This window comes from Podarcis erhardii (genome assembly GCF_964252035.2).
Source record: "Podarcis erhardii genome assembly, chromosome: 6".
NCBI classification, from domain to species: domain Eukaryota; kingdom Metazoa; phylum Chordata; class Lepidosauria; order Squamata; family Lacertidae; genus Podarcis; species Podarcis erhardii.
Window position 1 is genome coordinate 97179704 of NC_138510.1, and position 71109 is coordinate 97250812.

Sequence of the window (71109 nt, forward strand, 5' to 3'; positions counted from 1 at the left end):
AAGAGGGGGAAGACAAAGCTAGAGAGGTCTGAAATACATTTTGCTACTGAAGGAGGCAAAATCTTGACTATAGAGTGAAGAGGCAGAGGCCTTAGGAGGGCATCAAAGGCAGAGGAGAGGTGCTTGGGATTCCTAGCGTTGATCATGAGATGGAGTTATATTGCTTAAGTGGAGCTGGTATAGCTCAGTCGGTAGAGCAGGAGACCCTTAAGCTCAGAGTCGTGAGTTCCAGCATCACACTGAGCAAAATATTCCTGCATTGCTGGGGGTTGGACTATATGAGCATCTTGGTCCTTTTCAGCTCTACAGTTCTATGTTTCTATGACTTACAAAAGCTAGACTGGTGGTGATGGACAAAGAGCAGCCAACTCTTTATCCATTTTCTAAAGCTGTTCAGTTGCTCAAGAACATAAATGAAGACAGCAAATGGAATGAGTGAGCCAGGGCAGGGGACGAGCAGGCACTTCACTGCACAAGTAAACATATGTGTTATGCGTTGAAAAGACTGGTAACTGAAGGTGAAAATTGCAGAGTCTGACAAGCAGGACTAAGGGGTGCTTCCATACTGCCACTATTTTTTTGTGTGGAGGGTGGGGGAGTGTTCAATCACATACCAGCATATTCAGGTTGTATGGCGCTGCTTTAGAGTTAATCGGATGACATCAGGTTTTCAGTTAGAGCGCCAAGGGCTCATTTTGTGGGGCGCTGTGAAACGTGCGGTTTTCCATGCTAAACATTGCACGGGCCATTTTGCCAGTGCTCGGCGCAGGAATCCCTTTCCCATAATATCTTATACATTTTAGACAGCACTTTTACATTATGCAACAGGGCTCTCTCCAGTTGTGATATTTGGCAAAATCTTGATCCTGAGGGTTAGGGCGCCGAGGGCTGATTTTGTGGGGTGCAGGAAAACATAGTGTTTTCACTGCCAAATGTTGCATGGGGCCTTGTTACAGCATATGGCTCTGCTTTCGAGTTAGTCGGACAACCCCAGATTTTTGGCGAAATCTTGAAACTACTGTTTAGTGTGCTGATGGCTCATTTGGGGGGGGCGCTGTGAAACGTATTTTTAGAGGGGCTCTTCCTGGAGTTTGGCACCGCTTTGGAGTTAATCGGATAATGTCATATTTTTGGCGAAATCTTTACCCTGCAGATAAGGGTGTCGAGGGCTCATATTGTGGGGCGCCTTGAAACGTAGTTTTTTCACTGCCAAATGTCACATGGGGCCTTCTCCAAGCATTTGACAAAACATAGTGTTTTCTCGACAAACGTTGCAGAGGCTTTCCCTCGCAGCTTAGCGCCCTTTGTAATGATTCGGCTGACCTTGGGTTTTTGGCGATATCTTAACCCAGCAGGTTAGGGCGCTGAGGGCTCATTTTGTGGGGTGCTGGGAAATGTAGTATTTTCCTTTTTTAAAAAAAAAAATTATTGGTTTTTTCACAAAAATTTAAACACACAGGCAAATAGACAAACAAACATAAATCATAACTTTATTAAAACTAATCTAATTAACATTGTTAAGTGACTTCCTCGTATCCCCCTGGTTGGATTTCAGTGCATATCATTTTAACGGTTTTCCAAATCAATATTCTTATAAAATTAACTTAATCACTTAACATCTTTCTTACTTCCCAGTTCAGTATTAAACATATTAATTTGTCACATATTGCATATTTAAATCCTAAGCCTATCCGCTATATGCAAGCTTTTTCCAATTAATTTAACTTAACATATTTAACTAAATAGTCATTAAATTTAATCCATTCTTCCTGATACTCCTCCTCCTTCTGGTCGTGGACTCTTCCAGTCAGATCGGCTAGCTCCGAAAAATCCATCATCTTCATCTGCCATTCTTCCACTGTTGGTACTTCTTGCGTTTTCCAATTCTTAGCTAACAAAATTCTTGCTGCAGTTGTGGCATGCAAAAATAATTTAACATCTTTTGGGGGCAATTCCAAACCTGTTATTCCAAGAGGAAAGGCCTCTGGTTTCTTTATAAATGTATATTTCAACGTTTTTTTCAATTCATTATAAATCTTTCCCCAGAAGTCTTTCACCTTGGGGCAGGTCCACCACATATGATAGAAGGTACCTTCTTTTTCTTTACATTTCCAGCAATGGTTATCACAGTTATGATAAATCTTTGCTAATTTAACAGGGGTCAGATACCATCTATACATCATTTTCATTATGTTTTCCTTTAGTACAGTACATGCAGTGAACTTGACCCCTTTCTTCCACAATCTTTCCCAATCCTCAAACATTATGTTATGTCCTACATGTCTTGCCCAATCTATCATCACTGATTTAACTTGTTCATCCGTTGTATGCCACTCTAACAATGGGAAATGTAGTGTTTTCACACACACACACACACACACACACACACACACACACACCCATGTTGCAGGGGGCATTCTCTGGGTGTTTGGTGCTGCTTTGGAGTGAATCAGATGACATTGGACCTTTGGAGAATTCGTGACCCTGTGGGTTAGGGCAATGAAGCCTCATTTTTTGGGGGGGGCACCATAAAACGTGGGGTTTTCACTGCCATGGATCACAAAACGGCTGCTGTTTTGTGCAAAGCTGGTAGATTGAGAAACTTGTATTTTATTTTTATTTTAAAAAAAGATAAACTAAAGGTGTGTGCTTACAGGTAAACAGATACCAGTGTGCATGCCCTTATGACCTCAGGCAAGAATCAAGAAAATACAGGTGGTCCCTCTTACCTGACATTCTTAACTGAACAGAACTGAAGGGAGGGGCTGGTTCTAGAGCAAAGCTGTTTGGATTGGGTTTGGGTGGATGCGAAGAGGATGCCTGAAACTTCTTGGGCTTTGCTTCTCAACTTATTCTGCCTTCTGGGACCCCCCAGCCCAACACCAACCACCTCTTGGATAGGTGAGCATGCAGATATTTGGGGATGTGAGTGTGGGGCAGGATGACTGCGTATGAAAGCTCATTTTAGCACAAGTGCTGGCCCCCCTTTTCTCTCCCATGGAGGCCCTGAACTGGCCAGCTCCTTGTTCAGGGCCAAAAAAGGGAGAGAAAAGGGAACCTCAGTTACTCTTTGCCTTCTGAGGACAAAGTCTCACTCCCAGAGCCCCAAGACTTACGGCTGCTGCTCTAACACCCTCAGGACAGCCAAGGGATCACGAGCAAAGCACACAAGCCCTGCCCGCCAGATATGAAGCACTCTCCTGAGAGAATTTGGGTTTTTTAATTGGCTGAACAGAATTTCAGCCCTTGGGGAATTTGATTTCTTAAACATACACCTTCCCCTTCCTTGTGTCCCTGGTGAGAAAAGCCAATCCTGCTTTCTTCCTTTGGTAATTTAATCAGAGGAAAGAACTCTTTCAATGGTCTAATAGATTTGCTGAATCATGAATTCTGTACATGCACAGAGGCTATACCTCTTGAAACCCCAAAGATGGGCAAGATGGGGCATTTCTCTCCACCTGGCTCGATGGGATATTGCTGATGGCCAATGAAAGCCCAAGTAAGGATTCCTAGTGGGGGATGTTGCTGTGGTATACTGGAGGAGCAGGGCCAGGAGGCTAACTTGGACACCTGAGAACACAAAAAGGCAGCAGCAAAACAACTACATGTTTCCTTTTAAATGGACCTTCCTGCTGAGTGTAAAGCATAGATCCTCATTTTTAAAGGGAAAAGGGAGAGAAGCTTCTTCCAAAGTGTTAGAAAGCCACAAATAATGTCACAATAGAACAAAACAAACGTGCCATTTCATGTGATACAGAATCCTATGTGCAAATCTGTTAGATTGAGAAAATTGTATTAAATAAGAAAAAAAATTAAAGGTGCATGCTTGCAGGTAAACAGATTGGAGATTTCCTACAAGATCTTGTGAGATCTCATTGAAGTCTTGCAAGATGTCTAGGAGAGCAAAATATGCATTGAGATTTGGGAGAGATCTTGCATGCTCTTTCAGGGACCAAAGCTGCAGCGCCAAAGGCAGGTGGCTAAGGGGTGGTGAGTGTCCCACGGGGCGAAATGGGATGTACCCCCCCCCCTCAAGCTCAGGATTCCAGAACTAACAACTGTCAGTTGGGAGGGACGGAAGGCAAGGACCCACAGCCCAGGTGGGGCTCGCTAGCTTGGTTGGGGAGGAGGTGTGTGATTCCTCAGCTGGAGTAGATGCAGGGCAGTTGAGGCTCACATGCCTCATCACCCCAGAAGTTATCACTGGAAAGCTGTCCTGGCCAGGCCTGTGTCCTTTGGCTCCAGTTGGGACTGAAACAGATGGCGTCTGATTTTTCGCGAAATGTTTTTTTTTAAAAAAATATGATTTTCAAGTTTATACATTTCAATAATTTTGCAGTCATTTTAACATTTCAAAGCTTGACCTCCTTCCCCCTCTTTCTGCAGTTCCTTAAATTGATTCTTCATAACTTATGCATATCCAAATTACCTTAATTTCTTCATTTATGCATCTGCTTTAAATATATAATCTTATTAAACTGCAGGTTATTCCAATAATCCTGCCAATGTTCTTATCTGTTTACAGTTTGTAACTATTCATTAAACCATTTTCATTCTTTTATAAAAAGTTTGTTCTCTTGCTCCTAGAAACGGTCAGCATACGACAGAGGCCACATCCTGGGAACGGCTTTGACTGGCCACCTAAACCAGCCAAGGAGTCTCAAATGCTCAGGAACTTCCCCTGTGTGCAAAGACAGGCTCCAGCAGATTGAGCGGACAAGACCAAGCGTGGGCCCAGTGGTCAAGAAGGTGGTTTCTGCAATGCTGTGGAGGGAAGTGAGGGGCAGATGGGGCTCATCCACCTATAAAAATAGCCCATCGAGGAGAAGGAAAACTCTGATCCTAATTTGCCTTGTGGGATATCTTTGGGAGCTGAAAAGGCTAAGGAGTAAACCCTACCCAAATCTGGAGTGGAGTCCCTCAGGCGGTTGGATGGCGCCGTTTACAGCCCCTTCTGACAACTCCTGCAGCCCAACTGGTGCCCAACTCTGCTTTCCTTGGAGACACATCTGGGAAGCCCAGGACCTCCAGACACACTGCCCAGTCTTGCTCCCTGGAGAGGTCACTTTGGGACTGCTGACACCATTGCTTGACTTTTGACCTCACCCCTGGAGGCGCACTCCATTGCTTCTCAAGACAGACAAATCCCAACATTAAAAAACTATTTGAAAGAACTTTATTTCATTCACAAAAGACAATCTGGCATGTGATTAGGACAGTGGTTTTCAGACAACGGGTGACACGTTTATTGATCCAGTTTGGAAGTCTCTGTCTTGTCTTCGCACATGCGCAGTTCCATCTAGGAGCAACAACAAGGGAAGGAGCCAAACTGTCGACTCCTGCAGTGAGACTCGGGATTTCCACTCATGCTCACAAACGTAGGAAAAAGCACCGCCTAGGATAAAAGGATGATGACAGAATAGCATGTTTGTAAAGGAACTTGATTAGAATAATAATGATGATTTTTATTTTATTTTTCTATTTGGGTTTGTGGGGAAGGGGGGGGACTGGGTCTTGGTGGGGAGGGAGATCTGTGCTGGAGCTGCTGGCCTCACTGCTGTGGCTGCCCAGAAGAGAAAAGAAGAGAAAAGATTTTTAATCTTTCCATTTATTATTATGTTGACAACCCATCTTTCCTTCAAGGATCTCCAGGTGGCTTACACTATTCTCCCTTTCTTTAATTATATTTACTTCCTCATTCCATTTCTCTTCCAATATCTCTTCCTCCTTCTCCTCGCAGACCAGGGGGTAGATTTTAGGGGCACGACAGCAGGAGGCCAGCAGCTCACCCAGCCTGCCACACTGGCCATTCTCTCTTTCAACAGCCTTTGAGAACAACTGAGTAGGCATCTAGAGCGTCAACTGAACAGGCACGTGGATCAGCTAGTCACTGGGCACAGTCTATTCTTTTGGAGGGGGCTTTCCCCAGTTTCCATTTATAAGAAGTTTGAAAGGTTGCCTCTTTATAAAGTCTGTTTCCTTGTGACGAGAGACCGCACCAGAGACTCATAGTGTTTTTGAAATATATAAAGGTAAAGGGACCCCTGACCATTAGGTCCAGTCGTGGCCGACTCCGGGGTTGCGGTGCTCATCTCACTTTATTGGCAGACCGGTCATGTACAGCTTCCGGGTCATGTGGCCAGCATGACTAAGCTGCTTCTGAACCAGAGCAGCGCACGGAAACGCCCTTTACCTTCCCACCGGAGCGTTACCTATTTATCTACTTGCACTTTGACATGCTTTCGAACTGCTAGGTTGGCAGGAGCAAGGACCGAGCAACGGGAGTTCACTCTGTCGTGGGGATTCGAACCGCCAACCTTCTGATAGGCAAGTCCTAGGCTCTGTGGTTTAACCCACAGTGCCACCCGCATCCCTATTAATTATTTATTTATTTAGATACTTGGGTTTGGGGCGAAGGGAGAACTGGGTCTTGGAGCAGGGTAGAGCTGTACTGGAGCTGCTGCTATCACTGCCTGGAAGAGAAATGAAGAGAAAAAATTCTTAATTTTTTCATTGATTATTACATTGATGACCCATCTTTCCTGCAAGGATCTCCAAGTGGCTTGCGTTATTCTCCCTTCCTCCCTTCCTCATCCCATCCCTGAACTCTTCTTGAATCAGGGAGCTGCCTCCCCCCATCCCAGTGATCCAGATTCTCTCTGGCCTCCCTGTTCCTCAAGAACAAAGATCACCATCTCTCGCCATCTAGATTGGCATCGGTGGCATCCATCCCCTGGTCGCTTGGTCTTACATAAATAGTTTTCACCTTCACTAAAGATTTCTTCTGATCTTCATAACCATCACTTCATCCTCCCATTTCTCTTCCAATATCTCTTCCTCCTCCTCCTCCTCACAGACCCCAGGGGATGGATCTTTGGCATGTGACAGCAGGAGACCAGCAGCTCACGCAGTCAATCTTTATAAACTAATCTAACCATGACATGGTTCCCTACGTTTCTGAATCTTGAGGGATAGTAAAAGTAAACAGAATGCAGAAGGAATTAGGAATCCTACTTACACTTTATATGAAGAAAGTCTCTTCATTACACCAGAAAACATATTTCCTTTCTCACAAACTACCTCCTCAAACTAAATATGCTCATCTTTAATTTTATAGTCCCTCTCCTCTTTTGTCCAGTTCCGCGCCTCCTTTCGCCACTTTTCTTCTCTTCCCAATTCTCCAATTAGTCCAGCCATTTCTCCTAGACCACGCTATGCCATCTTTGCCATCTTTATAGGTTAATGTTTAATATAAGTTCAATATTAAAAGAGTTGCCTTCTCCTTTACCTTTGTTTTCCAGTAACTTCCACTCTTTTACCACAAACAGCGCTGACAATCCAAGTCTTTTAACTCAGTCTCTTTCACTGGGCTCACGCCACTTCAAAGTAAAAACAAGTTAAGTCCTTGAATTCCACTTCTTTTAATGGGCTACTGCTGCTGCTGCAGAGTGAAATTTGAATCTGTCTTCCTTTTCTTACTGGTACTTGTTAGAGAAATCTTCACTTATGGTTATGTATAATGAGAAAGATTTCCAATATATTTAAGATAAAATCTCCCGTTCTTTACTCTTTATGTGCTAGTCTTTTGGGTCTGTTTCTGAGCAGTTCACTTGGTATAAAGAAGTCTCACAGACCCTCTTCTCCTCAAGCTCTCCTTGTTAGCTTAGTCCAGTAATTAAGGGGATTGAGAAAGTTGGAGATTTTGCCGCCGTTCTTACCGTTTGGGACTCTGAGGCTTGCTGCTGAGGATTGCTCGTGTCCTCGCGTCTAGGTACTCTCTGTCGACTCCCCTCCTGGTTAGGACGTGGGCTTCGAAGGGTTCCTTTTTTGACGCTGCTGGACAATGTCAGCCCTGGGCCACGCCCAGAGCCTTTTGGGGGGTCGTGTAGCCTCCGTGTTGCCCCCCAAAGTTCCCTCTAACAGCTGCTAGGTGCGGAGAACCCATGAAGCACATCCACAATGGAGGGCGGAAAAACCGGAAGCCCTTACATACCAGGTTTGGGAGGGGGATTTGGTCTGCGATAGGCTTTTTCCGTAGGGACACGGATGCCCACAGAGCCTAGGGCTTGCTGATCAGAAGGTCGGCAGTTCGAATCCCTGCGACGCAGTGAGCTCCCACTGCTCGGTCCCAGCTCCTGCCAACCTAGCAGTTCGAAAGCACAAAGTGGAAGTAGATAAATACCCTATTTTTCGCTCTACAGGATGCACTTTTTCCCCTCCAAAAATTAAGGGGAAATGATCAAAGCAGCAGAAATAAGAGATGATTGGATCCCTTTCTGAGCTCGAAGCATGGGTACCCCCAACCAAAATTTAAAAATTGGTTTTGTAATTTGGAACTAATGTGATTTGATTGGTTTGCTAATAAAAATTATATTATAAAAAAAAATTTAAAAAATTAAGGGAAAATGTGTGTGTGCCCTATGGAGTGAATGTAGGCTGCGCAGCTAAGCCCAAAGCCAGAACAGGGAGAAGGAGCGCTGCGCAGCGCTCTGTCTTGCTGAACAGAGACAATTGCTGTATTGCTGCGCAGCGCTCCGCCTCGCTGTTCTAGCTTGGGGTTAGCTGCGCAAAGCCTCCGCAGGGCAGCGGGGTGAAGGCACCCTGCTGCCCTGCGGAGGCTTCAAAGGCCGTCCCCGAAGCCAGAACAGCGAGGCGGAGCGCTGCGCAGCGCTCCGTCTCACTGTTCTAGCTTGGGGGTGGCTGTGCAAAGCCTCCACAGGGCAGCGGGTGCCTTCACCCCGCTGCTCTGCGGAGGCTTCAAAGGCTGCACTCCGTTGGCTTCAGGCAGCTATCCACAAGCTTTCGGAGCACAGCAGGAGTTCCCACTGCGCTCCGAAGGCTTGCGGATAGCCGCCTGAAGCCTAGAGAGTGAGAGGGGTCAGTGCACACCGATCCCTCTTGCTCTCCAGGCTACGCTTCGCTGGAGAGGCGCTACACAGTTTTCCCTCTCTGTGCAGCGCCCCTTCAGCGAAGCGAGAGGAGAAATGGAAGGGGCTCCGTTTCTCCTGCCGCTTTGCTGAAGGGGCACTGAGCAGAGAGGGGGAGGTTTTTTTTTTCCCCTGTTCTCCCCCTCCTATGCTCCGGTGCATCCTATAGAGCGAAAAATACGGTAGGTGCTGTTCTGTCGGGAAGGTAAACAGCCTTTCCGTGCACTGCTCTGTTTTTGCCAGAAGCGGCTTAGTCATCCTGGCCACATGACCCGGAAGCTGTACACCGGCTCCCTCAGCCTATAGAGCGAGATGAGCGCGCAACCCTAGCGTCGTCCGCGACTGGACCTAACGGTCAGGGGTACCTGTACCTTTACCTAGGCTTTTTCCAGATCTGCCTTACTGCCCTATGTTTCTAAATCTTGGGGGAGAGCAAAAGAAGCAGAATGCAGCAAGAATTAGACATCCTATTTACACTCAAGAAGAAGAAATCTTCATTTTGCTGGAAAACATCATTACTTCTCACAAACCACCTCCTTTCTCCTGAACTGTCCTCGAATAGTTACTCTTCCCAAAGTCCTCAGCCAAGTCACTCAGCAGGGGGACACGTCACAATGGAGGCCCTGACCCTGTTGCTTTAGCTACCTTGCTTAACAATGTGAATTGTTCCCCTTAACATTAATTTTTCAAATATATCTTCCAGTGGGTTTTTATTTTATTTATTTCGGAAAGATCTAGAGCTGGCTTAATCCAGCACGGTGCATTTCTGGACAGGACAGGAAACACCTTGCAAACACACACTTTTCAACATGGCGGTGTCACCAAGGAAAAACACTCCTGGCCTAGACTATGGCTGCTGTTTCTCAATTAATAGTAAAAAATGACCCCTCTCAACACCCTGTAGTAATCTGTCAAGTGTTACGATGAACAGGAGCAGGACTTCACCCTTAGACCTCCTCATCCCCCTGTTTCCTTCTGTTTCTGCCCAGTGTCTTCTGCCAATCAACAGCTTTCCTTAGGTTGCAAGGAAGTGAAATGTTATGAGTTACTTGGTGCCAGGCTCCCCTTTGCCATGAGTTTCTGGGTGCCAGGCACTGAACCCCTGGACACTGAACATCTGGGGAATTGATCTAAGCTGTACCCTAAGCTCTACATTTGATTGTTGGTTATTAAAAACTGATTGAAACCATTTTATTTCATTCACAAAAGAAATTTTGACATGTGATTATGATAACAGTTTATATAATAAAGGTGACACGTTTATTGATCCTTTTTGTAAGTTATTATTTGTCTACTTTAATGTATTTTTCATATATATTAATCAGTAAGGGGGTGGGAGGCAGTTTTGCATATGAAACTGGTGGATGGCTGTCATTAATCCAGATCAGTTTCTTCCTTCTTAAATGATGGTGCCCAGAACTGGACACAGGACTCCAGGTGTGGCCTGACCAAGGTAGGAGAGAGTAGGACTTTGACTTCATCAGGACCCTGGACTTCCATAGATGCAACCTAGAACAGCGTTACCATTTTCTGCTGCTGCCCATTCCTTGTGGCTGAGGCTCAGGGTAACGCCGGGACCTTTCAGTTCATGGTGTCCATGGAAGCGCAGGTCAATTCTGTGTCCAGGGCAGCTGTTGACCAGCTTCATCTAGTACGCAGGCTGAGACCCTGCCTGCCTGCCCACAGACTGTCTCACCGGAGTGGTGCATGCTCTAGTTATCTCTTGCTTGGACTACTGCAATGCGCTCTATGTGGGGCTACCTTTGAAGGTGACCCAGAAACTACAACTAATCCAGAATGCGGCAGCTAGACTGGTGACTGGGAGTGGCCCCCGAGACCTCCCAGTATGTTTCCGGGCACAATTCAAAGTGTTGGTGCTGACCTTTAAAGCCCTAAACGGCCTCGGCCCAGTATACCTGAAGGAGCGCCTCCACCCCCATTGTTCTGCCTGGACACTGAGGTCCAGCGCTGAGGGCCTTTTGGCGGTTCCCTCCCTGCGAGAAGCCAAGTTACAGGGTAGTGGTGCCTGCCCTGTGGAACCCCCTCCCACCAGACGTCAAAGAGATAAACAGCTACCTGACATTTAGAAGACATCTGAAGGCAGCCGTGTTCTGGGAAGCTTTTAATGTTTGACAGACTATTTTATTTTAATATTTTGTTGGAAGCCACCCAGAATGGCTGGGTATAAATAATAAATTATTATTATTATATGATGATGATGACTGTGAGGTGTTACAAGTCATTAACTTCAAGCCACACTGCCATGCCTTTGAAGACACAAACCATCCCAGCTTTTCAGAGCTGGCTAGCATGGCTTCTTTAATCTTTGTGTATTGCTCCACCATGTGGCTGAATCATATAAAGCACTGACTTTTACATATCTCTTGACCTCTAATTGCAAGATCTCGTTAGCTTGGATTATAATCTTTATAAATTGGAGTTGTGGAGCAGGTCCTCAAGAGTGGGGGGGGGGCCTTCCACCATTCCTCCTCAGTCCAGCCCCTGACAACCATGTGGGTTACAGCGTCAAGGGCTCATTTTGTGGGGCGATGTGAAACGTAGTGTTTTCACCCCCAAACCTTGCAGGGGCATTCTCTGGGTGTTTGGCACCGCTTTGGAGGGAATCGGACAACGTCTGACTTTTGGAGAAATTGGGATCCCGTGAGTTAGGGCGCCAAAGGCTCATTTTGGGGGGTGCCATGAAATGTGGGGTTTTCACTGCCAAACATTTCAGGGGGTCTTTAGCAGGGGTTTGCCGTTGCTTTGTTGTGAATCCTAAGACATCAGGTTTTCAGCGAAATCATGGCCACCATAGCTATCCTGACAGATGATTTGGGATGTCACCCTTGTGTGGAAGTAAAGGATGAGATTCCGCTACTACTCCGCCTGGGGTCTCCAATGTGGTGCACCCAGCCTTCACTCACACTATTCCTATGTTGGGAAATTGTGTGGGGCAAGTTAAGATTTATCTGTGAAAGAGGACTTTGTATTTTTCTTGCTTTTTAGTGTAATGTACTATGAAAGGGTCTTAATGGAATTTTCTTTTTTAAATGGAATTTTAATTGAATTTTCTTTTTTCTTTTATGTTATTATCCTGTTTGCCAGTGTTTGTCCATGGTAATTAACTGCCCTGATGTCTTTGTAAAACAGAAAAACAACTAAAAACCCACGATGATTTCACTGTGCACACAAGGTGTGTATGAAAGTGAATGTGAGTTACAAGAGATGCGAACCCACTTGTTCTAAGGTGAAAGCCTTCTGGGACATAATATACAACGAGTTAAAAAAGGTTTTGAAATATAATTTTAATAAAAAAAAAACCAGAGGCATTTCTATTAGGCTTAATTGGTGAGGAAATACATAAAAGTGATGTAAACATGTGTATGTATGCCACAACGGCTGCCAGGACACTTCTGGCTCAGAAACGGAAGCAGCAGGAACTTCCAAGACTGGAAGATTGGCAGGTGAAGATGGTGGAGTACGGAGAGATGGCCAAGTTGACGGGGAAGATCCAGAATCAGCATGACGAACTGTTTCGTAAGGACTGGAACAAATTTATATTTTATATGAAAGAAAATTGTAAACATTTGAAAATGTTTGTAGGCTTGAAGTGAAATGCTCTGTAATGTAAATATAAGGAACTGATTTACCGATAATAAGGTGAAATATTATAATTTGACAAGGGTAAATAAGTGCTTATAGAAATGCGAAGAATATGGAAAGTTATGTGGAAGTCAGAAAGAGGGAGGGAAGGAGGTCGATGTGAATATGATTTAAGTGGAAAACTCAATAAAAAAATATTTTTTTAAAAAATACAACAGATGCTAGGCCTTTCCCCCTGCCTCTAGCATAGGAGCCAACTCCTAGGGACCAAGGTACTTTCAACCCCCCCAATAAAATATTTGAGGGGGCCCGCCTTCCCCCAAAGTTGATGGGCATTGCCATTCAAATGGTATGTGTGCACCATGTCATGTGATCGATTACACAGGACAGGGTTTACCTGGTCCCCCCACCTAATATTTTATTCAAGTTGGCACCCCCCTGGTCTCTAGGCCTTCACAGCACAATCCTACGCCTGCTTGCTGAGTCCCGTGAGCCTTACTCCCAATGCAGAAAGGCAGAGACAGCCCTGGATTACTCAGTAGTACATATACATAGGGGAAAACAGAACTTCACTAGACTCCCTTACACCCCACTGCACATTCTTCCCCCATTTTTCTCTTCTTCTTTTTTCCTATTTATTTTGAATTGCTTGGGGGGGGGGCAACCTAATATTTTGACTGCTTTAGGGCCTCTAAAGGTCTTCATCTAGCCGTAGGTAGAGATGAAAGGAAAAAGTGAAATACTAAGGGCTGCCTATTTCAGGGCAAGGGCAAGGGAAGGGGGTGCTTCTACAAGTTTCACTGGGACCCAGAGGTGTGGATTGTTGTTCTGCATAGGGATTCCAGCTGCAGCTTGCAGCAACTGACAAATTGGTCCATTTCAGTTTCCATCCATTTCTCATTTTCCCAGTCTTAGATTTGATCCTCCACATTTCTGCAGTACTTTACATTTTTAAAGAGGAGTCCTCATGCAAATCCAATGCTGCATGCAATTTTCGTAATGTTCGCATTTATGCAAGCAACTTTCCTGAATATAATTCATGCTTGTATGTTCTGTTTCTACACACACGCATTGCAGAGGTGCTTGGCTGCTTAACATGGCGGACTCAGAGACTGCCTCGATGATGGAGGGCTTAAAACGCAGCGCCACACGCACACACACACACACACACACGCTTCCATGGAGGCAGGAACGGGCTCAGGAGATGATTGCGGGTCTCCTTTCTAATCGATACCCCTCAACAAGGTATGGAAGGCAATTCAGCCTCGGGTTACCCCCCTCCCCTCTTCCAGAGTCTCAATTCCTATCACCCATAACAAACTACAGCTCCCAGGATTTTGAGTAGGGAGAGAGAGAAATGTTCTTTAAACATATGGTGTGTACACAGCTGTTGTCTTATTTGTGCCCACCTGCTTACTGCTCTGAGGTCCCTTTTTGGCTCAGTATTGTGCTAAATTTATTTGAATTCATTTCCAACCTGCCTTCTCCCTACAAAAAACTCATTTCGTGAAGTTCAAAGATCCCGTAAATAAAGGGGTTTATAAGGGGTTGGGCAGTCATGAGGGTCATGGCACACTGGTAGAGCATCTGCTTTCTGTGCAGAAGGTCTCTGCTTGAATATCAGCTGTCTCTGCAGATGTTTCCTGCCTGAAGCACTGGAAAGCTGCTGTCCATCAGTGCAGCCAATATTGCAATGGCGTAGCGGGGGGGTGCAGGGGGGCCGGCCACACCGGGCGCAACATCTGGGGGTTAGGGTTAGGGGGCGCAAACCCATGGGTTAGGGGGCGCAAATTACTTGCCTTGCCCCGGGTGCTGACAACCCACACTACGCCACTGCAATATTGCGCCCCAGGCAGGAATGGTTTGACACACACCACAGGGAGCCCCGCTAGCCTGTTGCTGCAACATAAACAATAGTCTTGGAGTATGCAGCTGACAAACGAGTATTATTAAGCTTTTGTGCACTACAAAAGGCACATTTCCTTTTATTATTCACCTGCTGTCTCTTGTTTTCTATTCTGTGAGGTTTTAAAAGTGTTCTTATTTGGCTGACTTTGCAAGATAATAGTTCCAAAATGTGATAAGCTGCTAGCACATTTGCAAAGCTAAGCAGGGTCTGGTATTGCTTCAAACTGGATGGGGAGCTGTGTGTTGAGATTCCAGCATTGGACTAGATGACCCCTGGGGTTCCCTTGAATTCTATTATTCTCTATATTAATTTTTAAAGTATATTTCATTACTTTCACCAGTTTCAAATTTGTTATCCATTTCTCTGGGATTTGGCTTCCCGCCTTTCCTTCCATGCTGTTTTTGTACGCATCTCTTTTACATACTGCATGATATCACCTATTTCACCTAATACAGGTTCCTCTATTATATCACATATTTCGCCTATTAATTTCTATCATTCTCATTTTGCTTTTTCCCTCCCCGCCCCCAAACAGGCTTCCCTTCTCCGCTTTAGCTGAACTTCCCGCATTCTCTCCTTCAAGTGCGAGCGCACCTCTCCTGAAGCATCTCTATGTCCCACTAGGCGCAGTTAGCTCCGCCTAACTACTGGCGACGCATGCGCGGTCTGCCGCGACGCCGTTGGAGGCTAGTATGGCGGGGGGTAAAGGGGGCGGGGCCGCGCGCTTCTCAGCCACACCGCCGTGCGTTATACTTGAGTAGCTCCGCCTAACTGCTGGCGACGCATGCGCAGCTTTCCTCCGCGCTGCCTTTGGCGAGCAGCATTGTGGGGCCGGCGGGGCGCAAGATGGCGGCGGCGGCGGTGCTGCAGGCGGCGTCTCGCCAGGTGAGAGTCGCGGTCGCGCGTGTTTCCTCCTGGGGGGCCGCCCTTCCCCCGCGCCGGGGTGGCCTGGGCTGCGGGTTGTCAGAGACGGAGCCGCGCCTGGCGGGTGTTTAGCAAGCGGGTTGTTTTGTGCGCCGCCTTTCTCCCGAGAGGGGCTCGAGGCGGCTGACAGATTGGGAACGTGGAAAAGGCGACAATTAGAAAGCACCCAGAGTTTGGCGCCGTGAGCCCCGTCCTTTCCAGGCCCGGGCTCGGGGGGGGGGGTGAAGGACACGAGTGCCTTCTGCTAGCCAGGCGTTTATTCCCCGTGAGTCACCCCATCAGGGTGCTACAAATTACAAACAATTGCGTCTCCAGGTGGGTAGGCCAGTAAATTATTTGTGGGCTCACACTTTCGTGGTCTTTCCCTCCCAAGGCTAAATCTGGAAAACCATTTGTCAGCAAATCAGATAAAAGTATAATTAGATTTTTTAAAAGAACAGATGCACTGATGAATATCTGGACGCTTGCATCTGATTACTTGCACAAAATGTACCACACTTTGACCCCGATTTATTTTTGTTATATTATAATAATAGATCTTCCGCATACCATGTGTTGGACAAGTAAGGGGTTATTATGTTGACTGGCGGATGGTACGTGATGTTAAGAGAAGGAAGATGGCTTTTGAATATGCAGATCAGAGGCTGCGGCTGAATTCCCTTAGGAAAAACAAAATTTTGCCCAAAGAACTCCAGGTAAGATGAAAATACTGGTTTAAGATACTCTTGATTGTAGCAATGAACCAGGCATCCCCTCCCCATCGACATCACAGATTCAGAAATATATTTTATTTCAGTATAATATAACCATTATGAATAAAATCATCTCCTGATTCATTTCCCACAGTACATCCATTGCTTTTACATACTTTTTTAGTCATTGGTTTATCCAATTTCTATTCTTTCCAGAAGCTAAGAGTTCACTAAGCAAATAATAGTATGGAAGAAGGTAGCCTGTTGTGTGCAATTACAGTATTACACTGAGGATCAGTTTGGAATGTAACCTACTGCTTGGGAATCCTGTAATTTTGTTTTAAGTTATTGTGCCTTTATTGTGATGGGTTCCCTGAAGTGGCATCTATTATGCATTGAAAACTTTTCTCATTGTGTCCTTCAATTAAAAATTCCAGGCAGTTTTTTACTGGTTATTCTGTTCCAGACTGTACTCTTTCTTAAATTTAAAAGGCATAATGAAAGCTCTTTTGTTTTCTATATGCTTTTAGAATTTAACTGTTGGTTGTTCTCCATAGTGATTCAGTCCTTTTACAAAATTTCTTTTTCTTTTTCTAAATGTATTGTTGTAGGTAGTGTTTTTGTTGAGTACCTGTGTACATGTGGCATTTGAATGCTCCAGGAACAAACTGTTAAAGAAAACAACACTTGTGTTATAGTAATTTAAAGTCTTAACCAGTTTATTACAACACTGGGGCTGACCTGCCCTCCACCATTCCTCACCCATTAACTTCCTAGACCTTCCCCTTCCCACCCCAGGCAACTACTAATGTTGCTTTTCACTTTCCCATTTCTGAGGCGGCTTCTCTCTTCAGTTTTGCAACCCTGCTTTGCTCTCGTTTTTACCTTCGCCCCATGTCCATGCTTCTTCCCTCTCCTTTTGTGCAAGCAGCCTTGCACATAAACTTCCCACACAGTAACATCCTGAATCTACCTCCACCTACACATTGCAACTATGCATGCTTTTCATCTTCTGCCCAGGTATGAAGCCACCGTCCCTTTCATCTTCCACCCTATTCCCACGACTCCTACTCCCTCTTTTTCGCAAACCCCCTTGCACCCCCAATTTCATCTTCACTCCCTTTTCCCCCTCCATATTTCCTCATTTTTCTCAACTCTCCCTTGCAAAAAAATTAAGAAAATACGAGGATCGCTTGAAGGAGTTGGTTATGTTTAGCCTGGAAAAGAAGAAACTGAGATAGCCATTTTCTTAAGGGCTGTCACATGGAAGTTGGAGCAAGCTTATTTTCTCCTGCTCTGGAGGGTAGGACTCGAGGCAATGGCTTCAAGTTACAAGAAAGGAGATTCAGACTAAACATTTGGAAAAACTTTCTGACAGTAAGAGGAGTTCAGTAGTGGAACAGATTCGAGACACATGTTATTTTTGCCTGTGAGTTTGCAGATTCCTACCTGGGGGAATTAAAGCTTTGATTTGTCACAACCATAGTGGTTGTAAAACTGCTGTTGCTGTCACATTTCCTTCCTGTGTTGCTAAACTTTTAAGAGATAGTGTCCTTGTGAATGATATATACTACATGTGTCTCCCAATTTACACAGGGGTTACATTCTGGACCTCTGTATGAGTCAGTGAAATGTGCATAAATAGGAAGCACCTTAGAAAATCCTAGTGGCTTGCAAGGAGACCCTCCCCACAGCCCAAAGAGGATGTCCTCCTCAGGCTCTGCAAAGGGTCTCCTCGCAAGTCACTAGGACTCTCTATGGTGCTCCCCATTTCCAGGTTTCAGCAGATTGAATGCCAATAGATGGTGTGTAAATGGGATGCTGCCTGTAGTAGCTCCAGGACTACCGATGGGTATTACCGCTGTTTTTCTTTGTTCCAGGAAGTGGCTGGAAAAGAGATTGCTGCCCTTCCCCGGGACACCTGCCCGGCAAGGATCCGTAATCGATGTGTTCTGACATCCCGTCCACGAGCTGTAGTGTGGCGATGGAGGTTAAGCCGAATTGTCTTCCGCCATCTGGCTGACCATGCGCAGCTCTCTGGAGTACAGAGAGCCATGTGGTGAGCCACCACCAACAAGGCTTTTCTTCAAAAAAGACAAAACTGAGTTCTATTTCAACTGCTAGGATGAATTAAAGACACATTATATAACTTGCAGCATGTAAGGAGGGGGGGGATAGACCCATTGGTAGAAGACCCTTAGCTAGAAGGGGGCAACCTTGTCTAATTTTGTCAAACCTGCCACACTTGCTCCTCTTGTACATTTAAAAATGACATGGAAAAATAAAGCAGTCCCACGCTTGGATTTTGTTTGTCCTTTGCATTTAAGGTTTGATATATAACATTACATTGTTGCAGGGTGTATATTGCTAGCAAATCTGAAAATATCACAGAGACACAGAATTCAGATACACTACATAGTTACTACATATATTTTCTTCCTAACTAAGCTGCTAAATGGATCGGTGCAGCTCTCACTGCCGCTAGATGGAGTGCATGGTCCAAAAACAATGGCTAGGAACATGAGGGTTTAAGTAAATATAGTTATCCTATATTTTGCAATTCCTGTTGTTGGGTCTAGGACCTCAATGTCCTGTTATTTTGACTATTGCAATAATTACATTACAGCTTGTTCAGTCCATTGCTGTCCTCACTGAGTATCTCCATAAGGACAGATTGGCACAAATCCTCATCAGCACAGAGGAGGAAGCCAGAGTGCAACATCGATAACCCTGCCCCCTGGAGCCTCCCAGCAATGTACTTAACAGTCCTATTATATGCTAGTTAATCTGCATGCTTCAATAGTGCTCTTGAAATGGGCACCATCAATCTCTGAGAAAAGTATATAAAGCTTTCTATTTCCCTTGTCTGTACATACAGATTACGCATACATGTCTTGAAACCTATTTCCTCAATGGTTAGAAGTGAAAGTTTCTTATACAGAACTTGGGCAGGTGTGGGTAGTAAGTAGATGTTAGACAACAGACAGTTGCACTCAAACTAGCTTACTTATTTTTATCAATTTCACAAAAAGCACTTAAAGCTTTATGGAAAAAGGGCAACACATTTGAAGGAAAAGCCTTTCTGCATGCTTTATTTCCCATCTCCAATCTGAAATGTAAAACTTGTTTTTACGCAGAAGATTATGTAAACAGCACACTTTCTCTGATCTCAGCAGAAGCCCCATACAAAAGATGTACATTTAAGATGGGTATTTGTTCAAATATCTATTGGTAAATCATCTTTGACTTGCTTTTCTCGGCTCTCAACCCAGGCTTTGTTAATTGACCTCTTCATTTCATCATCGCCTTCAGCATACATCTTTTTCAGGAGATTCATCAACCCTTCACTCGGGTCCGAGGTGTCATAAGCAGCTTTCCTAGAGCATACAAACATACAGAAAATAATTACATCACCAGTTACACACAAAGTTTGGTATGCATTAAGATTTAAATACGTACAAGTAAGCAAACAGTAAAATAATGAGAGCTCCAATCCTAAACCTGTTTACCTGAAAGTTTTATTAAAAATCAGTGGAACATATATAGAGGGATTGTTAGGATTAGACTAAAAGCAACTGGCTGGGAGAGATGAAGCCTGGATAACTTTCAATTACTGTCTTGTTTCTCCCCACTTCTGCTTACAAGCCTCCCAACTCCCAAATATGAATCTGTGCCCTCTCTTATAATCAAAATACAAATGTTAAAAGTGCATAGATCAGACCTCTCAGGGAGTAAGAGGTGGGAACATGAAAAAGTACAGACATTAAACCTGTCACTTGCGCTTACTATTCCTTCTGCATTACACCACACCTGCAGCCACTCTGGTAAACTATCCATATATCCCCCAGGAAGCTTGTTTTGTATATTGAGAACCTTGGGTTTTGCTACAGGACAAATTAGTTCCTGAACATCTGGCATTCAATGTAGTATTAATTCCAGAAAGTGACATGGCCCTTTTGTGCAGCAAAACAAGCAACCAGGTTTTGCATATATTTAGTGGAATATTAAGTATTCGTGTTCTTGTAAGGACACAGGGAAGATTTCATTAAAAATACTGTGGCCTATTTCAGGTATGAGTAGAAAGAACCACCAGTAGGAAAAAACGGTTTCTGCAATAAATGTTACAATCAAAGATTAAAACCTCATTGTGCTGCAGTTTAGAAAGACATGGAATTGAGCCAGCTTAGCCCAGCGGTTCCATCGAAAAACGCATAGCTTGGATCCTGCAATCGCCCACAGGCAGCAGTTTGAAACCTGTGGGCGCTGACTGGCTTTTTTTAATAAAAAAATTTTAAAAGACATGGAATTGAATTCTATTATGAAAATGAACAAGTTCTAAATAAGATGATCTGGCAGAGCAGACTTAAAGAGATGCCTATCAGGAATACTCAGCAGACAAGATTATTGAAGTGGCACAATTTGAGCCACTAATAATGGAACCTGGATTAGACTTTTGCCTCAAAGTCTTTTGATTGCCACAACTGGCAACACCACGACAATAACTCTCAGCATCAAACACCAGCTCAACTGACAAATATTTTGAATGGATCAACACCACTTTGGGTTAACAAGCCTAATCTGCAAGTCCTTTTTTTCTACCAAACGCAATGCAACAGAAGAAGAAATAGAGATGCACTTACTCCTTCTCCTTCGTCTCTTTTTCAACTTGTGTTAGGCACTCCCATTTTTCCTCTTGCTTTTTCCTACATAATATCAATATCATATCTGTTTTGATCTGCAAAAATAAAAGCACTACAAAAAGTGAAACTAGGTGGCAGAATTACCGAACAGGCTAAGTATCAATAACTTTATTTTTAATAGTATTTAAAGAATGACAATTCAGTTATGTGAGTTAAAATATAGAATATGGACAACAGGCAGCAACAACAACAAAGGGGCAAAATGAGCAGGAGAGATGGCGTTGTATGAGCAATTTTTGCTCACATGTAAAGTATAAAATAGACCCATCCTGTGCAACACCCACTGAATTTGTTGTGAAACATTCAGAATGGGGCTCGTGTTAGCAGTATGTTCGTTGTCAGTAATTTAAGACAAGGTAATTGTTTTCACCAATCTGAACAATTTTTTTGCATTAATTCTCTACCCAAATCTCAGAATAAATGCTCTGTTATATACAAGTGTTGTTTCTCTACTAGACCGGTCACATGATTGTAATTTGAAGGTTGCGAGATACAGTATGTGCATTCTCTTGGGTGCAGCAAAAATTTCTTTCAGCTGCACCCAAGAGAAAGAATCTATCCTTATCAAGTTCAATTGTTGTTGTTGTTTAGTCGCGTCTGACTTTTCGTGACCCCCTGGAGCAGAGCACGCCAGGCACTCCTGTCTTCCACTGGCTCCTGCAGTTTGGTCAAACTCATGTTCGTAGCTTCGAGAACACTGTATCAAGTTCAATACTGCCTGCTAAAGCCTAAGAAACCACATATATAACATGAATGAGACTAGGTCCCTTGGATGGCATCGAACAAAGTGCTTCTACTAGTGCAGGGACTTGTGGCTGTGCAGCGTAACTCCACTCTCTCTCCCACAGCTCTCCAGAGCAGATTTAGAGAGGGGGGAAACCATTGTGCTAATGGAAGCTCTTCTTTGGATACTGTTCATTCTTCCCAGCAGACTGGTTTCTTTGTGAAAGACTCTCTTGTTATGTCAAGTGGTACAGCCCAGATTTGTGACTTTGGGGACAAGTGGGCCTCTGAGGTATGCGACTGACTGTCCTCTATTGCCCAGCAATATTGAAAACAGAACGTAAATATATGGGCAGGAAGCCTGTCAAAAAAGGGTATCTATCCATCGTGAAACCACAAGTTACAGAACTGATGGCTCACCCCATAGCAAGTGCTTGATGACTAATCTGCAGCAGGTAATAACACAGGAAGCAGCCCTAAGCTGTGGAAACCGCAGGAATCTACAACGTTAGCATGTACTTGAAAAGAAGCGTTTACCTTCCATGAGCTGCTTTCCACAGAGATGGGTTTCAGAAGATTGTTGAATGTCATAGTGTAGTTCTTGTTATTCAGATTCTTCACCAGCAGATCAAATGATCTAGAAGGAAGAAGAGATTAATCATAAAGGCACAGCCATGATCTATCAAATTCAGAGAAAGCTGACATGGAAGGGGGGGGGGAATAAATTGCTCTGCACCTAAAATCTAGTATCACAAATCTAGAGTAACATATAAGACATACCATATTTTTCGCCCTATAGGACGCACCTTTTCCCCTCCAAAAATGAAGGGGAAATCTCTGTGCGTCCTATGGGGCGAATGCAGGCTTTCGCTGAAGCTTGGAGAGCGAGAGGGGTTGGTGTGCACCGACCCCTCTCGCTCTCCAGCCTTCAGGAAGCTATCAGCAAGCCTGGGGAGCCCGCGGGAGTTCCCACAGGGCTCCCTAGGCTGCGGATAGCAGCCTGCCGTCCGGCGCGCGGGCGCCTTGAAGCAGAGCGCCCCGCGCTTCAGGAAGCTATCTGCAGCCTGGGGAGCCCACGGGAGTTCCCGCAGGGCTCCCTAGGCTGCGGATAGCAGCCTGCCGTCCGGCGCGCGGGCGCCTTGAAGCAGAGCGCCCCGCGCTTCAGGAAGCTATCTGCAGCCTGGGGAGCCCACGGGAGTTCCCGCAGGGCTCCCTAGGCTGCGGATAGCAGCCTGCTGCACGGAGCGCGGGGCGCGCTGAAGCAGAGCGCCCCGCGCTTCGGGCAGACATCGGGCAGCCCCACAAGCTCGGGGGACAGCGGGGAGGCGGAGCGCCGCCATACCGCTGTTCCCCGACCTGGTCTGGGGGGGGGAATAAAGGAAAAAAAGTTTTCCTTTATTCCCCCCCCCAAAAAAAAACTAGGCGCGTCCTACGGGACGGAGTGTCCTATGGGACGAAAAATACGGTATCTGAAGCAAAAGAGCTCAAAAGGGAAAAACAACAATAAATACTACAAAGATAACAGAAGCGGGTAAAAGTCAAGCCCAGAGATATTTACATTAAACTGTAAGGAAATTAGTGTGACTTTAAGACACAGTAAATAACGATTCGGTGACGCAACTGAGTTGGCTAGATGCCAATAGACAAGTCCCATGAGGCAAAACAGCAAAATAAATTGGGTGAGGGGGGGAAAGCACCCATCAGATCGAAGTGTCCAGCAATTAACCAGAGCTCAATCAACAGAAGCAATTATGGCAAGCAGACAAGAGAAACAAAGTGGAGACGGAAGTAAGGAAAGCAGAAAAAATGGAAATGGAACTCAGAGGAGGAACAAGGAGCTGGGGGCGAAATCTAAAGAAAAAAGGCATCAAACTGAGATGTATAAATAATTATGAGAAAGCCTATGGTACTTCAAAATCAAGAGGGGTAGCAACTATAATTTCAAAGAGATGAGGATTTAGTATATTAAAGATGAAGAAAGATCCTGAAGGAAAATACATTATAATTCAGGGAACAATGGCAGGGGAAGAATACACTATAATTAATACTTCTGCTCCTAATGAAAAAATCTGGTGGAATTTTTTCATAAAATGTTTAAGGAAATGGAGGATTTGAAAATATGGGCTATATGATTATGGGAGGAGATTTCAATATAGTATTAGATAAACAATTGGATAAGTCAAATCCAGAGGAAAGATGTAATAACATTACAGGATTAGCTAAAATTATGAAAAGGAAAGATATGAAAGATGTCTGGAGAGTGATGAGGGGAGGAGAGAAGAAATTTTCTTTCTTCTTACCAATGCATAAGACCTATTCAAGGATCAATTATATCTTCTTTTCAAAATATATTCATATACTGTACATCAGTTTGCGAAGGAAATTTAATACTTTAATAACTATTTCACTAGCTTCTGAAACATCTTAATATGGGAACAAGCAGCCAAGGACAAACAAAGCAAGAAATGATTCAAGACACAATCTGTACTTCCTGGAATTTAATGAAACACCCACCTTTCTGTGAAGTGCACCTTCACATTCTCAGCTGGCAGATGCTGAACTCCACTTAAAGTGATGTAGATTTTCAAAAATTTATCTGACTGATCCCAAGCTAAAGGGATTAAAAGAAAGCTGTATTTATTACATTCATTCCAAACTGCTCTCCCTAGGTGATGACCTTAGTGAGCCATTTCTTCATCTTCTAAGATTTTAGCAGGCACTGCCCACACCTCCGCAAACAATTCTGGCAAGGCAACCATGAGGGCTAGAAACATGTTTGTTTTTAATGTAAATTGGAGTTACCAGGAAACAATTACCGTATGTTCCGGCATATAAGACGGCGTTTTAACCCGGGGGTCGGGGGTCGTCTTATACGCCGGATATGGTTGTGCCTGAGTGTTGCCCTCCATAGCAGTAAAGTCCAATGGGAAGCTCTCCACCGGCTGCCCATGCTCCCCCCACAAGACATGGGACGGGGGGGGCAGCTCCTCTGACATCCCTTGGAGCACCTTCGAAGCGGAGGCAGGAGGAGCAGGAGCGAACCATTGTCCCCAAAATAAGCATGCGGGGGGGGGGGGAGAAAGGGAAATCCCTTCTCATGGCTCGCTTGGTCTCCCGAGTGCCGAACCTCCCCGCTCACCCACATGGACCACTGAAGCGACACCTGCCTCAGGTGACCCTAGTGTGTATGCGCATTTTCTACATTTGTGCGTGTCTCCACTCTCTCTCCCTCTCTGCCCCCCCACAGATGGACACCGCCGAGCTCAGGCGTGAAAGAGAGAGAGAGAAAGAAAGAGCACGCTTTCAGGCAGCTGGCGCGAGGGGGGGGCGCCTGCACAAACCGTGCTTACGAGCCCTGCGCTGTTTCTCTTCCCTCTTACGAAAGGGTGGAGGGGAGGGGGAGCTAGAAGGGGGGAGCCGCGGAGGGGGGCACGCGGCTGTTTGGCGGCCGTTGGGCTCTGTAAGGCGAGGGAGGTGGGGGGGAGATGGGTCCAGTGAGGGAAAAGAGGGGCAGCAGCTTCTCCTCCTCCTCCTCTCCCCCCTCACAAGGAGAGCGATGGAGGGAGCCCTTCCCACCAAAACAGGGGCAGGAGGCGGCTGCGCTGGCCTGGCGGCCCCACAAAGCACCGGGGAGGCAGATCATTAGAGGGAAACATTGACTATTATACCGAGAGAGAGAGAGATATACCGTATGTTCCAGCTGCCACCGAGGATGGAGGAGGCATGAGGCAAGCAGGGCTTTGAAGTCCTCCCCTCCATCCGTCCCTCCCCTGATCCTCCTGCGAGGCCCCCAGCGCCCCCGCTGCGGTGTGCGTACAGGGATGAAAAGACTGGCTGCCTCTAGTTGGCTGCAGGCGTTGGAAGAGGAATAATCTTATACGGCGAGTATATCCCAAACTCTATATTTTAACTTGAAAAGTTGGGGGTCGTCTTATACGCCCAGTCGTCTTATATGCCGGAAAATACGGTATGCATCAAGTAACAGTTATTATGGTTTTCATGTGCTCCTGCAGGATCACAAAAAAATCCCTTGTTCATGACATAAAAAGTACATCAATCTCTCCACAATAACCTACTTTTCCATATATAATCCAACCTATGATTCATGGATTAAAAAATTATATACACTGGCTGTGATCCTAAGCAGTTTACTAAGCAGTTTACAAGATATTTTCTTGAATCTCTTGTATTAATTCAAAGATATGGGTGGATCAGACCTACCATAATTGTTGATTTTCACTGTGTATCCTGTTGGAGGTGGTCTTTCTTCTTCAGATGTTTCTGCTTTTATTTTGATTGGTAAGTGGTTCTTGATTTCTCTTTCTATCTTATTCTTTTCTGACAGCAACACATCATAAACTCTCTTTCTTGATGCTTTTTTCAAAAGCTCTTTCACCTCATCTAAATCTTTATGTAGCTGGATGAAACACACAGAGCACACAAATCTGTAAGCTGCCTTGAAAGCAAGTGCTGATAAAGAATTAAAACAATCCATACAGTACAATCAAAGCATGAAGTGCAGAACAGCAAACAGTTAAAACCACAAAAACCACATTAAGGAAATAACTTAATCAGGCCAACTAAAGTATCACAAAATATCGTACAAATTTTTGGCATTTCCACAGAAACCATCCAGCCTGGAGAACTTGCAAGCTTGCACATTATTTTGTGTTATTTTGTTTGGTCTAAAAAGATATTCCCCCAATATAGATATTGAGCATTTTGTATGGGTTGACACTAAACATTTTAAAAATGAAACTAGATTCTATTGTCATTTAAAAGACGGCATACTGAAAAGTTGTGAAGAAGACACTGGCACAAGAGACAAGAGATTAGCACCTGCCTAAATTCATAAGATCAAGCCATCTGGAGCATAGCTGTCAACTTTTCCTTTTTCTTGCGAGGAATCCTATTCGGAATAAGGGAATTTCCCTTTAAAAAAAGGAAAACGTTGACAGTTATGATCTGGAGAAGAGACGTTAATACTTTCCCTCAAGAAAGTATCAAATGGTGGAATGGATGTCAGAACAGATCTTTTCCATGCTATCCTTTACAGTCAAGCAGGAATGAATTTGTGCCTTCTGACTCCAGGTAAAACACTAGACCTCTCTTCGCAATTTGCCCTCCCTGCCTAAATGCACGAAGGGGTGGCGGGGCGGCAGCACACACCTTTTCACCCTGCTCCTGATGTCACATGCTCCCCAGACCCTTCACACTCACTTTTGCATTGAGTGTGACGTTTGCAGAGGGCACACCATTACAGGGCACATGTGTGCATGTTGTCCTGCTCTTGCCATTGTCCTACTCACTGTAGAAAGTGGGGGGTAATCAGGGCCAATGGAACATGCCATATTGAGAATGTGACCATCCCACATAATAATAACAATAATACCACCTTTATTGTTAATGTACAACCTGTGTACAATGTAATTAACCAACCCTCCCCCCCCTACAAACACTCAATCTCATTGCACTCTGTGTTGCTTGTCGCACAACACACCAACCCTGAACGTCAGTTGCACTATATTATTTTCCTTTCAGTAGCCTAACAGCCCATGGATAGAAACTGTTTTTTAGCCTGTTGGTATGACTGATTATACTTCTATATCTCCTGCCCGAGGGTAGAAGATTAAAGAGGTGTGAATCATCCCTGAGAATTTTTCTCGCTCTCCTAAGGCAACGATCCCTTGCGATGTCATCTAGCGGACTCAAGAGACAGCCCACGATATCATGTGCTGTGTTCACCACCCTCTGTAAAGACTTTCTGTCTGTGGCTGTCTAGCCAATGTACCACACTGTGATACAACATGAGAGGACACTTTCTATTGTGGACTGGTAGAAGGAGGTCATCAATTTTGTTTACTTCCCCCAAATTTATTTCTCAGCTTGAAGGACAACTTCAGTGATTACATAGGTCACCATTCCACAGTAACTGCAGCTAGCCCTACGAAGTCCAGGGCATCGTGTATGGCTAAGGCAAGATTCAACAGGAGACAGCCCAGTATTATTGCTAGCTGTTTGTCAAGTCACGCAGAGCCCTTCCAAGCCTGTTCGCAAGTTTCTGAGTTATATATATATATATCTCAATCAAAAGAAATAAATGAAAAAGCAGCATCTTAAAGGGTGAATATTTAATTATTAATTACATGTATATCCCACCTTCTTTCCTCCTCCCCCACCATACAAGGAGCTCAAGAAGGCGAACATAGTTCTCGTCCCACTTCATCCCCAAAACAACAACCCTGTGAGGCGGATGTGGGTGAGAGCCAGTGAGCAGCCCAAGGTCCCAGTGTTGGAAATTCCCTAGGTGCCAGGCACATTTTGCTACTGGTGTGGGTCCAGTTATAAATAGAGTCATACCTTGGTTCTTGAACATAATCTGTTCAACTTTCTAAAACCAAGGCATGGCTTCTGATTGGCTACAGGGGCTTCCTGAACTCAAGCAGAAGCAGCGCTGGACATTCGGTTCCCAAAAACGTTCAAAAACCCAAACACTTACTTCCAGGTTTTTGGCATTCGGGAGCCAAAACGTACGAGTACCAAGGCATTCGGGAACCAAGGTACAACTGTACATGGAGATGTATGGGCACCAGGTTGGCAACTGACATCTCCATCAAGCCAGCTGACATGTGCAGCAAAAGATGTACGTTGTTATTGTTATTAGTCTTTATTGGCATAAGTTTATACAATAAAATCATAAAATCATCCAAATGCATTGATAATCCAAACACATAACATATATAAAAACTAGATTGCCACCATTGAATAAACCAGGGAGCTTTAGATTTAGCTTTAAAGATTTTGTCTTGTCCTTGTGCACTGCTGCGCGAATCATGGACATCTTAGTCCTCCATCATCCCATCAAGGAAAGTAAGTGCAGGGCTGAGTACAAATAAACTTGACACTACGGCAACCTTTCCACAGGCCTCCCAAATGGAGCTCACAGACCACAGTTCTTGCGTACTGGGACAAGTGAATCACTGTAAGAGCAAACTCCAATCAAGCAATGTAGTTGAGATAATAGAATCATAGAACTGGAAGGGACCCCGAGGGTCATCATGTCCAACCCCCTGGCAAATACACATTCTGTTGTGGTGATGGTGACTCAGGTTTAAGGGGCCTTTGGGTGCCTAGCTTATATATCTGAGTTTCTCGCACCCCTGCCATTTCCCCAAGGCGCCACCATCTGTGCTTGGGGAAGGCATCTGTGTCGTCGCCCGGACTACTTTGCCTCGCTTTGTCCTGTTTCATTCCATCTCTTCTCTCCCTTCCCACCCGCCTCTTTTGTACCAAAGGGGTCCTTTCTCCCGCGCTCTGCACATGAGCAGGAGCCCCCTCCTTCCTCCCCCGCCGGTCCCCTCGAGGCGCCCAACGGCCCTTCTTCCCTCGCTCGGCCCCACAGCCGCCCCCGCGCGCCGCGCGCCCCCGCCTCACCTCCTCCATGGCTGGAACAGGGGCCCCACCAAGCGGAGTCGCGCACGCGCATGCGCCGCCCCCCCCCCCGGAGGAGACGCGGAAGCGGCGACGCTTGGCGCGCCCAATCAGAACCGCGCCGGCCGCGCTGCTCTCATCGCCCCGCCCCCGAGCTGTCTGACCTTAATCGTCACTGCTCCGCGCCCAGCCAATGGTCGCAACGCGCCCAGACAGGAAGCGGAAGAGGGAGAACTCTGGGGGGAGGGGCCGTTTTTTAAGCGGAGATGGAAACGGAAGAGGCGCGTCTCCTTTTTCTGGATGCGCAGTTTCCGGGTTCAGTCTCGGAGAAGCCGTGCTGTGATGTTTTTCTGCGAGGGCGGAAGCGAAGGCTGCCTGTTGAATTATAGTCATATAGAATTTATATATTCATGTATGCAAGATAGATAGATAGATAGATAGATAGATAGATAGATAGATAGATAGATAGATAGATAGATATTGCACTTCTATTCCCACAAGGCTCTCCCGCCTTCCTCCTCCATAGATAATAGAATTGTAGAGTTGGAATGGGCCCCTCAAGAGTCATCTAGTCCAACTCCCTGCGATGGAGGATTCCCCACGACTCCTCTGTTGGAAGATCAGCCTGAGGCGGTGACTGTGACCCAGAGCCACTCCCAGTGAAGTTCGTGGGCAGAGAGGGAGGATTTGAACCATGGTCTCTACCAGGTCGAAGTGGAAACGCTCTTAACCACTTGAGGTCCTTCAAAAATGTTTTTCCCACCCCACCGCCCTACTTTAAATATTAAGCCCCCCACAACTGCAGATACAGTCCGTTGTACCTCCATATTTCAGAGGACGAGAAGGAGCAGTGGTGGCTGGGGAAACGTAAGAAAACAAGGAGAGCCAGGCTGGATCAGTAGCTGCAGATGAGAAATCTGTAGTTGCATTCAGTCCAGGATCCTGTGGCGAATCAGATGCCCCAGTGGGAAGCCCACAAGCGGGATCTGAGCACAAGAGCACTTTCTCCCCTCCTGTGACTTTCAGCAACATGTTCAGCAGCATTGCTCTCTCCAGCTGCGGAGGCAGAGCACAGCCACAATGGCTACTAGCCACCAATAGCCTAATTCTCCTCCATAAATTTGTCCAATCCTCTTTTAAAGCCATCCATGTTGGTGGCCATCACTGCCATCCACATGACCTAGATTGACAGAGGTTGAAACTGGAGTGCTGTTTGACTGGGTAAGAGAGCACCATTATATATTTAGCAACATCCAGTATACCTTTGCCAATCTGGTGCTCTGCAGAGGTTTTGTACTAAAACATCCACTGAAACTCTTCCTGTTCTGGTTGGCAAATACGTCTATGTAATGTAAGGCATAATTTTACACATAATCAGACTCCCAGTTTTAAATATATATTTAGTAAAGGAAATGCAGGCTCCGGGGCTGCAAAACTGAACTGTAATGGTGGGGAAAATTAACCCTTCCACAGTGGCTTTAAAGAATAATAATAATTCCACAGCTTCCTTTCCATTTCAGTCTTATTTCTTCCCCATAGGTGAGAAAGTGGGCAGGGGGGATTTTACTACAGAAATGCCAACCAAGAAAGGATTGATTTCACTCCCACCTGCATTTCTTCCCAAATTTTCCCTCACATACAAATGTAAGGCTGTCATCGCTCAGCCCTATGAAGCGTCTCATCACAATTCTTGATTTGCATGGGCTGGGGAGGGGAGCATAAGAGAAGGCAAGCTGAACAACAACAGAGGTTTGAATAAAGGAAACCTCAGAGCAGCAATTATAAGGAGAAAGTTTGTGGGGAGCCCTAAAACCTTATGATTAGCTGCAGCAAAGATTCAGAAAGGCAGAGTCTGTTATATATTCCCTGCTGTTACAGTCTTAATTGGTTTGGGAGATGGACCCTATAGGCAAATGAAAAGATTCTCAATGGCACAAGATCTGGTCCACGCCTCCTCCAAGTCCACTGGTTTTTAACACAGGTTCAGCTAGCTCCTCCTTATGGTGTCAGGGTTTTAAGGTACAAAGAACATATTGGCATATGTGGTAGCGCTGTAACTATGTACACAAGTTCTGGAAGCTGGTTTTAAATTGGCATTATTGTTGGCAAACAGGTCCCCTTGGACGCGAAGTTGTGTTTTTCATCCATTTCTGATGGTGCCAATGCTGACTTACTTCTCTGTATCTGTTGGTTACTGCTCATTTAGTGATCTCTCAAGGATGGAAGGACACATCCTGTTACTCTCTGGATTTGTGGATTTAAAAGTCATGCTTATTGACATTTCTGAAAAACTGACTCATAAAATCCTTGCTGCCAGAGGTCATGCGGACGCCTCAATTTCTTCTGCTTAGGGAGTGTTTCTACTAAATTTGAGTTTATTTGGTATTAATGATCATTTGATATGCTTTGTATAAATATTAACCTTATATTTCACTCTGGAATATATCTTATGCTACTGATTATTATTCTGTCATCTTGTTTTTAATTCCTCTTGCTCTTAAAAATAATACAAGTTATTCAGGGAAGCAAACTTATTTGACAGAATGCCTGGTTTTAATAATTGTTTTAACTGTGTTATGTATTTTTATTTTGTCTTAGGTATCTTTTTTTGTAACAACTTAAACTTCACAAATAAATAATATTCACTTGTATATACCCTCCTATTCATAAAAAAAACAACTCAACTAGATGTGGTTGCTAACCACAGTATTAATATGTTTGGTTTGGCCCTCAGTTATCATGAGCAAGTCAAACTTTGCATTATAGTGTTGAAAACTCCTAATATGCAAATATGCCCAACAATGAAACACAAAGTGAGCATCATTAAACTTTATTGTAGAGAACTGACTGATAGGCTATTGCATTAATTTGGATTAAAATCAGCACAGAACAATGTCCCAGGAACACTTTTCATAACATGGAAACCAAGTACATAACCAACTTCTTATCCAGTAGTGATGTTGGCCTGTGAGACATTATTATACACATTACACATAATAAAAAAAATATTTCCATCAATTTAAGCAATAGTATAATTCTCCATGAAATAAGCATTTCTATAAACATTTTATGTTAAATTCAAAAATGTAACAAATGTGTTTTTTTGCACTTTAGAAAGATATAAAACAAGTATGATTTCCAGACAGACACAGGAATCTTCTGAAAAATTTGTTCTGCCAGTCAAAGGTGAAGGTCACCTTCCATCAAAGCATTTTGGACACATTTTACCAGGACCAAGAATGTCTTCTACACAAGCCCTGTGCAAAAGAGCAAAGGGTGCAATCCATTAGGAAGTCCACCTCTGCTAGCTTCGATTCATTTTGAAGGTGAGTGCTCCAAAGAGCTTTTGAGAGATGTGCCCCAAGTCTGCTGATTGGCAAAAGAGAACAGAGGTGTGGGAAAGAGCTATTTCCCTTATTTGCAATATACGGCATAAGTTACGGAATGCTTAAAGGCAGCATTAAAGTAGATGTGGTTTTATGCATGTTCTCGTTTAGTAGCTTTACAAGATTTTTTTTTTAAATTACTGTTGTTCCACTTGTTATAGATGTGGCCTGAGAGTCAAGCCTAAAACAACAGGTGCATCTTGGCAGGGTGCAACAATAGCTGTAAACCTTTGAACTGATCTACCAGGAAACGCTCTGGCATTATAATAAATGTGCTTTTTCTTCATTATTTTACCCTGCCCTCTCTCTCCTCTCCCAAAGTGGGGAAAAACTGTCTTATAAATAATTATGAATATTTTTAGCAACATATGGAACACATAGTTCTGAATTATTTGCTCCCCATACTTGAACTTCTAGGCATACAAAATAACATGTAAAATATGAAGGTACCAGGATGTGGCAAGGCAGCTGGGAACGAGTATTCCACATATAACAGGATTCTTTAAATAACTTCCCTTTGGAAAGGGCCACATCAGAACAAATAAAAGACACTGAAGGAATTGGTTTGCAGGCTGGCTCTCCGGCCTGTCTCCTGCTTCCCCCTTTGAACAGGTGCTATTGGGTGAATATCCAAGGGGTTTCAAGCTGCTTTGTCCATTGTGCTCTTGGTGCTTGGAATCCAGCTGGAACTATGTGCTGCCCTCTTTGGGTGACGACGACAGCTGAGCCTGCTGTAGTGGCTGTGTGCCAGTAGCTGTTTTGATAGAGTTCAGGGTTTTGCTAAACCAAGAGTTCTTGGCAGCTTGGATTTCACTCATAAGTGCTCCTCTCTGGTGTTCTAGCTCCTGTGAAATGAAAACAGTCCGGTGTTGATCAGAGAACTATTCAGCAGGGCTTAGACATTTGAGTCATCTTTTGCTGAAATTGACCAGCTTAATAAAAATCCAAGTTTATGGATAATTTTCTATGTACAACTTCAGTGATAAACACAGCAACAACATATATCTGCTTACATTATAGAAGAAGAGGAGTTTGGATTTGATATCCCGCCTTTCACTCCCTTTAAGGAGTCTCAAAGCGGCTCACATTCTCCTTTCCCTTCCTCCCCCACAACAAACACTCTGTGAGGTGAGTGGGGCTGAGAGACTTCAGAGAAGTGTGACTGGCCCAAGGTCACCCAGCAGCTGCATGTGGAGGAGTGGAGACACGAACCCGGTTCACCAGATTACAAGACTACTGCTCTTAACCACTATACCACACTGGCATTACAATGTAATGTAAGGTATATGGGGTGTTAGGGGAGAGGTAGTATCTCTGGTGAGGGACACATTGTGCTCCTTTGGGGTAGTTTGTCTCCCTTTGGTCCCCACCCTGCACTCAGCTCTCACCTGTGGCTCTGGAAGCTGTCAGCGTGTGACAGTGGTCACACCCTGGAAACGGCTTTGACTGGTCAGCTAAAGCAAGTGAAGCTGGCTGATGGGTCTTAAATCTAGGGACTTCCGCTGCATGGAAAGAGGCTCTAGCAGATTGAGTGGACAAGACCAACAGTGGTTCAACGGTCAGGAAGGAGGTTTCTACATGTGCTGTAGAGGCAAGCGTGGCATCAACCTGGAAAGGTAGCCCATCTAGGAGAAGGAAAACTCTGATCCTAAACCTTCATTGGCTTGTGGGACATCTTTGGGAGAAGAAAAGGCTAAGGAGTAAACCCTTCACAAATCCGGAGTGGAGTCTCTAAAACGGTTGGATGGTGCCTTCTAAGCCTCCTTCTGGTAACGCCTGCAGCCAAGCTGGTGCCAAACGTATCACTGCTTTCCTTTGGACCATATCAGCGAGGCTGAGAGGGAGTTTTTGTTGTCTGGACAGCCGATGACCTCCATACACACTGCCCAGGCTTGCTCCCTGGGGAGGTCACTTCAGTGCTGCTAATGTAGCGCTTTTACTTCACTTCCAGAAGTGCACTCCATTGTCTCTTGAGACAGGTGGATGCCAGCAACAATGTAATTGTGAGTTGTACAATTTTAATTTTTAAAAAGTTCAGTGTCAATCCTTTTAAAGATTATTATGAAAATCCTTCTCAACAGATTTGCAAGGAATAATTTTAAAAAAACAAAAACCTGGAACCCCTTCTCTTCTAATGAAGCAAAGACAAAACAGCCACTCCTGAAAATTAACAGAGGAATCCAAATGGGGACTGGACTGCTGTGGATTCCCCACAGCACCCCCAAAGCCCTGCCAGCAACTGACGGGCAGAATGGAAGGGGTAGTTTATTGCTCTGTGTCACTACACCAGGGGGATGAAGCAGTTTTGGATTCAATCACAAGATTCTCACCACAGGAGTCCCACCAAAGAATGCTTCATTGTCAATGAATATGTTTGCCTCAAAAACATGCTATCTGTCCCTCCAATACAGTTAGATGGGTAGAAAAGGTATAGTTCATTCTTTACCATACCAAGAGATGCAACAACAGCCTATTTTCAGCAATGCAGTACAGCATGCATTGAATGACATTACCTGTATTTTGCATTTGGCTTCCACAAGTTGTAGTTTGGTCTGTGCCAGGTCCAGCTCCATCTCTCTCAGCTGCTTTTTAAGGGCATCTTTCTCATCATCTGCGTCTGTTCTTGGGCTCTCTCTTGGTACAGCAGGCACTTTCAATGTACCCTCTTTACTGAATATTTCACTACAATGTTTGCAAGCCATCACCTTACCCTAAAATAGTCAAATCAGAGAGTCAGTTGATAGTTATGATATCAAAGAGGCTGCTCACTATACTAGGGTGATGTTGTGAGTTGCAACTACAAAGTCGCTGAGCAGATATGTGGCTCTTCCTGGCCAAAAGGATACCAGAATTTCCTGAACTGAAGACAACGTATTGTAAAAAGGTGTAACATCATCTGGGACCAGTTTGGCATGAAAATCTGAGACCTCAATACATTGTTGGTGCCAGGGACTGGCCATGTCCACTTTCAGAAACCTAAATCATATTCACATCACACATTGGGTGGTATTCTGCTTGCTCAACTTTCTCCCACTCCAGGCACATTCTGTCCTATAAATTTATCTGTGATCAGAACCCTTATTAAACAGACTCCCGAACATGAGAAGATTTCTAAGTTTATTCACAGAATGCACTTAGAAGCCCACTTCAGTCCTTAGTGCAAAATATGTGAAGGTCTGAAGAGGTGCTGGATGTCTTTAAGACATTGGGAGCGGGGTATGTGTGTGTGCCCTGCCCACAAATAAAGCACTCCTGTGTTCAGGTGAGTGTGACAGAAATCATCAATGAATGTACCAAGGCCTCTTCCATATATTTTTTAGGCAGGTCAGCCTTTCCACATTAGAACTTCTACACCTTTAACTGTCAGACAGAATAATTAAAGCAGACAAAACTCCAGGGCTTTAAAGAGCTGCACCTTTACCTAGGAAACCGCACAGCTGCTAAAAAGGTACATCCCCTGTGTAATATAAATATCTAATTAACTGCATATTCAACAGGCAGTCATTGATTATACTGTGTTGTGGTAATAGTTCCTGAAATGCACATCTCAGATCACAAAATGATCCATGCATTATTATTTTTTTACACCCGCCCGCCCCCCTAGTCCCCACAAAACAGTACTTCTGTCTTGTCAGGAATCAACTTCTATCTGTTAGCGGCCATCCATCCTCCAACCGCCTCCAGGCACTCACACAGGACCTTCACCGCCTTCACTGGTTCTGATTTAAAGGAGAGGTAGAGCTGGGTGTCATCTGCATACTGATGAACAGCCAGCCCAAACCACCTGATTATCTCTCCCAGCGGCTTCATATAGATATTAAAAAGCATGGGGGAGAGGACGGAACCCTGAGGCACCCCACAAGTGAGAGCCCAGGGGTCTGAACACTCATCCCCCAACACCACTTTCTGGACACGGCCCAGGAGAAAGGAGCGGAACCACCGTATAACAGTGCCCCCAGCTCCCATCCCCTCTAGACGGTCCAGAAGGATGTTATGGTCGATGGTGTCAAAGGCCACTGAGAGATCCAGCAGAACAAGGAAACAGCTCTCACCTTTCTCCTTAGCCCACCGGAGATCATCAACCAGCGCGACCAAGGCAGTTTCAGTCCCATGGTGAGGCCTGAATCCCGACTGGAAGGGATCCAAATGGTCCGCATCCTCCAGGCATGCTTGGAGTTGTTCGGCAACCACCCGCTCAATCATCTTGCCCAAGAATGGTAGATTTGAGACTGGGCGATAGTGGCCAAATTGGCTGGGTCTAAAGATGTTTTTTTAAGAAGCGGTTTAATGACCGCCTCTTTCAGTGGGTCTGGGAAGGCTCCCTCACAGAGGGAAGCATTCACCACCCTGCAGAGCCCATCGCCCAGCCCTTCCTGGCTCTCTTTTATCAGCCAGGATGGGCAAGGATCAAGGAGACAGGTGGTCGGTTTCACTTGTCCAAGCAGATTGGAACTGATCCCATGTAACAGGACTAGACAGAACTCTAGCACTCACCCGCCCTGGCCCTGCTCCCACGGTGGAGTCTACCTCCTTCTGAATCTAAGCAACTTTATCTGCAAAAAAACTTTGCAAAACCATTGCAGGAGATCTTGGGGTCCCTACCAGGCGCCGGTGGTGTAGGTGGTTCCGATAGATTGTGAACCACCTGAAAAAGTCTCCTGCTGCTGTTTTCTGCAGATGCAATGGAGGCGGCGAAGAAGGCCCTCTTCGCCGTCACCATTGCCACTTGGTAGGCTCGACGTTGAGCTCTAGCCAATTGAGCTCTAGCTCATGTAAAAACACACTGATTCTCGGACCGTCTGTGGGCCGGATTGAGAAGGTGATTGGGCCGCATCTGGCCCACGGGCCTTAGGTTACCTACCCCTGCTATAGACCTACAATTGTTAACAATAACACTACCTCAAAATACTATTTTGAGGTAGATGCATGTCAGATTCAGAGTATTCTCACCTTTAACACCTCAAGCTCCTCTTTATTGGCTGCCTGCTGCTTCTCCAGCCTGCTACTCAACTGAGAACAAATCTAGGAGGAGATAATATGCTTTTAATAACATTTATTCTTAAGGAAAAAGAAAATTTAACATATTTAACCAAGGTGTTGACATTTCATCTTCTTTTAGCATCATGAAAGCCTTTACTCTGTCAAAGTTCAGTCGAAGTGATTAGGATACTAGAGTCACTTCCAGACTATCAGTATTTTTGGGGAGGGATTCAATCACTTACCAGAAATTTAGGCTTGCACAGTTAAAATGGAATAAAGTTTTCTGTCACAATAGATCCACTTTTAAAAAGAAGTGACTATTTGCAGTTAAGAAAGTGACAGAGAAATTCACTCAAAGTTTGGGATAAACAATTGATTAATGGTGAGATGTAATGTGCAAGCAAATCAGGATGAAAACTCATTGTTATATATGCTCCCCCTGCCCAACAAATCAGAATAGATATTCCGTAAAGACCAGGTGAGGACGAATGCTTAATGAACAGGTAGTCTGGGTGGGCCCTAGGTCTTAGAAGAACACAATCCAAGTCCCCACTCAGCCATGAAGTTCACTGGGTGATCTGGGGCCAGTCACTAGCTCTCAGTGAAACCCACCTCACAGGGCTGTGGTGAGAATAAAATAGGAGGAGAAGAGGAGACAATCAAGCAGGGACTCTGGCTACAGGGGGCGCAAGGAGCATTCAGCCCCTCAACATTTCAAGGTAGGGAGCTGAGGCCCCCAATATTAAGGGGGTCACCATCACCCCCTGCCCCTGGGCGAGCACCAACACGCCGGGCAGGGGCGGGAGGTCACCCACCAACTGAACAGACCCGTCGGCAATCCTGTGATGAGGGGGCGCCATCGGAGCTGAAAGCTCCAGTGCATGGTTCTGGAAGGCGAGCGCTCCTTCCTCAGACGGGAGGGAAGCTCCCCTGGGCCAGTCGGAGGCAACTCTGGGCAGCAAAGAGGCAGCCTTGCAAACTTGGACTGTCTACCGTTGGGCTTCCCCCATGGGAAGGGCCTGTATGAGGTCCAGCACCGACTCCTCAGCAGGAAAGCTTTGCAGGGGAGGGAGATGGTGGCGGGGAGACTAGATCCTGTTGTGATCTTTCTGATCCATGGGCAAAAAAGTGGGGGAGACAGAGCGCAAAAGAGGGAGGATTCCCTGAAGCAACCGGTGCTGTTGTGGTTGGAAGGCTGCAGCATTTCAGGAGTGACCTCGGTTTGGGCACTCGAAAACTACCCACAAGTGTGTGTGTGCGTGCGCGCGCGCAAGAGGGAGAAAAGGCCGGGAGAATTGGCTGGGATTGGGCTGGGCTGAGTGTTGAGAGAACTACGGAGCCTCCCCAACTATCTCCCCCCCTTCTTTTCTTTTGCCCATGGCTAGTCTGAATGTCTGATAAAAGGTGGATTAGGAAGGGAGTTGAGAGGCACACCAACAGCTGCTGCCAATGGGCGTATTTTTGTGATTCACGTTTAAGAGGCTCAGGAATCGCTAGCTGCTGCTTTCTTTCAGCTCCGAGAACAGCTACAAGTGCAGCCCCTCGCTACCTGCCTTCCCCCTCCTCGGAATAGCCAAGCAATGTGCATGCAAAGTAAGCCACAAGAGGCATCCTTAGGGTTCCTCTCTAGCCCAGGTGGGCACGCTGGGCAATTTCCCCCTCCCTCCCACGCTCGCCAGCACCTTCCAGGAAGGTGCTCTGGCGATCTTCAAAGTGACGCCCGCATGTCCTGGCAGGCCTGGCCGACGGAGGGAGGCGCATTGTGTGACACCCCTCCCCCCAATGTTGGGCCCAACTCAGCGCACCTGCAATCAAATATGCTACTTTGAATTTTTTGGAAGAAAGATGGAATGGTAAATAAATAAATTAATATAATAAAAGTCATTCCCTCACAGGTCATTGGTGAGCATTTGCAAGTCTGATTATTAGCTCTATAAATCAGTATTGACAAACTTGCCTCTTAACATTTGGCACGGACTTGACTGGCAGGAAATACAAGCTTGTTCCTGAATTGTGAAGTGGGTGGCTAGCTATTTAAGTATACATAGTTACTCTTCAGAAACTTACACATAGTGAAAGCGGAGATGAAAACATAGAATCATAGAATTGTAGAGTTGGATGGGACCCTGAGGATCATCTAGTCCAACCCCCTGCAATGCGGGAATCTCAACGAAAACATTTCTTAAAACCCATTACCTGTTTATACTCTGCAATAATGGCTGCTGTCTTCTTTATCTCAGATTCTGCCTTCTCTAGCTGTTTTCTGAAGATCTCTTTTAACTTTTAATACAGAAGGAGAGAAAACATATTATCATTAAAGTTTAAGGTATATCCTAGACACTTCATTAACTAATTGCTTTCTGAAACATACCCTTTATCAACAATATTCTATATTCTCAGTTCTCAACTCTCAGGCAATCTTAGAAGTTTATAGCAACAATTCTAACCATATCTACTCCAGAAATAAATTCTACTGAATCCCATGGGGTTTACTCCCAGGCTAGGATTGCACCCTTAACCCCTAAAGTCTAGGGTAAATGTTTCCTATAATTATTTGCTCTGGATTTTGAATCATCAGGAGTGTGTATCTGGTGCAATGTTTTCTCATCAAAGATGGTGGGAGAAATTCAACCCTTTGCTAAGGAGATCACTCTCTTCTTCTGCCCCCGCATGCTGTTCCAGGGCTTCTCCTGCCCCAAGCATACATTAGATGTTATAACCTGAAGAATTCATGACACATATTAGGCAATCATTGGTCAAATATATTACATGCACAAGGATATTCGCTTCACAAGGATTAGTCACTATGGTGTAATTACCTTTTTATATTGTTGCACTCAGTGGTAAAAGGTTGCATATCTGACACACCTTACTCTTTGAATGCATATTTATGTGTAGGGTTGCAACAGCAATTCTAAACAAAGTATAGCCTTAGTTGTGTTCATTAATCCAGATGGAGCTCTCTTTTCCACACTTCCTTTTGTCCCACTGCTTTCTCCCAGGATAAACTGCTCTTTAGTGCTCAATTGGAGCAAAAGTCAATTTGGGCTTTTCCTGGGTTGCCATGTGTTCCACTCTATTGGTAAAGATCAGGTTTTCCCTTGGAAAGGAGCAGGGCAAGCAGAAAACCGCTTGGACCCATGCCTTCCAGGCATGGCGTAAGCGGAAGTGTGGACGAGCCCTTCATATCCTTTTCTGAATAATAGAAATTCCCATTTTTTGGCATACGTTAAATTAAGGAAGGGGGATCTGTAGTCTGGAAGAAAATATTGACCTATCAAGGTTTAAAATTGGGCAGTGAGGCCATTTTCCTCACACTACACCCCTGCCATCACTTTGATGGGCAGGGTGACATCAGCTTTTGGGTGGGGTGTGTATGTGTTTCAACTGGCTATGCATATAGGGAAGAGGTATGCACAGCCAAATCTGCAGGATTTAAACCCCCACATTCTCTGATGATTGGGGCGGGGTGTTAAATCCTGATCAGGCTCCTACAGAGAGAAGCACTCGGGTTTCTACATCAGGTTATGAATAGAGCATTCAGTCCTGCTGGCTGCTGCTTCACTGGCAAGTTCTCTGCAAAACAGATCCCTCTCCCCCACTCCCAGGTCAGTCTTGGCAGGTGGGCAAATTCATCCACCATTAAGATACCAGACAGTTTGGCCCCACCTACCTGTCAGTATTGGCCTGCAGAGGGGAGGGGTCTAATACACCAGTGTGAAACCTCCATTCATCCGCTGGGTAATTCACATGAAGTTGTCTGATCAAAGCATTGGAAACATGCACATGGTTGACCCAACACATTTGGTGCCCAAGGAGAAAATTCCAAATGGTGCACTAATGAACATGAGGGACGATTTGCTTGGAAATTATTGGAGTGGCTCCAGGAGAACTTCCCAGGGAATTGCCTCCCAAGGACCAGATGTTGCCTCCTGCTCTGCCATTATTAATGGTGCCCAACATCAGCACAAGGGCTAAACTTGTTCCCACTGTTGCTAGTGGAGGTTGAAATGCAATCACCTTTGGTAAGGCAATTTTTGTCTGGACCATGGCAGGGAGATTCCCTGAAGCTATTTATTATGAACACAACTACATCCAGTGTAATTATTATTATTATTATTATTATTATTATTATTATTATTATTTTCCTGGAGTAGTCCCTGCCCCCTCACAACCTAACCTTGCCCCACAGAGTTGCTGTGAGGATTAAATGAGCAGGGAGAACTATGTTTGCCACCTTGAGCAACCTGGAGAAAAAGGTAGGATATAATGCAATCAATCAAACCATGCATTTTACATCGAGCTTCTAACAGGTCTCTCATGGTCAGGCTGTGCAGTGTGAAAGCGAGAGCGATTGTTCACGGGATCTTTAGTTGATGTTCTCTATTTTGCCCTTTTGATACACCGTGTTTAAGCATTCTGCATATAGGTTGGTTGCCTCCTCTGCTGATAACTGAAACTATTCTTACCTGGGCTGTTTCTTCTTCCTGTTTCCTCTTCTCCTCTTCAGTCTCCACTAGTTTTTGTTTGGTCAAAAGCAGCTCCTTGTTCAAAACATCTGCTTTGTCTTCAGCCTGAGAATTCAAAGAAGGTCCCAGTTACACAACACTGGCTCTTAAACAATAACAACACAATTTATCTGAGCCTCTATGTGAAGCTACCATTATCAATGGAATGTGCACTCCCCTGAAGATGTGTGAATATCTGCATGGAGGTGTGTGCTTGTGTGTGTTTATGTATGGACTTGTCATCTCTCATTTAATGGTATGGACTTGTCATCTCTCTTGGCACTTTGAAGATAAATGCTTACAACATTATGATATAATGTATATCCAAATACTGGGTCCAGAGAATTAGCCTCCCACATCTCTCTTTACAATGAAATCTACACATGGGTAGTCATTTGATCTTTCATTTAAGTTAATTAAACATGCAGGAGGCTATTGGAAAGAGCAGCGTTGCATCCTTTGCAGGCACCCGGGGCACACATGCAGGCACCAGGCGGGAGCAGGGACGGGGGTGAGGCGCAGAGGGTGAAGAAAACCTGCCGCGCCAGCCCTGCCCTCACTGCTGCTGCTGCTGCCAGGTGGGCGCAGGACAATGAGGGTTCGCAGGACCACGCTGTGCTGCCTGCCCACTCAGGGGGGAATCTGCCTAGCTGATGTAGTCCTTGGCGGGCACATCCTCCCAACACTGACCAGGCGAGGGAGCAAGGCCAGGCCAGGCTCCGGGGCCAAGAGGCCCCCGGTGGAAGGTAGGGTGGAACAGGGATCCCTGCAAGGGGGTTTCTGGTTCGCATCCCCTCAAAATCATGCGTTTGGGGCTATGGCCCCCTGGCCCTGCCCACACTACACCCCTGACTGGAAAAGCTCCTATTGGGTGAAACATTTACTTTTCTAATATCCATCTCTCAGAGACATTTATTATAGAATGGGTTCCTCAACCTCAGCCCTCCAGATGTTTTTGGCCTACAACTCCCATGATCCCTAGCTAGCAGGACCAGTGGTCAGGGATGCTGGGAATTGTAATCGCAAAACATCTGGAGGGCCGAGGTTGAGGAAGTCTGGTTTATACCTTCTTTTATCCAGGCACCTGTCTTCTCCTGGGCTTAGCCCAAACATGGCATGTCTTAAGTATATGGTAAGCAGTTTCTCTGAAAGTGGGGGAATGATTGGCCTTCATGAACTCAGGTGCATAACCTTTTTCACCCTGAGGACCACATTCCCTCATGGGCCATGTGGGAGCTCAATGGTAAGCATGGCCAGAAGGACTCATTTATCTCTGCAACCCAATGACATAGTTCTTTTGGTACCTCAAAAATATAAAATGAGAAAATACTATGCATTAAAAATATAAAAGAACTGTTGCAGCATAAAAATTTCCCAGCAGTGAGAGAAACCTAAAACCAAATTTGCAGTTTAACTTAAAATGCACCACATACAAAAGTTCCAATTTTAAGATCCCATAGTTTAAAACAGGGAGACTAAAAAGGTCTTCACCTGGCAATGAAAAGACCACAAAGAAGGTGCCAGGTAAGACTCTCTGGGGAGGTTATTCCACAGCTTGAGTGCCATCACCAAGGCCTTCTCCCTAGCAACCACTAAAATCACATGGTGAAAGAACTTGAAGATGGACCCCTGAAAAGGATCTTAAGGTTTGGGTAGTTATATACAGAAGGTGTGGATCTTGCAGGTAACCTAGTCCCAAGCCATTTAGGGTTTTAAAGGTTTAGGCCAGCATTTTGGAACGCTAAATACCACTCACAAACATGAACCACCCACCCATAATAATAATAATGTTTGTAATTCTACTCTCCAATTGCAAACCTAAGACTGTGATTTCTCTAATTTCGGCTTATACCTGCCTGCTGATGAAGGCTTTTCTCACCTGGTCCAAGTCATTCCGTAGAGCAATTTTGCTTGTTACAAGTTCATGGGCAAGGTCATCGTTCTCTTGCTCAAGCCGCATGCTGGCTTCCTGAAGCCTGCGGTTTTCCCTCTGCAGAAAGAGAGGAACCACCAAAACAGGAAGTTAACTCTTGCCAATACTGAAGAAGACACAGAGTAGCCGTGCAAGCCATTTGAGCGGAAGAAATGAAGTTTAGAAAGTGCTACTAATCTGAGTCCATAAATAAAGATAAGTTGTTCACAAACATACTATGGAAGGTTTGGTTTGAACCTAAGACTTGGTACAATAGGGAAGGATTAAGTTCCACTAATCATGTTCACCTTATTCGGCATGCAGCCCCTTGTCCTGTGATGATTAGCATGTGAAGCAAAGTGATTTTGCCTTTTTAAAAGCCTACAACCACAGTGCCATTCCTTGTGTCTTGAACTTAAATAACTATGCAGAATTGAGGGAGCACTAAAGGGACTAAAGTGGAACTGGAGAAAGTTTAAAACCCTCTTTAAAACTACAAAAACGTCCAAATAGCAGAAGAGCAATAAAACTAAAAATTCAGTAAGTGCTGTCATAATAAATATTAAAGTTTTAAAAGGCCTGGGCTTTTCCATTTGGTCCTCGTTCTCCTCAACAAATTTGATGAACACACAACTTGCAGATTGTGAAAGAAGCAAGGAGAAAGTAAATTCCGTTGGTATGCAAACGTCATAAAGCAGAAGTAATACTGTACAGGTAAGATAAGATTGCTGCTTTAAGGGCAACAGTGAAGCAGTTTCAAACTCTTCTCATGCAAAGCCTGCTGAGGAGACAAGAAAAGCATCGCTGCTAATGTTCTGTTGTGAGGAATATCCTGAATCAGGTGGTGTCCAGAATCACTCACATGTGTTCTAGGGATCATGAAGGCACTTGTGGTAAACATAGAGAAGAACTGACTAAGTCATGTCCCTGGACACAAAAGTGTGCTCTGTATTTTCCCATAGCTTTCTTCCTGAACAAGACCATATTAGAATGTTGAACCCAAATAGCCTGTACTGAAGTATTTTTTGTTGCATACAAAATGTAGGAACAGTATGACATCACTCAGAATTTATGAATGGACTGATTACAGGTGCAGACTCTGTATGGATAAATGCAATAACATTTGGAATGAGTTTATAGAAAAAGCTGTAGGCTATTACTATTTACATAAGCACTAGGACAATAACATTATACCACTTTAGACAAGAACGTATGGGAATATCATATATATTTTTCTTTTCTTTTTTGCAAATTTTTGTTTTTATATGTATCTTTGATGTTGTTTTTCTCCCTCTCATTTTTCCTTTTTTTCCTGTATCGCTTTAATTCCTTTAATTGAAATCACCTTAATAAAGTATTAATATTTTTTAAAATGTAGGATCCTCCTGTTACTGGATCTGATGAAGATGTGGAGATAGGCATCTGACAAATCCACTAATTACAAAAAGTCATCTTTCAAGAGAGCTGTCATGATGGATCTGAGAGTCTTCATCCTAAAATGCTTCTGGTGGGAAGAGAAACTTGTTGAGCCACTTTAAGTCCCAAATAGCTCTGAAATATCCAACCCTTTGTGGCACCCAGAAAGGAATAGACTCCAGATCTCTCGACCAGGGGTCAGCAAAATTTTTTTAGCCATGGGCCGCTCCACTGTTCCTCAGACCTTGTGGCAGGCCAGAGAAGAGGCACTGGGGGGGGGGGGCTGGAAGAAGAGGCGAGGGGGGTAAGTAGCCCTCCTACCCATGCTTCCCTTCCCAGGGGCTGCCGCCGCCACCGCTGCTTCTCGTAGGTAGACAGAGCAAGCTTGTCTGCTCCGCTCCCTGGCCCACAGGAGCACCAGAGCGACAGCGGCGGCAGCAGAGGGAAGATGAGCGGTGTGAAAGGGCTGGCTCCGGAGAGGGGCTGCTTAAAATGGTGCTCAGCCAGCTCAGCCCAGCCCCCTTCCTCCTCTAGGCAGGGCAGGGAGAATCCAGGAGGAGGGAGGCGCCGCCGTGGTGTGTGTGAGGGAAAGGAGAAAAAATGGAATAGCACAGGGAGAAAAATGGCGCAGCCCGAACAAACAGAATCCCCACACTGATCCACAGACAGTCCGCAAGCCAAATCCTGAAGGCAATTGGGCCTGATCCGGTCCCCGGACCTTAGTTTGCCGACCCCTGCTCTAGACTGTAGAGACAAGAGCTAGTCTTTTGACATCCAGAAGGTGCTGATGGCTTCTAGCCCTGGCTGGTGTTTGGATAGATTTCATGACCTTGGGGAGGTCATGAATTTATTTCTAGGACAACATACATACAGTGGTGCCCCGCAAGACGAATGCCTTGCAAGACGAGAAACCCGCTAGATGAAAGGGTTTTCCGTTTTTCGAGGTGCTTCGCAAGACGAATTTCCCTATGGGCTTGCTTCGCAAGACGAAAACGTCTTGCGATTTTTTTTGCTTTTTTCTCCCTTTTTCTAAGCCGCTAATAGCCGCTTAGCCGCTAATAGCGCTAAGCCGCTAAGCCGCTAATAGGGTTGCTTCGCAAGACGAAAAAACCGCTAGACTAAGAGAATCGCGGAACGGATTCTTTTTGTCTTGTGAGGCACCACTGTACTCCATTATGTAACCTAGGGAGACCATCTCCCAGACCTATACTTCAGAACTAGTTTGATGCATAGTAAAGCGTCACCTACCTTTAGTTACGGGCAGGGAGCTGGTGTCAGGAAGAGGAAGAGTTATTCTAAACCTTGCGGAACATAGCAGATGTGTTTGTCCCTGGTTGGGTCTGCATGGAGCTGCACCCAAACCCCTGGGATAAACTCTGCTAGAAGTACTTCCCTGAAGTCCAGTTCCTTGTGGAATAAGCCCGAGTGTAAAGACTGTCACTGTTTTGGTTCTTTTGCTTCCTTTCTAGAGTAGACTAGGCCGCCTTTTCATCTTTACTATTTCTGAGCACTAGATCAAATGCCTTGCCAAACAGCTTTGTACCTGAGAAGGGATGCTCCAGCCAGCCTGGACTAAGAACTGACTGGTTGCCCAAGTCCTCAGTCATATGTTACTTCTGGCCACCATGTTAACTGTCAAGGCTTGAGACTATAACTTGAGGGTACCCATGAGAAGTGTCTGCCATGAGCACAGAAGCCAGTCCAATCTTCTCGAGACCATCCTTAATCACCTTGGACATACCTTCCAGCTCCTGGAACCACATAGAATAATAGAATCATAGAATTGTAGAGTTCGAAGGGACCCTGGCCATACGAAGCTAGAGCTGGCAAGCAAAGCCCAGAAGGCAGTAGCAGAAGCTTCAAATCTCCTGTGAAGACACCTTGACCATCTTGTCATAAGGGTCCTTGGTCTTCCCTTCCCTTCTGCAGAGTGACAGAAGAGGCAGGCATAGGCTTCTAGAAAGATGACTTCCTGGAGGAGCTAGATGATAATGAGCTCAAGGGTGGAGACCTCCTGTTCCTTTTGTGGCTAGTGCGCTCCCAAGGATAGTGCTTTTGCTGTTTCCTTCTGGAACTTTCTAAACCCCAAACTGGAACAGACATGGCTGCTCCTCCCATCCCCTTCCAAATACAAAACCAGCCAGGGTATCACTACCCAGATCCAGAGGTCTATTCGTATTGGGAATAAGAGCCTCATATTATGAGATGCTGAAGAGCCAGCCTGCGAGGACTGCAGTGCTTGGCCTTCCCCTGGCACCACTGTGTCCCTGACACATCTTTCTGGGATTTCATGTCTGCTGCAGTTACCCCAGCAGCCCAAAGCTCATGTCTGGTCCCCTGGAGTGGGGGGAAGCTTAGAAAAATGGAAGCATATTTTGGCAAATATATCACCCAAAACAGCCATGAAACAAGTGGGATTAGTGAGAACTAGCCTGGCCAGTGAGATTTCTCCTATGGTGGGTGGCCTGACAGCCCCAGAAGGGGTGAGGAGCCTGCTTGCTGTCCCATTGCAACAATGGCATGCAGTCTCTAATGTTGACCTGCTCTGTTCCCTGTGCCCCAATCCCTAGCTGTGAGGTGTTGGGTGGTCTAGAGGGGGGAAATGAAAAGGTAATAATAATAATAAATCAATAAAAGAAATATTTTGTTTTACACTTGTGACTTTGAGAAGCTCCCAAAAAATCCCTGATAGGTCTGATCTGGGAGGGCAGGGCAGCTCCTCCGCCTGGAGAGGACCATCCTTATTGGCTCTGCTGCTGTCCTGGGGATGGGGCTCATCCTCAAGGTTTGGAACACCCTTCAGCAGCTACAGGAGAATTCTGGGACTCACTGCAACTACTGTACTTCTATAATTAAATTGTGAAGCTGTGGAGTGAAGCCTAGCATGAGATAAGGGAAGTGAAAAACTGTGCTAAGATGTGAACGCAACCTAACACTAGTTCTTCCTGAATCTATAAGGCATACTTCCAAGTGCAATTGTAAACTAGAGTTACACCTAAAATAAATAAGTAAACATCCACAACTGTTTTCGACCACAAGACATAAGAAAATATTACTTAAAGAAAGCTAGCTGACAAGGGTAGGGAAAAGGCTCAAGCTGGCAACTCTTTTGCCTAGGGTAAAAAAGATTCCAAATTCTGTGTAAATTGTGGACTGATAACTGTAGCAATGGGACAACAATGGGACCTTTCCCTTATCTGAGTGGAACCTGGAAGAAATAAGCCACCACTTCTCACTCACTGCCCCCATAGTGAGACTGGGCTTTCGCACCCCATAAATTTGTTTAGAAAAAACAAGATATGCAACTGACTGCTAAGTACTTAAGTGCACATCTACTTGGGTCCCCATTTCAACTCTTTGCAGCCTTGAAGGGAGCTTTTCTTCATGAGCAATAGTTGGCTTTACAGCTGTTGTTATCTGCTTACCAAAAGCTTTGGTGCTGGCAAAGCAAGTAGCACAAATGTGAACAATAGTTGGCTTTACATCCTTTGTTATCTGCTTACCAAAAGTTTTGGTGTTTGCAAAGCAAATAGCACAAACGTGAACTTCAGATGCCTGGCTATTCATTTACAGACAAGTGAGCAAGCAAGCTGTGTGGTAGGAATTGCAGTGTCCTTCCATTCTACACTTTTTTTTAAAAAAAATGTCAATTTTAAAAATAGAGAGGCTGTAACAAATGACTGAATGAAAGCCCTCTGGTCAAAACTTTTCTTTTTCTTTTCTTTTTTTGCTGATGGTCACTGTCAAACTGCCTTTACTCCTTTATGCTGCTGAATAAAATCACTGGGTATGATTTCAACATTCCCCCCCCCCCCATGTTCCCCTAGGGAGGAATTATATTATGTCAGAATGAGCCCTTGCTTTCTGCAAAGGAGTTATAATTCTTCTTGAAATAATCATTTTTAAAATGCTTAAATCATGAGAAAATTGAGAATCCCAGAGGGAAAAGAACTTAAATTATGCCTCTCAAGGAATACACAGGTTAATTCTGTTGCTTCTAGGAAGTTTTAGATTCACTTTAACTATAACCCACTTGTAAATACTATTACATTCTAGAAGAAAACATTTATGACCATGCTAGCCAATTTAAAGATAGATATGTAAACAGAGACTTCTTGTACTAATCCTCCAGTACTAGCTACTATTACTACTACACCCCCAATCCAAGCTGTAGCATTAATAGAGGGAATGAAGTTGAGGAAACTGCTTGTTATGAGCTGTCAAGAAGGACACTGCATTTCCAAAACAGAGAGGAAAATATGTAATACAGTAACACAGAGATATAAAACTTACCTCCATACAAGTCAGAGAACAACTACTGCTTTCAATCATAGATATAAAGTTGAGAGAGAGAGAGAAGTAATCCAGTGAAATTTAAATATCAACCAACAACAATTAGGAAGCAGGGGGGAAACCAGCTTGGGAGAGTGCTCTGTGAGGGGGTTTGGCTGTTTTCCTTTTCCTTTTAAAAAGGATATAACCTCTTCCAGCTGTGACCTATTAAAGGCAACATTTGATTAAAAAGAGGAAGCTTGAAACAAGAAGACAAGTTCCAACTCAGGAAGGCTGCAATACACTTAACTCCACCCTCAACTATCCTCATTCAGGATAGAGAATGAACATGTAGACTGATGCAGAAAGATTACAGTATTATTCCTAAAGCTGGGTGTAACTCAATGTGTCACACCCCTTGCTAAAGGCCTTCATTATATTTCATTGCAACAGAGCGACTATTTGGACACTGAGTTGATTCAATGTGGGTAGTTGTTAAAATTAGTAAGAAAACCAGAACCATGGATATGTGCTGGTTTGAAATGCAGCCAAAAAGGAGGTTAAACATAAGATAAATTATTGCAAGCCATTAAGACTGCCAAAATATAAAAGCTAAAGTTAGACTATGTGCTTTGTGGAACACATCACAACGTTTTTCCACTGTGTTGTCTGTTGCTATGAGTAATTTAAGCACACAGTCGTCCAGAATGCCATAATTTAGAAATTGTTCTTCAAAAAGAAAAACGGCATTCAATATGTGATTCTTTTTCCTACTCTTGCAGTCAGGGAGAGCAGCAGCAGCACAGGATAGAATTTATTTGAGTAACCATATATCATGTGGTAAAAGGGATCAACTAGGTCTTGCCATTGGACAGAGTGAAATGGCTCCATGGGTGTCTTATTTTGGCTGCCGCAAAGCAAGAGCAGACTGTTGTTTATTATTCTTGCATTTTTATTCCCAGGGTAGGGGAAGAGGCATTTTCAGCTATAGGTGCCAAGTAACTGAAATCCTGGAATGCCAGGGCCCACTGTTATACCAAACATGCATTTGTGGACCAATTTATTTTCTTCCTTTCCCCCCCACCCCCATATTTATATGGTGGTAAGTGCTGCTGTTGAGCCATGAACCATAGTGGGTCCCAGCTGACAACCAATGAGCCAAACTGACTAGGACTGAAGTTCTGACTAAAAGGCAGCTTTCCACATTCCTAATCCTAAGCATGATTAGTCAGAAGCAAGTTTCAGAATCAGGGGGCCACTACCAGTAAAATATGTATGGAATTGTACAAGACCAATATATTTTGGTGTCAAGGTGGAAAATCCAAATGTCACACCTCAGAACCTACTAAAACTTTCTCCTGTGCAAGTCACATTTCAAATGAACTTAGTTGTACTTTTGCACAGCTTCTGAATACTTCAACTTTACAATTTGATTGGTTGCTTTAGATTACACACTCAAAGATCTGGGCTCCCAGTGAATCAAGAGAGGGCAGGCTGATTCTTATGTCTAGCTGGCAGCTTCCAAATTCTGAGGACAAGTGCCTGGACAGTGTAGTTGCTCCTACAACACACTAGCTTAAAGGCTTAAAAGGAGAGTAGTGGTATTAATACCCAAGACTGGAGCTATGGGTGATGTTTTACCTCTTCAGAGGTAATAGAGGACTCTGTAACAGCGGGGTTTGGTTAACACAGGATATACATGCTTTTTGCTCAAAGACATATTAATCAGTGATGGTGTCAAAGTTCAACAGTATCTGGCTACCAATGCAAATGTACCTAGTTCACAATAAGCATAGGTTTCTAAAAATTAGGTCATGCCAAACGAATCTGTTTTTGTTGTTGTTCTTGGAGTAACAAGCTTGGTAGATCAGGGGAATGCTGTGGACTTAGTGTATCTTGATTTCAGGAAGGCTTTTGACAAAGTCCCCCACGATATTCTTGCGAAGAAACTGCTAAAATGTGGGTTGAATGAAGTAACTGTTAGATGGATTTGTAGCTGGTTGGCAGACCGAACCCAAAGAGTACTCATTAATTGTTCCTCATCATCCTGGAAAAAGTGACAAGTGGGGTGCCACAGGGTTCTGTCCTGAGCCCATTGTTGTTCAACATCTTTATAAACAACTTGGATGAAGGAATTGAGGGGATGCTCATCATATAAGTCTAGTGTCCAGATCAAGGGAAGTAATAGTACCACTCTATTCTGCCTTGGTCAGACCACACCTGGAATACTGTGTCCAATTCTGGGTACCACAATTTAAGAAGGATGTTGACAAGCTGGAACGTGTGCAGAGGAGGGCAACCAAGATGATCAAGGGTCTCGAAACTAAGCCTTATGAGCAGTGCTTGAAAGAGCTGGGTATGGAAAAGAGGAGACTGAGAGGAGATATGATAACCATCTTCAAATATCTCAAGAGCTGTCACATGGAAGAGGGAACGAGCTTGTTTTCTCTTGCTCTGGAGGGTAGGACTCAAACCAATGGCTTTAAGAAAGGAGATTCCAACTAAACATCAGGAAGAACTTTCTGACCATAAGAGCTGGTCAAGAGAGGAACTGTCTCCCTCAGGACGTTGTGGACTCTCCTTCATTGGAGTTTTTTAAGCAGAGGCTGAGTGCCCATCTGTCATGGATGCTTTAGCTAAGATTTTTGCATTGCAGGGGTTGTACTAGATGACCCTTGGGGTCCCTTCCAACTTTACAGATCTATGAATCTAAGCCAACGTATTTCGAGGAAGCCTCTCTTGTTCCTGAATATTGTCTCCTGCTCACATCAGAAGAAAATTTGAATCAAGAATATGATGAGCATGTGTCTATTATTTATTGTCTAAGCCAGGCAATAAATGTATCATCATTTGTATTTGTGGAAGGAAAGTCTATCTCATTCCTGAAATTAACATCACCTTTGAAAAAGAGATACAAAATTTACAGTCTTAACCCTTTGTTGTCAAGTGCACCCTAACAGCACTGGAAATGAGTCAAAAAACTTGCCTTCCTCTTCTACAACTACATGCTCCAGGTTAGTCCTCAACCATGAGATGTAAATCACCCTGTGAGGCACAACTCCTTAACTTAAGAATAAAAACATTGATTTTTATTTCTTTATTAATACTTTTTGCGGTCAAAACCCCTGCTGAAATGCCAGGGGCAACTGAAAAATAATACACACAAAATACTAGGGGGCAAAGAAACCCTGCAAAATGCTGCTCAAATGGATAAGCCACTCATCATGCACACAGGTGCATAATGCTGAACCTGTTCCACCCACTTCTGGTGAGAAAGGAGCACAGAGGGGGACAAAAACAATTATTTAGACTAAAGCAATATTTTTTTACTTATTGCAGAAAAAGCAAATTAGTCACCTTCTGTAATATCAACACAAACAGTATTAGGGACCAATAATACTACAGAGGTTTACATTATTTTAAAAACATAACTTAAAAAGAAAAAAAAATCCAGTTAGAACTTTCCTTGTGATCCAGCAAAACTCAAATCCTGCTTCTGGGGACACTGCAACCCCAAATGTATCTGAAAATGTTTGCATAAGGTGAAAGTTCACCTTATGCAACACAAACGAAGTTTATGCAACAAAGAAAGTACCCACCATTGCCCTATTGAAACCATGCCTCTCCCAGCCCTTTAAGGCACCTTATCACAGTAAACAAGGATAACTAGTAATATAGCCGTAATACAGGCGCCCTCTGGAGGAAAGATTTTACCTGACCAATGAGGATGTGTGTGCAAAGATTTGGGCTTCACCTTAGCTGCCAACTCTTTTACTGATGGATGTTTCTGTAGAAGGGCATGACATATTTCACATTTAGAGTAAACAGTCAGCCCAAACTAGCAAGGAAACATCTTCATGCAGGAATCCTCCTGCATTTTTCTCAACATAACTAACACATATTTTACCTCCCCTTAACGTCTTGTGGTAGAAAACAAAAGGGGGGCGGGAATCATTCCCTAAGTGCTTCTTCTTTTCAGATATATTTGCACACATCTTGCTCTCTGTAGGTTTTGCCCAGGCATGGATTACCAAGTATGGAAATTTACAGTATGTACAGGTTTTAATATTTCTCTTAATAGGCAGTCAATGTGGTATTGACAAATTTCTGAGCAACAAAGCCTATTTTAGAAATGGACTGCAGTACGACAAATCTGCTCACCACAAAATGGCAGAGAAGAAGCTTAATGAACTAACATTCCTGATCAATACTTTAATTAAACAAACAGAAAATAATCAATATATGTCACACTACCATGACCATACTAACCAGAACACCATGAAAAAATTTCTTCTGACCTAGAATCCAAGCTATGCTTCAGATCAATGTAATAAAAGAATAAAAACATCCTATTTGTGGGGGGTTGGTTTATCAATTCTTAGAAGAAAGGGATAATATAGATTTATTTATGTTGCATTTCTCACAAGGACCACAAATAGGTATTAGGAGACCATATTAATAAAATTCAGCCAGGGGATGTTTTATTTTATTAGACCAGTTACATAATGCAAGCTTTCAGACTTGATACTTAGCACTGGCATAGTGTACTTCAAGTATTCCAAGAGTTTCACATACATTATCTCAATAATCCTTACAACAGCCCTGTAAGGTAGGCCAGTAGGACTATTACCACATTATAGATGCCAAACTGGGTCTGAGGGCATAGGGGCTTGCAGAATGAATTTGTAGCTGAGACGGGATTTGAAACAGAAACTTCTTGCTCACTTAAGCCACTATGCTACATCAGGACTTTTTGAGGCCTGGGAGTTCAGAACAAAGGTAGAATAAAAATGGGTGCGACAAGGCTTCACCTTACTAAGGACTTTCATTTTATCCTTGCTTAGAACCACCATGACGTAAGAAAAACTTGGCCCAATAAAATACAGCATTTCAACTATTCTGTGCCTCTCATTATGTGTGATAAACACAACTACAAACATCAACAAATTATGAGGAAGATTTGCACCACAGAGAGTGAAAGGTCAATCTTGGAAGCATGCACCTTCCAAAATGTGTCTGTGGTAGTGAACCACACAGAGCTTTGTCTAAAGCATAATATATTTCCTCCTTTGCGTGTCAGTGGTAGAGAATCTCTCTCTCAGGATCCCATGCAGTTTCCCAGAAAAGTTCAACAGCAGAAGTGTTACCTACAAACATATAAACTGAAAGAATAAAAAATATATAATGTGGCAGGCTTTATGGTGCCTTTTAATTATTTTAAACAAAATATAAATGCATATTTTCAAACAACAAAAAGTGCCAGAAGTGTGCCTTTAAAAATAAACATATAACACACTACTGTTGAAAACAAGACTAGAAAACCTACTTTCAGCTTGTGAAGGTGATCCCGTTTTGCCTAAGTGGGTCAATGGAAGTTGCTTGAATACTTTGCATCCCATTACCTTGTATCTGTCCAGAGGGTCTTCCTGCTGCAGCTGATTCTCTCGCATCATCTGATACTCCCTCTCATATTTCCTCAGCTTCTTTGTGGGCACCTTCAGGGGAACAAAAACTAATGTTAGTGATGTTAAGAGCAACACTTGGGAGTAGGGGCTAGGAGAAAAATTAGACAAATTGCTGTGCCAACACAGAGAGGGTAACAGAAGATCCGGACATTCCCTACTGAAGTTCAGCAAATGAGCCACATTAACTTGTTAAAGTCTGTCTCTGAAATTCAAGCAATGCCTAAAGTAAAACTGAATAATGTGGTGCCCCTTGCCCTAGTGGACAGAATTATGGGAGGAAAAGTAAAGGGCTCTTAATGAAGAAATTAACAACAACAACAACAACAACAACAACAACAACAACAACAACAACCCACCCTTCACCCTATGTTCCAGGGCAGGTTACAACATTAAAATTCAATATTTCAAACAACTTAAAAACACAAAAAATTAGGTCCTAAAGAAAAACACTGCAGGTATCAAAAGTCAGGGTAAAGAGGTATGTCTTCCATATTTTCTGCAAGCAGTATAATGAAGGTGCGAGACACACCTCTGTGGGAAGGGAGGTTCACAGCTTAGGAGCCACCAGTGAATGCCCTCCCTCTCATGAGCTTCTGAGGGTGAAGGAACTACCTAGAAGGTGCTGATCTCAGCACCCAAGAGGGTTCGTAGGGAGATATTTGGGGTCTAAGTGATTTAGGGCTTTAACTACTAATGTGAGCACCTTGAATTGGGCCTGGACACAAACTTGCAACCAGTGCAGCAGTTTTAAAGCAGAGGCTATATGAGATATAAACGGAGCCCTAGCCAGCAATCTGGCTGCTGCATACTGGACCAATTGAAGTTTTCAAATCATCTTCACCGGCAGCCCCATGTGGAGCACATTGCAGTAATCTAACCTTGAAATTAACTACAGCATGGAGTGCAGTAGGCAAGTCATCTCCAAAAGGGGCTGCAGCTGGCAAACCAGTTGGAGCAGAAAAAGGCACTCCTAGGCACTGAGGGAGGCGCTGCGGGAGGCTGTGGAAGATAGGAGTGCCTGGCGTGCTCTGGTCCAGGGGGTCACGAAGAGTCAGACACGACTAAACGACAACAGCCACTGAGGTCACTTGAGCCTCTAGTCAGTGTTGAATTGAGGAGGAGCACTCCCAAATTGCAAACTTGCTCCTTCCAAGGGAGTGCAACCCTATCCAGGGCAGGCTACTTTCCTACCTCCTGGACATGAGCATCTGGAATACATAACACAACACCTCTCTTTTCAGGATTCAGCTTCAGTTTATTGACCTACATCCAAGCCATCACTACCTCCAAGCACTGGTCCAACACCTCAACCACCTCTCTGATTCAGAGGGAACAAAAGATAGAGCTGGATGCCATCTGCATTTTTATAACAGTTCACTCCAAATCTCCTAATGATGTATGAAGCTGGGCTTAAACAGCTTGTTGTAAGCCAGAATTTTTACTCTGACAAAATTGAGGATTCATCTCTGACCAAATCCTGCTCCTGGCCATGCAGAAGAAGGTAGTGCATGAGTCCAGCATTTCACTTGGGCTTACTGCAGATCACGTATGTAGCATTAAGCCATGGTTTGATGCTACATCTGAACACTGATAGTGTGTCAACAAATATTAAATTAACTTCTGTGGAGTCCAACAATAGCATCAGCACAACTGCTCTTGGGGAGAGAAGGTCTTAATATTGCTCTTTCAAATGACTTTGTCAATTTCTTTCCAAAAGAAGAAATTCAGGATTTGCAATAATGTCCAGTTTTTACAAGATAAAACAGAAGGCAAAAGCTTCCCTTCTCTAGCTACCCAAGACAATCTTAATTCAGTATAATTCAGAGGCAAAAAATGCTTCAATTTGATCAGTCAGGAAGAAAGAGGGGCAGACCTAAGCAAATAAAAGTTTTTAAAACCCATATTCTTTTTCCTATATATCCTTGGCTTTTAAAACTCTGGCCACACACTTAAAATCCAGATCCTGAAGAACAAATGCAAAACACATCAGACTGCCTTCTGTGCCCTCCTCAGCATGCTGATGTTTTGTGCATGGGGACACAGCAGATTCCTAACATGTTGCTAGGATACCTCTCAGCAAATGCACTTCTTATATTCCCTGATGTTTTGCCACTACCCTTCTGTCAACAGAAGCAAGACGATAACAGAAAATACAGGGTAGTGTATAAACTGGTGTGTAAAGCATTGCCACTAAGGCAAAAGAAGATTCAAGAGTTTGCAGGGGCAGTGACAGAAACACTAAAGTTGACTTTTGAGGGAACAGCAATAAGTAAAATTGCTGTTAATTGCTAGTGCATGACGTGCATGGCAAGAATGAACAGCAGCAAAGCTCATGCACTCTCCTCCATCTTGGAAGCTTTGCTTTCAGATTTGGTTAACCAGTTTGTTGTGTCATAAAGCCCAAATAACTGCAGTTAACATTAACTATGGCTAGTTTCAAACAAGCCAACTTCAAAGCATGTTTGCTGAAGCTCACTTGCTGAAACAAATATAAGTTTATGTTAACCACTCCTCTGGGTCTAGATAACATGCCACACAGTGGTTAACCAAAACTGAAAGCCAATGCTTCTGAAATTCTTCTCCCAGCCCTGTGGGAGGAGAAGGGAGGCTGTGTTCAAATCCATGGCTCACTGTGGCTTGTTTTTGCTCATGACATGTGAATGTGTTTACCATAACATAGAAATGAGTGTACATTTATCACTAGCCTATGTGTCCAAGCTCCAATTCCATGTTTAGCTCCATTACAGAGGTAGGAAAGTAGGTGGAGCTTTCATTCCATAGTCTATTCGAAACAGGCAAACAAATGCTTCTATGCCAAATCAATATTAATTGGGGAACTTTTTAAAATCACAAATACAATATTTCAAATTGTCTTTCAGTTACAGAAAGCCCAGCTCAGATTCTATATAATTTTGCTCAGAATGGAATATAGCATAACAAATTATGATCACATACAGCCCATAAACTCATACTACAAGTTATTAATCAATTGGTTCCAATTAATAACCTGCTTTGCATAGAATACACTAATTAAATTAGAGTTAAAGAAATATAATATACCCTAATAGATTTATGTTTGAAAGAATGAATGTAGAATTCAGATAGAGAAAATTATCCCATTTTTTTGGATACTTCTGTTGTCCTCCCGAAAACAGTAATATTGCTATTAGGTGTGAAGAGATATGTTGTCTCAGCACATTAGGCTCAAAATTACAGATATAAAGATTCTGCTCAAGGCAGAGGAAAAAGCCAAAGTAAAATTTCAATGAGGGACAAGAGACCCATTTGTTTTTCTGTTAAAGTGTAAGAAATCTAATCAAGGGAATCAACATACCAGACCTGACACAGCAGACAAGCCAAAACTGGGAATTTCTTACTATGAATTTTTGTTTACTGAAGTCTCCTGGAGGGCAATCCGAAGAATCCAAATGGGAAGACAATCCAAATAATGTATTCTATGTGAGGTGCTTAATCATACACAAAAGCCCTCAGAAGAAAGGAAGGAAAGGTCCACTGCAATTCTGGAAGAGTGGCCATTTTAAGGCCAATTCATCCATTAAAGGAGTACTGGGGAAGCTGCTTCTTCATTACTTCCTCCCATGTTGCTCTGGCAATGTTTGATGCAGACTGTAACTGCTTCATCTAGGAAGGAGTGACCTCATAGAATCTTACAGCTGGAAGGGACCCCAGGGTCATCTAGCCCAACCCCCGTTTTATTGTATCTATTATTTTTATTGCCACTGTCCACAAAGTTCCCCTATCACAGAAGTGGTATGAGAAGACATCAGAAGAAAATGGCTTCCAGGCTGCCACGGTAATATAGGAATTGTTAATTACTCTGTGACAACAAAACAAGCAAAACCAATGCCATCTTTAAAGTTCACTGCTGGATCGTGGCCTATCAATGACGAATAGCCATGATGGCTATGCTCTGCTTCTGACCGTGGAACCACAGTGCTCTGGTGCTTGGATCCTGATGGGCCACTGAGAGAACAGGAGGCCAGGCTAGTTGGGCTGATCCAGAAGGCTCTTCCTATGTTCTTAACTCCCATCAGCCTCAGTAAGCATGGCCAATGGTTACAGATGATAAACTCCCAGAATCCCACAGTCCAACACTGTCTGGAAAGCTACAGGCTCATGTCACCGTGGTTCCATATGTAATTGTTAAAAATGACAATTTGCTTTGAGGAAAGTCTAGAATACTTCAAGCTCTAGCTTAGAGCAACTTTAATGCGGCTAAGAAACAATTCACACCTTCATGACCCAGCACAGCATGCTTAACTCGTAACCAAAATGAACAACAATTGCAGGGGTGCAGAGCACAGGGTTTCGTTGCCTTTGTCAGTTATCCTGTCTTCTGTTAGCCTTGGAGGACATCAGTGCCTAAGTTCTGTTTCCAGAAACGACATATAAAAGTTGGAAGGGCCAGTGAAACCAGTATAATCAGGCCATGATTCTCTTGACAGCAGAAGAAAAGAGAATAACAGCTACAATTACCAGCTACAATTACAATACTGAGTGGGTGGTGGCAAAGTTATTGTTTCAGAGCAGGAATGGGGAAACCCATGACTCTCCTGATGTTGTTGAATTAAAAGTCCAATCACCCCTGGCCATTGGCCATGCTGACTAGGAATTTGAGTCCATTATGTTTGTACAGTGGTACCTCGGGTTACATAGGCTTCAGGTTACAGACTCCACTAACCCAAAAATAGTACCTCAGGTTAAGAACGTTGCTTCGGAATGAGAACAGAAATCGTGCTCCGGCAGCAGCAGGACGCCCCATTAGCTAAAGTGGTGCTTCAGGTTAAGAACAGCTTCAGGTTAAGAACGGACCTCTGGAACGAATTAAGTACTTAACCCGAGGTACCACTGTATTTGAGTGTGTGTATACACACACACAAACCACTCCAAATGCTTCACTGGATTTTTAATTATGTTATTGCACATGCATTTCTTCTATTATCTTTTTCAAGTCATGCTACTGCCTCATACCCTAAAACTGGAATCGGCAATCAGATTACAGTGGTGATTATCCATGGTGGTCCCCCAGAGAAACAACTGCCAGGGAAAAGGCAGAGGATTGTAATTTTCAGACATAATGTGCTTTTTGGTTGTAAAATTTAGATTGTGAAATGCTTGCTTTTTGCTTTAAAGGTTCTAGGATGGTCAAAATTTCATAGGAAGGGGCTGTTTTGATCAGGAAGTTTTGTACGGGAAGTTGTTATTTGAGAGATTAATGTCTTCATAGGCTTACCGCCAAGAAATATAATTTCAATGTGCAACATTTATTTTCATAACACTAGGAGCAATGACTCTAGAACAATTTGCACAAAATTAGGACTCATCCACACTTCTGTTTGCCCCGGGAAAACCATCAGTTTAATTCTGAACTGGAAGCAAAGGGCAATTGGGTTTTCTGTGGAATGCCTTTTGTTATAATTCAGCACTAAAGAATGTGTTTTCCAAAGGAAAGCCGTGGGGCAAAGGCAAAACCACTCAGACCCATGCCTAGAAAGCAAGGGACAAGCAGGAAACCGTTCAGACCTGTGCTTTCTATGCACAGAACAAGCAGAAGAGTGGACAAGCCCTTAGTGTCGTTGCTCCTTAACAGGTAACAGTATACTTAGTAACCAGGGTATGAAAGGCACTATAAGCAAGTTTTGTTGTTTTTCCACGTGGAAAATGGCTTAAGAGAAGCTTACTACAATCATCTTTCTCAGCCCACTTCTTTCTTAATAAAAGACTTCAAGTCCATTGTCATTCTTTCTAGGAATTAAGCTAACATATGCAAATCACAGCAATCAGTCTTACAGCATATTGTTCTTCATAATCCAAGTACTTTTACAAATATTATTCAGAAGCCACTAAATTAGGTATTAGATTATGGATCAATTACCATGAAAAAATGCATCATAACTGCTTTGTTAACAGTTAACTTCTGCCTGCCATTGCCCAGTTAAGACACAATTGTTCTCAAATAATTCTACAAGGCACTGGCGGGGCACAAGAGCACAGTGGAACTGAATGTTCCCATCAACAACAGTTTCCATCACTGCCACCAACATTTCTGGATCATTAGCACCCCCAGAAAGAAATCACACAGGACTTCAGTTGGAGCCACAGTCTCTCTCCTTAAAAAAATTACAGCAGTGAAGGCTGTGTGTTGGCAGTGATCTCTTAGGGTATGCACCTATGATGGCAATTAGGAAACCACTTGCTGTAATGATTTATCATCTATTCCAGATGTAGTAGCTGATATGTAAGAGGACCTTTGCAGGGGAGGAGATATGTGGAGAGGCTGGCTCTGGGAGCTTTGAAAATATATTTGGCAGACTAAAAATAATCTGCTGTTTGTGATCCTAATGATGTTAAGGGACCCATATCTTACATGTGTGTTCATGGATCTTTAATCCGGAGATGATTCCATACTACAGAGGTTATTCCACTACATTAGTACCAATTTCGACTTGTCAATACTGTACAGTGGTACCTCAGGTTACATACGCTTCAGGTTACAGACTCCGCTATCCCAGAAATAGTGCTTCAAGTTAAGAACTTTGCTTCAGGATGAGAACAGAAATCGTGCTCTGGCGGCGCGGCGGCAGCAGGAGGCCCCATTAGGTAAAGTGGTGCTTCAGGTTAAGAACAGTTTCAGGTTAAGAACGGACCTCTGGAATGAATTAAGTACTTAACCCGAGGTACCACTGTACTGCTTACTTGGAAAAATTAGCAAGAACCAATAAATGGCAATATTAGTTATTTACAGAGAATGGTGGACAGGGAGTAAAATGGCTTGGCAGCTTGAAGCACCTGTACAGAGATATTGGATAGCAGAACCCAAACCCATATGACCTATACAATAAGCTTAAACAGTTAAACTTTTGCAGCCGTGGGCCGGTCCACCGTCCCTCAGACCATGTGGTGGGCCAGACTATATTTTGAAAAGAAAAAAAAATGAACGAATTCCTATGCCCCACAAATAACCTGCTGTATAGGTGTTTAATGGCTATTGTATTTGTATAAAAACCAATAAAAATTTGGTTGTGTGTGTGTGTATACACACACACACACACACACACACACACACACACACACCCCTGTCCTAAAGCCAGGTGGAAAGAATTCCTTACCTTCACTGGATCTTGGTGGCACTGCTTTAAATTCTTAAAGGACATTGGGGGAGGGGCTCTTATATGGCACATAATTTTCTCTCTTCCTTAACATCAGGATGTCTTTGTTGAGTAGGATATTTTACAATGATGACAAATAGTAAAGGTGAATTGAGAGATAAAGAGTCCTTGCTTGTAAAAGATGACAAGGGAATGAGAACAAGAATATCAGAGCAAAAACCTGGAGTGGTATTACATGTTTTCGGCTCTTCAGTTTGAAAGTTTGATATTGATATTTCAAGGATTTGTTTGTATATAGCTGCCCAACTATAACTTTGTATGTTATATCCCAGCATAAGAATCTGAACAGTAAATGACATGCAAATATGATGTTGCTCATTTGCTGGTATGGAAGCTAAGCTATAGCTACCACTCAGAAGCCAAAATAGATCCTACCAGCTAGTAGAATCTCTGTACACAGAGTTGCTATGTGAGCAACTAAAAAATCTGTTTTGGTTATGGTGATGCAGAAAAGCAAAAGACACAACACACAACCCCACAATGGTCTACCAATACTAGCTGGATGTTTTATTATTTTTACAAGGGTTTTGTTCAGTGTAAGTCATGATCTGTGGGCCCATTTTAAGCATTGTAACATTGTATATTGTTTCATTAAGGAAGTATACCATCTATGTAAACGTATTAAAGCAATGCTGAAAATCAGTGGAATTATTTTTATTTTTTGCAGTAAGTAAAAGGTCTAACTTCTACCTCAGAGATTTAAAAATACTGTAGCTGATTCAGCAAGAAAGCTTCCTAAATGGAATGTACCTCAACTGCAGATTACACCGCTTAAACTTCTTTAAGCCTGTACTTTTGCAGATAGATAAAATGAGAATTAACATTCCCAATAATAAATCCACTCAGTTCTTGCATAAGCAGAATAGCCACTCTGGACTTACTTCCATGAAAACTTAAGTATCACATATGCATATTTCTTTTCTCCCCCAAACCCACCCACTTTTTCCATGAAGCTTAACTCCTTAGTTCCCATTGTAAAATAAAACAAACTATATCACACACGTTCCCTTCCATCTCTCTTTCATAAACATAAATAAAATTAAGTTGAAGAGGATCCTTTCTTGTGCAAATTAAGTTCACTAGTCCTACAGGTTAAGCAAGGCGAGACCATCTACAGGCTGCCTTGAGGCATCAGCAGAATCCCTTTTAGTGTAACAACACCAGGGATGAGCAGTGTGATAAGAATCCATGGTTGTTCGACAAAAATAGACATTTGACAGTGTGAGAGGTTTTTAGCACAGTACTATTCAAGAACCTTGTCAGGTCTAAGGGAGGAAGAGCAAGTAGAATCATTTCCCCACTACAGACATTGAAGAAAAAAATGGTACTCAAGAAAAAAAATAGAACAGTATTTCACAATCTAGACACCTACCACATATTTGGGTTTGCTGACTGCAACCAGGCTGGCCAGAAAGTCTTCATCATATAGCTTGCTAAAAACATGGGAGTCGTAGGCCACCACAATGGAAATTTCTTCCATCATTTTGTCAGCACACTCTGTTAACAGTGCCAGCAACAGGTTCAGTATCCAACGACAAAGAATTAGCTCAGCTGTGTGTCGATTGTCCACACCCACTTGAAGAGACTAAGTGGGTGGAGTGTCACAGAAGGAACAAAAAGGCAAAGAAACACAGCAGCCAGCCCCAGCTCCTGTCTGCTGCTTTCCTCTGGGAATCTTCCTTATCTTTGCAGGAAATGTATAGGTGTAACACCTGTTCATATGCTCAGATAATAAAACAGTCATTCGCTAAGGTCAGTAATAAAGTCTTTTTTTCCAGTAATTAAAGTCCAAATGAAGCAGGGGTAAATCCAAAAACTTCAGTTCATAACAGAGTTCTCTCTTGTGTTTCCCCACAACTTCTTGTTCTTTAAATGTAATATTTCACCATAGTAAAAAGATTCTTTTTAGTGGAGGAGGACAGATTTCACAAGACAACTTGCTTTATGCTTATTTCACAGATTCCCACAGAAGGAGTGAACAGTATTCTGCCACTCTTGGAATTTTCCAGATTCTCTTATCAGATACCTGAGGAAATAGTGTTTTTTCTTTGGCAGGTTTGGTCTGGTGTAGGGTCTGCTTTTGTTTCTTTTTGAATTATTCTGACATAAAACAGAAATATAGGGCCTCATCAGCCTTTTATTGAAACAATCTTATATACCTGTAAGATCACAGCGACAAGTTTTCACTGTTAGAGAGTAAGATCATACCTCAAAAGGATAAAATCTCATCTACATGGCCTTCATTTACAAGAAAATGTATGCCTTTGTTCAACAAAACAGTAGAGTACAGAAACAGAAGAGCACAGAAAGAAAATCCTCCTTGCAGACAATGTCCAGTCCTCCCCTAGTTTTTAACAGCAGAAGGACTTTGTAGTTTCAGACCAGTAAGTTTATCAAAAATATGTAAAGGGGGGAAATGCACCAAAATCTGAAACATTTGAGAATATTCAACTATAGTTTTACCAATACATGCAAAACTCGATGCCTACCCTCCAAATCACAAAAAGCTGTTAATCAAAAAGCAATATTCTTACATTAAGATTAGAAAGGAGAAAACATCAAAGGACCCATTCCTGACTGACTTACTGCATATTTTGCCCTGTTCTATAGCCTTTTCTTCCAGTGCTAAGGACAGATATATATCTGACATTTATCATGAATGAGAGTACATTTTGGTCACCATAAAAGTCATATGGTATTTCCTGGTCCAAACTGCTGCAATTTTGTCACATTTTTTTTCGCTGCCGAATAAAACCAAAGAAAACTGCTCGTCATTTCATCCTGTTTTCCTCAGGGGTCCCTCTCAAAAATTACATGTACAGTGGTGCCCCGCAAGACGAACGCCTCGCAAGACGGAAAACCCGCTAGACGAAAGGGTTTTCTGTTTTGGAGGCGCTTCGCAAGACGAATTTCCCTATGGGCTTGCTTCGCAAGACGACAGCCCATAGGGAAATCTCCGGGACAGTGGGGAAGCGCAGCTCGTCTTCCCCGCTGTCCTCGGACCTCCTCCGAAGCCTGGCGGCGGGGCGGGGACACCTCCTCCCGCCGCCGGGCTTCGGAAGGATGCCCCGATGCCGGGCGGCGAGGCGGGAACGCCTCCCCCCGCCGCCCGGCATCGGAACGATGTCCTGAAGCCGAGCGGCGGGGCGGGAAAGTCTCCCCCCGCCGCCCGGCATCGGAACGATGCCCCGATGCCAGGCGGCGAGGCGGGAAAGTCTCCCCCCGCCGCCCGGCATCGGAAGGATGCCCCGATGCCAAGCGGCGAGGCAGGAAAGTCTCCCCCCGCCGCCCGGCATCGGAAGGATGCCCCGATGCCGAGCGGCGAGGCAGGAAAGTCTCCCCCCGCCGCCCGGCATCGAAACGATGTCGCGATGCTGGGCGGCAGGGCGGGAAAGTCTCCCCCCGCCGCCCGGCATCGAAACGATGCCCCGATGCCGGGCGGCAGGGCGGGAAAGTCTCCCCCCGCCACCCGGCATCGGAAGGATGCCCCGATGCCGGGCGGCAGGGCGGGAAAGTCTCCCCCCGCCGCCCGGCATCGGAAGGATGCCCCGATGCCGGGCGGCGGGGCGGGAAAGTCTCCCCCCGCCGCCCGGCATCGGAAGGATGCCCCGATGCCGGGCGGCAGGGCGGGAAAGTCTCCCCCCGCCGCCCGGCATCGGAAGGATGCCCCGATGCCGGGCGGCGGGGCCGCGAAGCCTGGGCGCGCTGGCAACTCTCCGCAAGGAGCGCTCCCGCTGCTTGCGGAGAGGTCCGCCTGTCCTGGACCTCTTCTGAAGGCAGGCGGGGGCAAAAGTCTTTGTCCCCCCTGCTTGCCTTCCCAGGGGCTTTTAAATCGCCCCGGACAGCGGAGAAGTCCTCCACTGTCCCGGGCGATTTTAAAATGCCGCCCGCCAGAAGAGGTCGGGGGAAGGCGGTTTCCATAGGAACGCATTAATTGATTTTCAATGCATTCCTATGGAAAACCGTGCATCGCAAGACGAAAAACTCGCAAGACAAAGAGACTTGCGGAACGAATTAATTTCGTCTTGCGAGGCACCACTGTATATCTCAAGAGCAACAGGTGTTGTTTGCTATTAAACAGGGAAGCTGGGACACAGCTGTAGCATGGAGAGTAAAAAACATTTCCGTTTTAATAAAGGAGGAGTAAAAACCACTTGTTATTGCTAGGAAACAGCACAGAATTTTAATAGGCTTAAGGCAGGCAAAATGCAAAGAAATCCTCTTAAGAAATCCTTAAGAGCTACTGGTCATGTTTAACCCACTAAGTGCAATGAAAAACCCATGTATCCTATTTGAAGCTTGTAACAATGTAGTTCTGTGATACTGAAGCTAGGTTAATCTTACTTGTTTTCCCAGGGAAGTAGTTCAGATCTAAGCAGTAAACAAACCATTCTTTTTGGATTCCAGTGAACCTAATTCCTACCTGAGCTTCTAAAACTTGCACTTTGTTTTCCTAAGCAAGCTACTAGGTCCAGGGAACTTCTTCAAAGCAAGCATTTCTCCCTTCAGCTTTGCTTCAACTTCCTGGTAGAAAATGCTTGCTAGAAGTGAAAGCTGCCTGCCTTTGTAGTTTCACCATCACAATGACTCAGCTTGGGAGTATGATAGTGTGTGTGGCACAAGGCAGGTAGACAAAGACACCTGTTGTAGGAGGAGGTAAGAAATGGAACATCCCCTGATCCCAGGTTCCCTTCCAGGAAGGGATGACATTACAATAACCATCACATGCATGACAACTACATACACTCCTTTCTTAAAATTCTGCGGCAGAATCAAAGAAGGGGGTGAGGAATGCAAGATCTCCACCCAAAAAAGCAACCTTAAAAACATGTCAATAGTATCCAGGTAACTTTTAAGTTAATCATTTGATGGCAAAAATATTGGGAGTCAGAATTTTGTATATCCCACCCTATCCTTTTAGTGTGGCAGCACCTACACTTGGAACTGCCTGCCTATGGATATCTAGCAGATGTCTTCACTGTATTCTTTTCAACGCTTGCTAAAAACATTCTTGTTTAGACAAGTCTACCCAAGCGGTGTGAATTTTTTAGCATTTTAACTTTTTGTATGGTTTAAAGTATTGTATTTTTTAATTTATAAATTGTCTTCTTTTTGTAAACCACTTTTCAAGCATCAGAGTATGTCCCTTTCTATTCTTAAGAAATTACAATAGCCACAACATTCATTTCCTCTACTATACTTAATTAACAAAAATGCATCCACTAGCTCCCTCTTTTTTTTTTTTCAGAAGATTAATTGTTTAATGCTATATGTTATATGTTTTGGAAGTCTACATTCTCATTGTGTTCAGTGGGCACATTTTCCTATCACCAATAATTGTTGCACTGCATTGTTCCACTGCATTTCAGGAGTAACCACACTCCAGTAGCTGCACTTTATTTAAAGAGATTTCTTTATCATTTAACTTCACTAGCTCCCTCTTTTAGCTTGCTACACTGCCTTCCTAGAAGACAAATCAGGAGACAGGAGTCACTCCACTCTCTGCTTCCCTCTACGCTTAATGAGCTGCTTGGCAGGGAAGGTAAAGAGAAACCTCCTTGGGAGGTAGTCTCTGAAATTCTCTCATGCAACATTTTAACAAACTGGAAATAGAGGACTTATTATTTGTAAATAGTTTATTTTCCAGGAAAGCCACATTTGATTCCAGGCGCAGACAACCCATCTGCAAAGATCCTTTTAGAAATTTCAAAGCATTTCTGCAGAATAGTTTACTGAGACCACAGTGACTAATCCAACGGCTACTGCTTTAACATTTCACAATGACGCTACAGCAGAAGTAATGACGGAAGTGGTTTTACACCCTTTATTCTAGATTGCAGTTATGGTTCTAAACAGAAACACTAGTTATAAATTTTCACGCACACATATGCACACACTCTACACTAGACTGTAAGATTTTAACTCACTGTTAACAAGGCATTTTGTGTTGAGGTAAATCTAAAGAAGATCAGACCACTGGTCCAGCTTGTTCAGAATCCTGTTCTAAGAGTACCAGTCAGACAATTAAAGGGAAATGGAAACTTTGTGAGAAATCTACTCTCCTTTCAACTGGCTAAAAGGTCGGCGAGTGAAAATATAGTGTATAACCCAAGTTGGAAAATAGGATAGATAGTTGCAGAATTTAAAAGGATAAAGGGATGTGGGGTTTGAAACTTGTAGAGCTGGATCTGAAGCTGAAACACTGGTCACAGAGCACTTTAGCAGCAGAAGCCAAGAGATGACTGTGAAGAGACTAAAAATCTGAACAGAGGGTAAAAATGGATAACGTGTTGACTTCATTAGGGTAACAGTTTAGAAAAGCCATAGTCATATGTGTTTCTCTCCATTTTAAATTTGTTACTTATGAGTAACTGTAGCATTATTTATCTCTAAAATCATTTTCTCAAACTGCTTGCTTTACTAAAAAAAAGGCCTATTTGTTCAGGAAAAATTTGGTCTGAGGTAGGACTGCCAGGTCAGGAACATCCTGACTTGGCAGTCCTACCTCAGACCAAATTTTCTTACCTGAGATTTCACTGCCCCAAACTGAGACCCTGGGGGCAGCCCCCAGTGATGTTGCAGGGAAGCCCCAATGATGTCATTAAGTATAACACTTTAAGTATTAACTGCAGTCCCTGAGAGAATGTCATTCAAATAAAGAACACAAGTCCAACAAATGAGCAACCATATCACTCGTTAAAAATTAAGTTGGAAACCAAAGCTAAAGTAGGTGTTTCTAGGCTTGTTGCGAACTGCTCTTGACCACAGTCAATGTTAATGATGCAATTGCCACTCCGCGCTGTATGCATCTCATCAATGCTTATCCATTATTACAATTTGTTACTCCTTAACATGCCACAAAACATTCTTGCTTGTTCAGAAACAAAGAAAAGCCATTTAAGAGTTTGTAGCAACATATAACACTAACTTCAAAACACAAGATCACCTGTGCAGGTCTACCTGTCTGGCATACAAGGCAATCTGGCAGAAGTGGGGGACACTGGCACAAAGTGAAGATTACCTTTTCTGGGCTCTGGTTTAAACAGAAAGAAACACACACACACACACTTTATTCCGCAAGCTCTGTATTTAAGCCATGAGATGCAATGGGAGTTTTAGTCCACCAAAGTAAAAATTGCAAGGATCCTCCTTTCCAAACTTCTCCTTTACACACCAACATGGTTAATTCCCCATTTAAGACACAGAGAGGGGTGGGGAAGCCAGAAATGCCACTGGGCTAGCAGAAGAATCAATATTGTTCTGTCTTCAATTCAGATTTTAGTTTAGAAAACTAAACACATTCCCCCTCCCTTTCATCACTCCACTCTTTCCCATATCCAAAGCGATTTCTCATGCCAATTCCTAGAATTCCCAACTGGATTAATACAAGAGGGAGCAGGCAGGGGAGCTGCCCTGGAAGTGGAAGGGGGGAAATGCTGGAATGGAATTGGGAACTTTCTAAATCAGTATTTTCATAGAATCATAGAGTTGGAAGAGACCACAAGGGCCATTGAGTCCAACCCCCTGCCAAGCAGGAAACACCATCAGAGTACTCCTGACATATGGTTGTCAAGCCTCTGCTTAAAGACCTCCAAAGAAGGAGACTCCACCACACTCCTTGGCAGCAAATTCCACTGTCGAACTTTCGATCAAACAAGTCTCCAATCTGCTTCAAATGAAAATGAAAAATACTTCCTCTAGTCCAGGCTCCCCAGGCTCCACTCATGTTTCTCAGCATCCCCTCTGCCATTGTAAATTTCTGTCATCACCCCCTTGGACTCACTTGAGAAGAACAAAAGACCATTCAGGAGTTGCTGTGGGCAGTGGAGGCAGCATGGATCAGATCCCACCCCTCCTCCTCCTGTGTTCTGATCACTTCTTCAGCCCTACACCTCATGCCAGGTGCACATGCACGCTCACAGCCCCCTCCTCCTCCTGAGCCCAATTATTTTTCTTCCTCTGCACTCCCTCCCACCACTGAGCCCTGGAGACTAAGGTTAACTTGGAGAGGTGGGAAATCAGACCCCCACCCCCACCCCATGAGAGTATATGCAATGCAGCCAGCCTCCTGGTGGGATAAATATTGTAAGCTGCATGCACATTTTTTTTAAAAGGAGACTCAAGCCCTCCCATTGCCAGGGGCATGAGATCTGGGATCCAGTGCTAAAGACCAGATCTCATGCCACCTGAGCCACGCCCAACAATGTCCACTGTGGCTCCCTTGCAACTGGTCATTATTGGCATATCACTTATGAACCTGAGGATTCCAGAGAGTCATCATGAGTTATAGCCAATTATACACAGCCTCCGTGATTTTTTTCTAATCCCTTTTTAAAGACATCAAAGCTAGAGCCTCATCATGTTTTGTGGCAGAGAATTCCATAAATTAGTTATATACAGTACTGTGTGTCCTGAATCTTTTACCAAATAGCTTCTTTAAATGACACGGAGTTCAAGGATTATAGCAAAGACAGATTTCCTACCTAATTTCTCCCTAACAAAACTCTCCCAAATAAAATATCATTTCATAAACTTCTATCATGATTCCCCCTTGGTCTGTTTTTTTTTTGTTTTGTTTTGTTTTAAATAAAAAGAACAACGTGTTGCGTTTCCTCAGAGAACAATTTGGTATTTATAATACATTAAGGGAACTGCAAGTGCATTGAGAAGCCAGGCAATGGTTATAGTTCACAGGCCAATGACTCTGTTACAGTCCCAATGGCTTTAGTGAGACACTTTGGAGTAACATGACCGTGGGATGTTGCTTTCAGGGTGCAAAAGGACATATATAGGAGGCCTGTGTCTGCTCCTTCTTTCAGAGTGGTTCCCACTGCCAAAAAGATAAGCTGTGTGAGGACACAACTGAGCATCAACTGAGCATAGTGACCATATTGCTGAACTGCATGTGGGCTCTCCCATCCTGCCTTAAATAGCTACTTGTTCTCCTTACTTGAGAGCACAGTGGGTGCAGAAGCTGCTCATTCACCTTTTTTCAATTCCTTGCCTGGTGGCTCCTAGCCCTGGGTTGCAATAGAGAGATCTGCCTCCTTGCTAGAAGGCAAACATCAAGA

At 44.0% G+C, this 71109-nt stretch overlaps 3 protein-coding genes and 2 long non-coding RNA genes across 11 annotated transcripts in view; 3 read left to right on the forward strand and 2 right to left on the reverse strand.

Annotated features, from left to right (window-relative positions):
* Positions 1-2404: 2404 nt before the first annotated feature.
* On the forward strand, positions 2405-5472 carry LOC309344424. Its single transcript, XR_014157714.1, has 2 exons — positions 2405-2901; positions 4588-5472. It is a non-coding gene; the product is annotated as an uncharacterized lncRNA (long non-coding RNA).
* A 9697-nt stretch (positions 5473-15169) lies between these two features.
* Positions 15170-18358, forward strand: MRPS14 (mitochondrial ribosomal protein S14). Its single transcript, XM_081865190.1, has 3 exons — positions 15170-15324; positions 15900-16058; positions 17936-18358. The coding sequence occupies exons 1-3, from the start codon at positions 15286-15288 to the stop codon at positions 18116-18118; spliced, it is 381 nt and encodes a 126-aa protein (XP_081721316.1). The 5' UTR covers positions 15170-15285; the 3' UTR covers positions 18119-18358.
* CACYBP (calcyclin binding protein) lies at positions 18359-29063 on the reverse strand. Its single transcript, XM_081865188.1, has 6 exons — positions 28913-29063; positions 25700-25895; positions 23993-24089; positions 22016-22115; positions 20696-20790; positions 18359-19432 (listed from the first exon to the last, which is right to left on the reverse strand). Exons 1-6 carry the CDS (start codon positions 28919-28921, stop codon positions 19273-19275), a joined length of 657 nt encoding a protein of 218 aa, XP_081721314.1. The 5' UTR covers positions 28922-29063; the 3' UTR covers positions 18359-19272.
* A 2660-nt stretch (positions 29064-31723) lies between these two features.
* RABGAP1L (RAB GTPase activating protein 1 like) overlaps positions 31724-71109 on the reverse strand; it is a 140419-nt gene continuing 101033 nt past the window's right edge. For 2 of the 7 annotated variants that reach the window (XM_081865142.1, XM_081865145.1), the window contains 7 exons: positions 54786-54878; positions 43663-43773; positions 41745-41849; positions 39472-39555; positions 37246-37317; positions 34809-35006; positions 31724-33140 (listed from right to left, as the gene is read on the reverse strand). In XM_081865142.1, the coding sequence (XP_081721268.1) occupies positions 32985-33140; positions 34809-35006; positions 37246-37317; positions 39472-39555; positions 41745-41849; positions 43663-43773; positions 54786-54878 (819 nt within the window). In that variant the 3' untranslated portion in view covers positions 31724-32984. Of the gene's footprint in view, positions 33141-34808; positions 35007-37245; positions 37318-39471; positions 39556-41744; positions 41850-43662; positions 43774-49404; positions 51482-53838; positions 54546-54709; positions 54879-63410; positions 64139-66461; positions 66690-71109 lie in introns of those variants that run through there. The other 5 variants (XM_081865146.1, XM_081865147.1, XM_081865148.1 and 2 more) reach the window with 5 other exon arrangements.
* On the forward strand, positions 47266-48924 carry LOC309343555. Its single transcript, XR_014157336.1, has 2 exons — positions 47266-48756; positions 48803-48924. It is a non-coding gene; the product is annotated as an uncharacterized lncRNA (long non-coding RNA).

Coding starts and splice junctions, on each gene's coding strand:
- CACYBP (XM_081865188.1), bottom strand. Junction 22,116..23,992: donor AAGGTGCACTTCACAGAAAG/GTGGGTGTTTCA, acceptor TCTTCCTTCTAG/ATCATTTGATCTGCTGGTGA. Junction 19,433..20,695: donor AAAGAGACGAAGGAGAAGGA/GTAAGTGCATCT, acceptor TGTATGCTCTAG/GAAAGCTGCTTATGACACCT.
- MRPS14 (XM_081865190.1), top strand. CDS start 15,286: ATGGCGGCGGCGGCGGTGCTGCAGGCGGCGTCTCGCCAG. Junction 15,325..15,899: donor TGCAGGCGGCGTCTCGCCAG/GTGAGAGTCGCG, acceptor TTATAATAATAG/ATCTTCCGCATACCATGTGT. Junction 16,059..17,935: donor TTTTGCCCAAAGAACTCCAG/GTAAGATGAAAA, acceptor TCTTTGTTCCAG/GAAGTGGCTGGAAAAGAGAT.